The following is a 72089-nucleotide window of genomic DNA, read 5'->3' as shown; positions in this document are numbered from 1 at the left end:
AGGTGTTGTGAACGATGTGTTCACCGGTGTACTCCATCCCCCACATGGTTGCCTATTAGGACATTTATTGCTGAGGAATCCCCTTAGCAGTAGTGTCCGTCCCGATGATGATCCTTAGGCTAGGTCCCTTATGATAGGTGTTTAGGGACGTAAAGTGAGGATAACGGGAACGGGTAATCGGGTTATTGTTGATTGATGAAATTAATAAACTTATTGTGGGTTGAAAACCCTATGTGCTCACCAGGCTCCCAAGCCTGACCCACTCAGTTTTATGCATTACAGGTAGTGGCGCATGAGCATAGGTGTGATGTTTTGGACGAGGGATTACGGATATAGGCCTGTAGATATGAAATAATGTAGTAAGGCTTATATTGTACTGTTTATACTTTTGATCTGTACGAACATGACATCCCGAGTCTTTTAATGAAATACATTTCTATGGAAATGCTTTTGATAAATCTTTATCATATTATTGTTTTGGGACAAATTCCGCAACCCTTTTATTAAAAGATAACTCTGATTTTGAAATAAAGTATAAACAAAACCGGTCTTTTCTGGCCGTGATTTTGGGGATGTCACAGTTGGTATCAGAGCATTAGTTTAAGCGAACTAGGAATTTGTAGGATTTCTAGACTTAAACTTAGAATGCTAAGCGATGATTGTGAGGTGTGAGCACTAGCTTATTTTAGGAATTGTGCCTAAAATGCTTTTATGTGCTAAATGTTTTATGCATGATATGCTGTTATTTTGTTCGGGATCTATGGTCTGTTGCCGACCGGATCTGGAACCTTATGTGTTTAGGATTCTAAACGTACGACTACGATATTAGAACTAGCATGTAAACGTTTCGGAGTGATAAGGATGATTTAAAACGTCTCTCCTAAATAAAGATCTAAATCCACCTTATTCGGTATATAGATCAAGATGGTAAGGACCCGTAGCGGAAACGTAAACGCAAATGGGAACGGACACCAACCCCCCGTGATCGAGCAAATACCAGTTGTGGAAGCCGCCGCCGGACCAATAACGATGGCCGGAGTGCAAGCGATGATCCAGGCAATGTTGGATCGTCAAATGGAGGAAACCAGGCGTTTGCTCCAGCAAAATCGAGAGGAAGCGACTATTCAGCTCGAACAGCCCGAGTTGAACGAAGGGCAGACTGAAGAAGGAAACTACAGTGGGACTATTGGTCAAGCCAACCCACCGATAGTTAGGCAAAACCACCAGGATGGAGGAAATGATGGACGTGGATGCAAATACAAGGATTTCATGGCATCCAAGCCACCGAGTCTATCCGGAAGCCCGACGCCGGTGGAAGTCATGAACTGGATCTCTGAGATGGAGACAATGTTTGAGAGTTGCGAGTGTAGCAATAGGCAGAAGACTGCTCTTGCAGTTCCTCTATTGAAATCTGGAGTACTAAGCTGGTGGAAACTATTAGCTGATTCAATGCCCAAAGGTGAAGCAAGCAAAATGTCGTGGGAGGATTTTCTGGTACAGTTGAAGATGCAATACTGCTCTGAGCAGGATCTTCTGGAGATCAACAACGAATTCTAGAGTCTGAAGAAGGGGAGGATGAGCGTTACTGAATACGCTGCAAGCTTTACTGAGAAAATGAAGCTTGTTCCTCACCTCATCCCAACTGAACTCTCCAAGGTTAACAAATTTGCCCTCGGATTACCAGCGGACTTCGGTCCAATGGTCAAGCAAACTAGCACTCTGAAAGCTGCCATCTGGGCTGCTAAGAATGTGGAGACCCAGATACGAGAAAAGGGTCTGGAGAGAGCGGAAGTGGGAGAGAAACGGAAATTTGACGGATCCTCGAGGTCCGGTAAGAAAGGAAGATTCTCGAAGTCTGGTTCGAGAGGAGGAGGATCAGAAGCAAAGTGGTGTGACAAGTGCAAGAAGAAGCACTTTGGGAAGTGTGATGGAGGAGTCACTTGTTACAAATGCGGAAAGCCTGGGCACTATGCCAACGAATGCACCCTCAACCAGAAGGCCTGTTATGGGTGTTATGAAGAAGGGCACATTTTGAAGGACTGCCCGAAGAAGAAGGAGGCAGGAACACCCAACATACCACCAAAGCCGAAGGCGAGAGCCTTCCAGATGACGCTCGAGGCTGCAAAGGAGGCAGCAGACGTCGCTTCAGGTACCTTTCTTGTAAATGGTTTACCTGCAAATATACTATTTGATTCCGGAGCCAATTACTCCTTTGTATCGCATAAATTTGGTGGAAGATTAGCATTGCCTGTAGAAAAACTAGATAATGCCCTGATTGTAGAAGTTGCCAGTGGCAAATTCGTACCTGTTAGTAATCGTATTAGGAACATCGTCATTAACCTAAACGGAAACGAATTCCATGAGGAACTATTACCCATAGAGTTAAACGGTTTCGACATCGTTTTGGGTATGGATTGGCTTAGCGCCAACGATGCCGAGATATTATGCCGAAAGAAGATAGTTAGGATAAACCCACCCGGAAAGGAATCATTTATGGTGTACGGGGACAAACGCAGAGTGAGTTCTGGAATCATATCCTTGATGAAAGCTAGGAAATGTTTGTCCAAGGGATGTGCATCGTACTTGGCATTCGTAATCGATGCTAAAAAAGAAAAGAAAGAGGTGCAGAATATACCGGTTGTGTGCGATTATCCGGAAGTCTTTCCCGAAGATCTTCCTGGATTACCACCTGATAGGCAAGTAGAATTTCGTATAGACTTATTACCAGGAACAACACCGATAGCAAAGGCACCTTACCGATTAGCACCGACGGAGATGAAGGAGCTCATGATGCAACTTCAGGAGCTGTTGGATAGCGGTTTCATTCGACCTAGTTCATCACCCTGGGGAGCTCCGGTGTTATTCGTGAAGAAGAAGGACGGAAGCATGAGGATGTGCATAGACTACCGAGAGTTGAATAAGGCAACGGTGAAGAACAAGTATCCATTACCGAGGATTGATGATCTATTCGATCAGCTGCAAGGTTCGAGCTACTTCTCAAAGATCGATCTTAGGTCAGGATATCATCAGCTGAAGGTGAGAGAGCAGGATATTGAGAAGACTGCATTCAGAACAAGATATGGACACTACGAGTTCTTGGTTATGTCGTTCGGACTAACCAATGCTCCCGCAGCATTCATGGATTTGATGAATAGGGTTTGTAAACCATTCCTCGATAAATCTGTGATAGTGTTCATCGACGACATTCTCATTTACTCGAAAAGCCAGGAGGAGCATGGCAAGCATCTACGAGAAGTGTTGGAGGTGTTAAAGAAGGAGAAGCTTTTTGCAAAGTTCTCCAAATGCGACTTTTGGATACGGGAAGTCCAATTCTTGGGTCATGTTGTTAACCAAGAAGGAATAATGGTTGACCCTGCCAAGATCGAAGCTGTAATGAAGTGGGAACGTCCGAAGAATCCCACGGAGATTCGAAGCTTTCTAGGATTAGCCGGATATTACCGACGATTTATCCAAGGCTTTTCTTTGATAGCTGCTCCATTAACAGCTTTGACCCATAAAGGAGCTACGTATACATGGAGTGAGAAACATGATGAGGCGTTCGAGAAGCTAAAGAAGAAGTTATGTGAAGCGCCGATACTTTCTCTACCCGATGGAGTCGAAGATTTCGCAGTTTATAGTGATGCATCTGGAGTCGGGTTAGGTTGTGTTCTGACCCAAAGAGAAAAGGTGATAGCATACGCATCTCGACAATTGAAAGAGCACGAAAAGAACTACCCCACTCATGATCTGGAGTTGGCAGCGGTAGTATTCGCCTTAAAGATATGGAGGCATTACCTCTACGGCACGAAGTGCAAGCTCTTCACTGATCATAAGAGTCTCCAGTATCTCTTTAATCAGAAGGAGTTGAACATGAGGCAACGACGCTGGCTAGAACTTCTCAAGGACTACGACTGTGAGATACTTTACCACCCAGGTAAAGCAAATATTGTTGCTGATGCTCTCAGTCGGAAAGTCAATCTTGAAAGAAGAAGGCCAAGAGCGTTAAGAATTGAAGTCGTCTCGACGATTGTGGAAAGTATCAGGAAAGCTCAAGAAGAAGCCTTAGAAAAGAATGACCGAAAGGAAGAACGTTTGGGAAAAACGTTAGTGTTCGGTACGAACAGTCGAGGACTGAAGGTATTCCAAGATCGAATTTGGGTACCTAAGACGGGAGGAATAAGAGATCTTCTAATGGAAGAAGCACACAAGGCCATGTACTCGATTCATCCCGGTAGCACTAAAATGTATAGGGACCTAAAACCCTACTACTGGTGGCCGACGATGAAGCTCAATGTTGCGAAGTATGTCGCTGAGTGCGTAACATGTGCGAGGGTTAAGGCACAACATCAAAAACCGTATGGGAGTTTAGAACCCTTACCTGTACCCATGGGTAAATGGGAAGACATCACCATGGATTTTGTGACTAAACTGCCCAGAACGAAGAATGGTCACGACATGATTTGGGTAGTCGTGGATCGTTTCACCAAGAGTGCACACTTCATAGCAGCCAACGAGAAGTGGTCTATGGATAAGCTCGCAAATGCTTACGTGAAGGAAATTGTAAGACTTCACGGTGTCCCTCTTACTATTGTGTCAGATCGTGATAGTCGTTTCACATCGACGTTTTGGAGGAGTCTACAAGAGGAGTTGGGTACAAAGTTGTGTTTGAGTACTGCTTACCATCCGCAAACTGATGGTCAGAGTGAAAGAACGATTCAGACGTTGGAAGATATGCTGAGAGCATGTACCCTCGAATTCCAAGGGAATTGGGACGAGCACTTACCTCTGGTAGAATTTTCCTACAACAATAGTTTTCACTCGAGCATCAAGATGGCTCCTTATCAAGCCTTGTATGGGCAGAAGTGTCGTACGCCGTCTTGTTGGCTTGAAGCCGGAGAGAAGCAGTTTATGGGCCCCGAGATAGTCCATGAGACTGCTGAGAAATTGAAGGTGATTAGGGAAAGAATGTTAGCAGCTCAGGATCGTCAGAAGAGCTATGCCGACAAGAAAAGACGACCGATAACCTTCGAAGTTGGGGATTCCGTTTTACTTAAAGTCTCACCGTGGAAGGGACTTATACGATTTGGGAAACGAGGAAAGTTGAGTCCAAGGTTTATTGGACCATTCAAAGTTCTTCAGAGGATTGGGAACCAAGCTTACAAGTTGGAATTGCCCGAAGAACTCAATGGTATTCATAACACCTTCCATGTGTGTTATTTGAGGAAATTCATGGGAGATGTTCCCGACATAATTCCAATCTCGGAATTAAGGATGGATGAGAATAAAAGGCTGATCGAAGAGCCTGAGGCAATTATTGACCGTAAGACTAAGAAGTTACGACGCAACATGGTCGACTTGGTGCTAGTCCGATGGAAACATTCGAATGGGCCGAATCTCACTTGGGAAACAGAGGATCACATGATGAGTCGCTATCCACATCTGTTTGCTGATGCATGATTCCGGGACGGAATCATCCTAAGGGGGTGAGAATTGTAACGCCCGGGTTTTCAGGGCTAAGCATTTTTGTCAATGTAATAGTCTAGGTCAACTATTGTAACTCTTTTTGAAGTAATAAATATGAAATATTTGAGTATTATGTGAATTATGTGTGTTTATGTGTTTATTATTTAATTATAAATGTATAATTAATAAAGAATAAAAATGAGCGTCAAAATTAAAGTGTGAGATAATCCCGATATCTCTACATAAAGTTGTAGAATATGTCTCAAGGTTTCCGTGCATATAAAGAATGCCGAAATCCGAGCTATAAAGAAGAAGTTATGGCCCGCCGAAGTTTTACGACAAAACCGGCACGACACCGGGAGACGTAAATAGTGAATTTACGATAGAAGACTTTTTAGCCTTAGAAATCTAAACAAAAGTCGTAGAATATGTTAAACTAAGAACATCGATAAAAAGAACGCCCAAATCTGACTTCGTATGAAGAAGTTATGATTTTTCTAAGATTCGGCTTAGCAGTGCACGGCCTGAAACTCGAATTTTAGTTCGAGCGGTTTTTGGCTTACGCAACATAAATGAGAGTTGAAGATCTCATTAATAGGAAATCAACGGTAAAAAGACAGACAAAAACAAAGTCCGTATATAGAAGTTATTAATTTTACGCAGACGTTTAACAGTATAATCTCCTTGTACTGTTAAATTTAAGATCGGTCGAGAATTAGCTGACGGTGTCAAAATGAAAGTTGTAGATATTATTATTACCTACGCGTGGATATAAAGAACGTCAAAAACGGAGGTCGTATGTGAAAGTTACGGATTTTAGAAGTCGGAAGTGTGCTGTGCGAAAATGGGTAATGTGGCACAATCTTGGCCATTGCTTTCTCCCCAAGGCTTGCCACCAGATGGTGACATGTGGCACCAAGTTCAGCCACATTTCACCCTATAAATACCACCTCTCCCACCCTCATTTTCTTCACACCTTTCCCATTCTTTCTTCTCTTTACTCTCTCTCTCTCTCTCTAGAACCTCTCTCTAGCCCCGAAATCCCCCGAAAAGCCTAGGGAACCTCCCTAGCACGAGGCGGAAGCCCCGGAGTGCTCGAAGGCTCTGAGAAGAAGAGCTTTTCGGCTCGGGAACGCTGCTCCAAGCAAAGCCCGGTTTTCTATAAAACCCGCTGTAAGTGAGCTACGCCTACGCTATTTTTAATATAACTTTTATTTAATTATAGTAACGTTATTAGGAACTTATAATAAATACTTGGGCTATTATTATGGGTTATATAAGTATTTTTTTGACGCTTATATAATAATAATAATAGCTAGACTATTAATTAGTCTCGACGAATAATAAACTAAACTCTAGTGGTAATAATACTAGGTTTCGTCGAAGAAAAATTCTTTTTAAGAAGCGAAGCGCTGTCTGAGTTCGGAATCACCACCTTTTCCGGTGAGTGCATAGTTACCTTCAACTTACACATAGATATGAAGTATTTTATATAAATTACGTGCTATGTGTGCATATTATCTGAATACTTGCTATCTATGCTAGATGAACGTTGTTATACATGTTTTCAATGATTTAAACTGTATATGTATTTTATATCTACGAAAATGTTGGGGTAAAACATGGGTAGATGTAATAGGTGATGTGTGATAAAATGATGAGAGGCCTCGATGTTGTTGTTGTTGATCCAGTCATCTAGCGGAGTATAGATGACGACCACGGACTCTTCTAGACAGTCCAGTGGAACACTAGCAGGTTCGCAACCTGTAGGTGTTGTGAACGATGTGTTCACCGGTGTACTCCATCCCCCACATGGTTGCCTATTAGGACATTTATTGCTGAGGAATCCCCTTAGCAGTAGTGTCCGTCCCGATGATGATCCTTAGGCTAGGTCCCTTATGATAGGTGTTTAGGGACGTAAAGTGAGGATAACGGGAACGGGTAATCGGGTTATTGTTGATTGATGAAATTAATAAACTTATTGTGGGTTGAAAACCCTATGTGCTCACCAGGCTCCCAAGCCTGACCCACTCAGTTTTATGCATTACAGGTAGTGGCGCATGAGCATAGGTGTGATGTTTTGGACGAGGGATTACGGATATAGGCCTGTAGATATGAAATAATGTAGTAAGGCTTATATTGTACTGTTTATACTTTTGATCTGTACGAACATGACATCCCGAGTCTTTTAATGAAATACATTTCTATGGAAATGCTTTTGATAAATCTTTATCATATTATTGTTTTGGGACAAATTCCGCAACCCTTTTATTAAAAGATAACTCTGATTTTGAAATAAAGTATAAACAAAACCGGTCTTTTCTGGCCGTGATTTTGGGGATGTCACATCTCACCATTTGAAGAAAGAAAGCACCGGTGATTGTAACACCGGTATAGGCTGCTCACCACCACGACTGCCGCCATAGACCACCACAACCCCACCGAAAACCATCCTCGTCTGTCTTGGTCGAGCCCCACCACTATTCCTTACTGTTTCTGTCAAACAAGCTGCCAGGCACCACCCTACACCACGATGTTCTTCCCCCTTCTTGCTATTGATCGGAGGAAACAACCACCACCATCTTAACCCACTTAATTTTTCGAACACCTCCTCCACCTCCCCATGTCGTGACCCACCACCAGCAAACACCCTTCCCAAATACCTCCGGACCATAACCTTGCTCCTCCCAGCCCCCTCTCTCGTTGAGCTCTTCTGAAAAGAAAGGAAACAAAGGTAGTGAAGCTGCCACCACAACTCCGTCACTAACCACCGTTGGTAAAACCTACTGCAACACCCACCACCGTTGTGACTGTTGGCAAAACCCACCAAACGCCTCCATCTTGTCGTAACCTAGCACCACCAAACGCCATCGTCGTTTCTGCTTTGTCTTGGTCCCTCGTCGAGCATCCACCAACAGAAATTAAGCAGCAAGGCTGCCCACAGCCACTAACTACAGCCACCTATCGTTTCCCTTCCACCGTCGGATCAGGTAGAAGAAGAAGAGAAGGTGGGGTTAAGATCGTTTCTTCTCTTCCTGACGCAGACTAAGTCGGAGGAGGAGCGGTCATCGTCTGAAATCTTCGAGCTTCCTTTTGATGCGTTGTTGAATTAAATCGATGGTGGGAGGATCGAGCGGAGTCATTGAATGCTAACAAGTGGCGACTGCTTGTATACGTCGAGTGTGTGTATGTATATGTGTATAGATTCTTTATGGTGATCTGGGGGAGGACGAAGAGAGAGAGAGAGAGAGAGAGAGAGAGAGAGAAAGAGTGTGTGAGAGAGAGAGGGAGTGGTAGGGAGGTGGGCCTAGTTTTATATTTAATAATAATAATAATTTTAAAAAGTGAAAGAAAAATAAAAATTAAATTCATTAAGGGTATAATAGTCTTTTTAGTTTGGACAGGGACCAAAACTGCATGTAAACTAGCTCAAAAGGACCACTAATCAAAAAATATCGAGGTTTGGACCAAAACCCCCAAAAAATGCATACCACAGGGATCATTTTTGCAATTTTGTCAAATTGAAAACCAAAATTCACATATTGATGTGAATGGCGATCTTACATGGCGGCCTTATCTTTGAAAATATTTATGTATCTGTTTTGCTATATTGTTATTTCCAATGTTTTAAAACCCGGGTCGACCCGGCCGGTTGAACCGGTTGGACCGTGACCCGGTGTAAAATGCGGGTCAATTGAGACCGGTTTTTTGTAAAAATACGAACCGGATCGAACCGGCCGGGTTTCCCCTAAACCGCGGTTCGACCGCTTATGTCGAACCGGTTAAAACCGGATTGACCCGTTTTAATAGGGTTTGGATAGTTGGATACAAGTATCGAACGTCAAAACAACGAGTCGTTTGCGGTTTCTTTAATGTTTTTCAATGTTTAAACTTTGTTGATATCAAATTATTGATTTTATATGTTTATGGATTATGCATGCAAATAAAAATATATAAAAATAGAAAAAGATCATAAACCGGGTTGACCCGGCGGTTCAACCGGTTGACCCGTGAACCGGTCATCACACCGGGTCAACTAAAAACCCGGGTTTTAAAACATTGGTTATTTCACCAACATGTATATAAAAAAATATTTCTCTAACCGAATATGGGGTTTATAAGTTTTTTTTAATGAAAAATCTAATTTACTCCTTAATTTTACTTATGTAAACGCCCTTAATTTTACTTATGTAAACAACGAGACTTGAACCCTAGATCTCAAGGAGGGAGGGAAACACTTGATACCGCTAGACTAAAGACCATTTAACATGAGTTTATGGGTTGTGTAAACCAGAAAACAATGTGTTTTCACAAAATAAAGAAGAAGATAACACTCTCTTTTGTTAATCAACTCATCATACGAGCAAATTAACCTGATTTGATCTAAAGTTAAATCCTGAACTATAAGATATAACACTCACTAAACATAATGTTTGTAATGAACATACTAGAAGAATGTGAATCCATTTGTGGTGGTTTGTGGTGCATCGTCGTTAGTTGGTTGGTAGTTATTGCCTTTATGTGAAGGCATATTGTTACTAGCTCTTTTTTTTTTTAATCTTATTCCACCTTTTTGTATGCCATGTAATTGTGTCGTATGTATATGTAAATTGGTCTGGTTTGTACTTATTTTAAGTAGTCGTATCCTCTAGATATCATGCTTATTAGATGCATACCTTAGTGGACTTAGCTAAACTTACCGACGCTTCGAAAGTTGCATGCTCTGTATGGCATACCTATCTTAATACTCACCTCATTAAGGTTTGGTTGACTTACTCTTACTTGGGTAGTAGTAGCTCATAAATGATATGCCTATCAGGTGCTCACCTTGATAAGACTTTGCTAATTTATTTTGAAATTCTTTTAAATGTTTGAATAAAAGTTACATAAGCGTTTTAATTATAATAAAAATGAAAATTTTACCCTATGATTTTCGGGATGTTACAAGTTGGTATCAGAACCTTGGTTTGAGGGATTCGGGCATACCCTCGGGTGTGCCTGAACTCAAACTAAGTGTTTGGTGAATTTTTTTATAAAATAAACATTTAACTAAAAAGAAATTTTAATCGAAGAAATTTCTAGTAGTATCGCAGTTGTCTTTTTTGCAGCTTTTGTTGTTGTCGGAACTATGTGGTATGGTTCAGCGACTACCCCCATCGAATTATTTGGGCCTACTCGTTATCAATGAGATCAAGGATACTTCCAACAAGAAATATATAGAAGAGTTAGTGTTGGGTTAGCCCGACACAAGAAAAGGATTTTTCACACCCCTTTCTTGTGTCGAAGACTAGGAAGACGAATAACCCCTCCCAGAAATATTTGTTCCCTTCAGTTATCCGTTCTATTTTGCATTTACTTTGATGTGTGCAATCGGTCGGGCTCAAGTAAGTGGTTCCCAAAATACCAATACATGTTTATTATGATATAAGATATGAATATGAGAATTGAATGCTAGATTAGGGCTAAGGATCTGCTCAGTATTATATGATAGGAGAGATGTCTTTATATGCCTAATTGTATGAGCTTTAGAATTGAATGCTAGTATGGATTCCAGATAAGTGGATAAAATGGATTGATTAGTGTATGTTGGTTAGATTTTCCGTTGCATGAATGTTGCTTGCTTTGTGCTTTTTGGGACTTTTAGTGAGGTAAATTGACTGCTAAGTGAATATGCTAAGTCACATGTGACACATGTTAAATAATCTCAGAGTGATGAATTTGACCCTATTACGCAACTCTTGTTTGAGTCCAACCGTTCCAGGGTTGAGTCTTTTACTCGAAGGATTATCTGATCTCTGTTGCATATGACTATATTAATGAGGAGGCTAGTTGACATTGGCGGTAGTCCTTCAGCAGTTGAGGGCTAGGTGAGGCCAGGAACCTAGGAGAGCCTATGATATGCTTCAGTGGGTTTACTGGTGCGGTTTAGTGAGTTTTTAGTGCATTGGTTTGAGAAGGTGACTTAAAGGATTCTGGATAATGCTTGAGGAAGGTATGGATAGGTGTGGAAGTTAGTATTGGTCCCTTACTACTAAAAGCACATAATCCATACTTGAATTAGGGAGAGTCTTGGAGAATCTAAGAAGCTTATGGGAGGAGGATTCTTGGGTACGTTTTGATCTTTGGCACGTTGTATTTCAGTTTGGAGATGAGCACTCAGGGAGGTGGTTCTGGTTCTGCATCTGGTTCGGGTACCGGCTCAGGTGTAGGTATTGAGCCGATTAACGAGCAGATACATGAGTTCATCTCATAAAAGATTACTCGGGGTATTTTGGAGTAGACTCTTGTGATATTTGGTTCGGTCAAGGAGAGGAGATTAGAGATCTTGGATGAGAGCCTGGGTGCATTCTGTGCTGAGGTATCATTAAATCTCACACTCTTTCTTTCCGTGAATTCCATGCGTGCAGAGCTCCTATGTTCCATGGGGAGAGGGACCCCATTGCCAGTAGGAGGTGGTTAGCAGATATGGCTAACGCGTTCAGGACGAGTTTCTGCCTCAAGGAGGCGAAGGTCAGATGTGCTTCCTGCCTATTAAAGGACATGGCACAGGATTGGTGGGAAGAGGTTAGTAGTAAGATGGGTGATGATGTTGTCGATGCTATGTCATGGGATGAATTCTCGACCAGGTTCTGAGTTGAGTTTGCACTGGTGATTAAGGTGCAGCAGTTGGCGCGAGAGTTTCTGGATGTCCACCAGACTACTGAGACTGTAGCAGAGATCGCTGCCAAGTTCCGGGAGAGGGCTTTATTGGTTACACAGTATGCAGCAGATGAGGAAATGAAGAAGGTGAGGCATCATGATATGTTGCTAGATGATATCAGAGAGTTTGTGAGCATTTCAGGGTGCAAGACCATGAATGATATGATTTCTAAAGTCCGAGAGCGGGAGATCGATTTGGAGCACCTTGGGAAGAGGGGGATAGATCAGGTGCATATAGTGGAGGGTCCCAGGAAGAGATCCAAGACTCCTTATCAACGTTTGAGGGATCAGCAGGGCCAGAGTCAGTGTAGCACTTGCGAGAAATTGCACGATTGAGTTTTTCGTTCCAAGGGTATGGGCTGCTACAAATGTGGCAGGGTTGGTCACGTCAGTAGGGATTTTCCATAGGGGGAAAGCCCATTATGTTTTCACTACGACCTGGTGGGACACATGAAGGTCCACTGTTCTATGTTGAGGGAAGGAGCAGTGAGTGCGCTTGCCCCAACTACTTTGAGGATCACTGATGGACGAGAGGGTAGGGCAGGAGCCCCCAACACAGAAGAGCCAGGCATTGTAGTGTCAGACAGGGGAGGTCAGGGTTCCAACATGCGATATTGTGGGTATGTTATATTTTTCTTTCTTCGTGGTTTTTATCAGTATTTATGTTATTTGGAATTTTGCATCAGTTTGGGTAAGTGTATATTTGGTTTAATTCTCTATTTATGTTTGGTTTATATTTTCAAGAATTGTTATATTCCATTTGCATGCCATGAATCATTAATGGTTTAGGGAGGGGGTGTTTCTTATATAAAGGTTCCTAAGTGTCCGATTGTTATTCTGGGTTTTGGTCGAGATCGGTTCAGGGGCATTGTGTGGAAGGTTTATGGTCAGGATTTAGCGGGCTAGTTCTCCAATAAGCATTTGTTGTCTAGACCTCAAGATTTGAGTGTCTAGACCTCAAGATTTGAGTGTAATATCATTTAAAGCATCTAGGGTTATCAGTTTTGATGGGATTCGGGAAGTGTTCATCTGGTCTTCATGGGTTGTGCGGTCTTTTAGGTTTGGCTAGTGATGGATCACTAACATTGGTAAGCGTAGGTTGTCGGCAGTTCGATCATTAGAGGGTAAGAAGGATTAAGAAATCCTTCAAATCTTGTGTGTTGTAAGAGCTGAGTCGAATCAAATTGGGGGAGAACCGTTTAGGTATTCAGGAACAGAAGCAGGTGTGAAACTAGGATGAGTTTCGCATCCCCATCGGGGAGGAAAGCGGTCCGAGTGGCCGTTTGGATTGAGGATTGTGTGAGCTGGGAGTTCGGGAAACTTCCCAACATTTGGTTCGCGCCTTATTGGTGTCAGATAGAAGACCATGGTGGACCCATGTTGGGGTTCCAGTCATGACCCGAGTTCAGCTTGTGTGTTTGGTCGAGTGCATGCTCAACTCTAGATGTTGTCGGATTGATAGATTATTAGTAAGACCATGGGCGGAAGTTGTGGCAAAGTGGAAGCATTGTAAGACTATGGGGTGGCCTGTAGCATTCACTAGTTAGCAAATGTTTAGAAGTGTTGTAAGACTGTGGGGTGGCCAGTAGCATTCACTGGTGGATAGTTAGTGTGGGAGTGTTGTAAGACTGCAGGGTGGCCCATAGCATTCATCGGTCCTTGTGCGGCGGTGATATTGTGGCAAATCTATGATTTTCTCACGGATTCTTCAGATGGTTTAGTCTAGGTTAGCTTTGTTCGCAAGGCTGTGGGAGGGCCACAGCATGTTTGGAATCATGAAATGGTAGGTTACGGGAGACCGGGTATGATTTAAGACTACAGTTGGTCTTATAGCATTCAGTTTAGCATTAGGTTTGGTGACGATATGGTTAAGGTAATTATTGACAGTTGAGGCTTTCTTTCAGAAGTCACGTGGGGAGACTGTGTGGGTGTCTTTTGGCTCGGCAACAAGGCAGGAATCCGGTATCTCAGTTAGTTGGCAGAAAATTTGGGACCAGGGAGGTATCGGTTTCTTTTGGAAAGCAGCTAGGAGGTAGCGTGATGTTTCAGGCAATATTAGTGATTTAGGATTCGTATGTGTAGAGTAGCTTGTTGTTCGGGAAATGCTAAGTCACTTGCAATTTGGATTAAATAATCTCAGAGTAAGTGATTTAACCCTGTTGCGCAACTCTCGTTTGAGACTAACCATTACGGGGATGAATCTTCTACTCGAAGGATTATCTGAGCCTTCTGTCAAGCATAAGTGATATGCAGCTGTTTATGGTCAGTGACTTTGTTTCCATTGGTCACTTCAAGATAATCAAGGTTAGAAGTATTTTGTTTAATCTGTTATTCGATGAGGACTTGGCATGGTAATGATTCAGCATGGGTGGTCTGTTGGGGAGTCAAACCAATGTAGATTCCAGGTTTCGGAAATGTAGAAGTGGTTTTCTTCTGGGGCTAAGGGTTTGTTCTTCTTCGGGTTGGAAGTTTCTGTTTGGGCTAGGTTGTCTTGGGAAGGTCGTTTTATGCGCATAATTTTCGATTGCGCTCCTTGGGTTGTTTGGTATAATCTGAGTGTTAGTAAGGAGAGATTTTGAGGACAAAATCTAATTTATGTGGGGAGAGTTGCAACACTCGGTTTTGGATTTGCTTCATTATTCGGGGCTGCGACTCAATCATCAGTTTTCATGAGGCTTAGGGCCTTGGGGAAGAAAGGATTTAACCCTTTTCGGATGTGGGTGTTATGGTTTAAGTGATCCAAGTGTTCGATGGTGTCTTCAGAGGCCAAGGGTATAATCGTAATTTGATAACTTGGTCTTTCATCAATTTTGGGTTTTTGTTTAGGAAGTTTTAAGGCGATGGTGAGTTATTAGAAGCGTAGGGCTTCTCGTCACCTCTTCGTGGATATAAGGTTCGTTCAAAACGGATATAAGATGAGGAAGTTAGAGCAATTTGAACTATTGGTAGAAATGGCCCTTAATGGAAAAGTTTTGCAAAGCAGTCCCATGCGTGCATGATAAGGGGGCACGTTTATAGGTGAGTACACCCATCGTAAGCTGGGGTATGCCTAACATAATGATCAAAGTGCCAAACCCTAATTTTTAGGTTTTGGGCACTATATAAGCATCCTTATGAGCTCAAGGCTCTTTCATTTCTCAGCCTCCATTGACTTCTAGACTCATTTCGGAAACCCTAACCTCTCATTGAGTGTTTGAGAGATCTATGTATGCATTTTGGTGTGCTTTTGCTTATTTTCAAGGAAGGGTGCTTGGTGCTAGCTTGTGGTTCAAAGAAAGACTTATAGATCCAAACTCTTGGCTTCATTTCCAAATCATTTAAGGTATCAAGTTCATACCTTGGCCTCTTGTTATGTTTTATGGGTTTAGGGCTATATTTGTGCTTATTTATGGGTTTTGAGTCCTCCTTGTGAGTTTAAGCCACTCCCAGAGCTAATATTGCTAGATCTTTCCCTTTCTGAGTTTATAAGTTTGTACAAATGGTATCTTGATCATTGCTTTTGGTCCATGCATGTTCTAGTTGGGTTAGAATGGGTCTTAATGGATTAAGATGGTTGTTGGGTCCCAATAAGTCATGTAAATGCATAAAGGTCCCGACTTTATGCAATAAGAGCTTTGTTTTGAGGTTCACTGAAGTTTGGGTGCAAAGTGCTTAAGTGGTTAAGCCAGAAAATGAGTTTTGGAATAAACTAGGTTACACCCCGTGTAACTGGACATACGCCCGGCGTACCTGGATTTGGTTGCGACTAGGTTTCGTCGAGTACGTCCAACATAGTTGAGCGTCCACCCCGCGTACGCCGTTCAACTGGGCTTTGGGCTTGTTGTGTTTTTGGGCTTCGTATCTTTAGGTCACCTTATTGCTTTGGGCCTTTTGGGTATGGGGGTTGAGCCCAATTTGGAAAATTGGGACATTAGTGGGTTGTAACACTCCAAATCAAGTATTACCATTGAAGCTCTTGAGAATTTTAATTATTGCATAAATAGTCCCTTTAGTACGTTGGGCGTACTCATGAGTATGCTTAGCGTACTTTGCAAAAATGATCAGGGAGGGCCATCACGTACGTTGGGCGTATGTGGCGGATGTCCAAACCCTAATTCCCATACTTGAGGCCTATTTAAACATCCTTATCTCATTTGAGCCTCACCTTAATCAGCCTCTTTCACCTTTAAACGTCTTTGAAAACCCTAATTCCATTAGAGAGTGTATTTTGAGCTTAAGGAGTGCATTTGTGGCCATTTTAGTGTCCATTCAAGAAGAAGGAGTTATCAAGCAAGCTTGGAGTGGCTTTGGGTTTCAAGAATCTATATCTAGTTCACCTTGAGGAGCTTATGGAGGTATAAAACTTTGATCTTGCCTTCTTATTCTTTAGATCTAGTTAGGCTTTTCTTTATGGTCCCTTTTGTTGGTTTTGGACCTTCACTTGAGAGTTGAGCAACTCCAGATGTTAAAATGGTTATATTTGAGCCTTGTGAGCATGCTAGATTCATAAAGGTGCTAGATTGAGGAGTATCTAGACTTCATGCAAGAGTTTGGAGCCTTATATGAAGTCCTAATGTGAAGAATGAAGTTTTTAAGTCCCATAGAGCATGCAAGGGCTTAAAGTTGCCAACTTTATGCCCTAAGACGTCTTAATGAGCTCATATATGGTTTTGGACGTTAGATCATCGAGTATTAAGCACTTAATGGAAGGAAGTTCTTAATCTGTTTGTATGTTGGGCGTAAGTTAGTGTATGTCGCGCGTACGGCTCAAGGACTCAGTACGCTGCACGTACCAGGGAAATACATCGGGCGTACGCTCAATAGTTGGACTTGGACTTGTTTGGGGCCTTTGAGATTTTGGGCCCAATTAGTCATTGGGCTTGGTCACGTTTCGGGGGTTAGTGGGCCAATTTATCTGTTTTGGGCCATGAATATTATGGTTGGGCTTTATTGGGCCATGAGGCCCATTAATGATTTTGGATATGGACTTTGGGCCCATTAACTAAGGAAGACTCTTAGGGCCATTGTGAAATGACTTGGGGATTTGGGTTTTCCACTTAGATGGGGTTTGATTCTAACATAAAGTAATGCTATTATTATTTAGCGTGGGTGGTTACAGACAGTTAGGAGAGCAGCTTTCGGATTCTTCAGACAGAGATGAGTCTCCTCACTATACCAATGGGTCTAAGGCACCAAGGTCAGCCCATTTTATGATATTTGGCATCTTAGCTGTAGCTGTATTATGTGGTATGATAGTTTGTTGAACTAGGAAGTCTCCTAGTAATATATGTGATATGTATGTATGGAAGACCATGGGAGAGCCCATGACACTTGGATGTAAGACCATATGGGGAGCCCATGACTTTCCTATCGAAGACTATAGGAGAGCCTATGGCACTTAGGTGTAAGACCATGTGGGGAGCCCATGGCATCCTAGAGTAAGACCCTGGGGACGAGCCCACGATATCCTTAATTATTGTATGCATGGCTTATGTAGTTATATATGTAGCTTTTATAGCTAATATGTTATGTGTTATGTGGTTGTATGCAGGGTATGCTCTGGGGAACTCACTAAGCATAAGCTTACAATTTGTGGATTTGTTTCAGGTACATCTGAGCCCAAGGGCAAGGGCACAGCTTGATGGCGCGACGTGCACTCTCTCTCAGGCGTTTTATGAGACACTCTAATGTTTTGAAATAAAAGTTGTAATTGATATGATTTTTAAAAACAATTATTCATGGATTTCGTGATTTGTGGAAATATGTTTGGTTAATCAAAAAATGAAAATTTTCTTTTGAAAATTTGGTCGTTACATGGGCCTTTGTGGATCTTTTGGTTTTGGGCCTTTTTGGTTATTGTATTTAGGCCTCAGTTTTGGTTCAAGTTAGGCCAGGGGTAAAATGGTCATTTTACCCCAAGTATGGATTATGAACCCTAGATTGGAACCCAATTGCTAATTGAGTGTTATTTTGTTCTAATAGCTCGGGGAGGCGTCAGGACAACAGCTAGGGATTTCTTTCAGTGAGCTTCAACATTCGAGGTGAGTCTCCTCATTGTTCTAGGGTCGAAGGCACCAATGCCAACCCATTTGGTTTATGTATTATAGGAAGACCCGGGGTGACCCTTTGCATTTTGTATAAAAGACCAGGAGGCGACTCTTGAAAAACTGTATGCAAGACCAGAGTCTGAACTATGGCAGTTAATTAGTTAAGTAGTGTAGATTGTATGCTAGTAGTCTTTGTGATGCTTGCGTGGAAGACCAGGAGGTGGCTCTTGGCACTTGTATGTAAGACCTAGGGTTTTTGGCCCCCGTCCTTGCAAGGAAGACCATGATACGACTCGTGGCATAATGGCAAGACTATGGTTGGCACATAACACTTTTTATTGATTACTGGATATGAATGATATACATGGCTCGTATGATATGTATGGTATGTAGTATTTGGGGAACTCATTAAGTTTTGTGCTTACAGTTTGTGGTTTATGGTTTCAGGTACTTCCGATTCGAAAGGGAAGGGCTCGACTTGATCGTAGCGCATACACCTGTATTTTCCACAATACGTGATTTTGGGAATGAACTCTGAAAATTGTTTTATTTTGAAATGCTTTTATATGTTTGAATAAAAGTTACATGAGTGTTTTGGTTATAATAAAAAAGAAAATTTTACCCTATGATTTTTAGGATGTTACAATGATGCTCTATTCCACTTCCAAGTGCTCCATATACCCTTTTAGAAGGTTCATTTTTTTGTCACTTGATTCCTTCATTTGTGAGATAATTTGTTCCTTTATCACATGCTCCATGAACACCAAGTGTTCCATTAAAGTCAAATGCTTCATGTGAATGTTTCAAATCCTCAAGTCACATTTAACACGATATATAAACTTTTTCTTGATCAAGTTTATTGTATATAAAATCTTTGTTTATTTTTATATAGGGTAAATTACACGAATGATCCCTGTGGTTTGAGGTAGTCTGCATGGTTGGTCCCTATAAAGTATTTTTAACTCAGACAATCCTTATGGTATGTTTTTGTTGCACGTTTGGTCCTTAGTAGATGTAAAATGACAAGATTACCCTTATTAAATATATTTTGCTTTATTTATCTATTATTATAAATTACAAATAAAACATAAATTAAAATAAATAAATAAATAAAACCCTAAGAAAATATACACAGTTCGTCATCATCCCTTCATCCTCGTTTCCTCTTCATCACCGTTCCTTCTTCCTAAGTCCTAACTTCTATAATAAGTTCGTCTTCTCCATAGGACATCACTTTATATACTGCCACCGACCACCTTCGTTGCGTGAAATCGATTCTTCCACCGGAAACAATATTGTTCATATGGTGAAGATTGATTGACATACACCTCACAATTAGACCAGGGGGTTTACAGTGAGGGTCAAATCCCCAAATGGACTCGATTTCTTCTTATTGGAAGCCTAATCGAGTTGACCTGGACTCGATTATGTATGAGAAGAGCATGAACATGGTTGATTATTTAGGATTTTCAGCTAGTTTGAACCCTAATCGATCAAGTGGGTTTTATGGGGTGCAACGGCAGGGAGAAGACGAAGGAGAATGAAGCGGGGGTTAGGTTGGACGTCGGGTTTTGAAAAGCAATGGTTTCAGAAGGGGGTAGACTTTGAGGTGGAGGTTTGCGAAGAGAGCTTGGAGGAACGACGTCGTCGATGTCGGTAAATGTTCCGACTGGAAATCTCCATCTCCATTTTTCTTCAAATTAATTATTGATCAACACCAGTAAATGCCCTTTTTGTTCCCCAATTTGTTGATCCATCTTAGCAATCTCTTCGTCTTAGTATGATTTTGCTTTTTGTTAATTGTGATGGTGAATCCGTTTCTTGGACAGCTATGGGAAGCGAGAATCAGTAGTCAATTAAGATTTAAAAATGTAAATTCCAGATTTTGATATAAAATAGAGATTGGTTTTGAGTTTGATCAAAGTGTTTCTATTTGTTGTTGAAATTTTCAAATTTGTTGTTTCACCAGATAAAGTTGAACAGTGAGAAAGCAGCATCCCAGTTACAGGTTTAGGTTAACTGCCAGAGAAGTATTGATTTTAACTCCGACGATAAGAACGGTGGTGGTGGTACAGAAGACCGGCGATGGCTTTTAGGGAGGTGAGCCAGCCACATTACAGGATACAAGAGCAGAAGAGGAAAAGGTGAAAGGAGGGTTGTATGGGTGACCAGGTGGGGGTTAGTTGAGGATAGGTTTATTTAATTATTTAATATTTAAAATATATATTAACTAAAATAAAATTATAAAAGAAATCAATAAAAATATTATTAAGGGCAAATCAGTCTTTTTAACTTGATCAGGGACCAAATCCGAGACGAAAACAAAATACAGGGATGGTCCAAGTTAAAAATTATTTATAGGGACCAATCATGCAGATTACCCCAAACCACAGGGACCAATCGTGTAATTTACCCTTTTATATAATAATTTGAATTTATTGACAATTTAAAAATATTAAGATAATTAATTTTTAAACAATCTCTTTTTTATTATAAGGGAAGTGATTCGTACACAACAGTTTTTTACCGTACACAACAATTTATGCATTATAGAGTTGTACAATACAACACTTTAAAGCACAAATTGTTGTGTATGGAAAAAAAATGTTGTGTACGAATCATTTCCCTTATTATAATGTTGTCATATTTTATTTAACGCCCCTTATTTTTATTACAAACATATTTAGTCAAGATAGTGGTATAATTTTTTATTTAACGCGAGCTATTTCTGTTACACTATACTTTGAATGAATATTAAGTATTAACATATTTATAGTCAAGATAAAGACGAATAATGAAAACAAAAAAGTTAAAAAGACGTTTGGGCAACAAAGTGGACTATGAGGTAGCTTTGCCAATTGGATTAAAATGACAATTGACATTATTAAAATTCACATAAAAAAGAGATTAATTAGAAGGTATAGGCGTATAGCATAAATGGTGGGATGTGGGGCCTTAATTGGTTTGTAATTTACACCCACCCCACATACTTAAATAATGGTGTGTTGTGTTGAGGTTTCCTACCAATTTGTCCAAATCAATATTCCCACCTTTGCCTTTGCCCTTTGCCTTTGCTTCTTTCTAATTATAAAGTTCCACTCTACCGACCTAAATGTGGGGGAATGGTGTGCCTACAATCACTACCAATTTTATTAGTTCAAAACATACATTTTTCTGTATGTAAGTCAAACATATGTTATGTAATCCCACCTTTTATTTATTTTGTTAGCTTCCATAAAAAATATATATCGTTTCTTAATATGTGTAGCAATATTTTAATTTGTTGTTAGCATATATATATATATATATATATATATATATATATATATATATATATATATATATATATATATATATATATATATATATAAGACATGTTCGTTAGAACTTTTGGTTTTTATTTTAATATAATTTTATACATTTAAAATAACAACTATTTTTGTTGAACAATGAGGACCTCATCCACAGAATATCAAATATAACATATATCAAACATGGTAATGTAACACATAGAAAAGGAGAGTATGCCTAACGAGAATCAAATTATAGCATGACTAAATCAAAACTCATAAAACAAGCGCAAGGATTAAAAGTATCGTTATTATATGAAAAGCTCTCATCAACTATAGAACAAGCCTAGATATAAAATATTAGAACTATAGAACAAGCCCTATACATAAAATATTAGTAACAGTACAAGCACTCATTACCTCAAATATCTTGGCAAGGCTATAAAAGGAGGAGATTAACTCACTAATGCAAGGCAATATATCTATTCTAACTCATCCCATATAGTAATATATTACGACCTCATTATTTTAACTTAGGCATAAAAGAGTATTACCAAGACACCTCCCGATAATACTCTTAATCTTTCTTGTCTTCTCTTTTACAAGAAATCTATCAACTCTTCCCCAACTCATCACCAGACCTATCCCGGCAAGAAGCATGTAGCATCACCAACTTTCTGCACAAATAAATCTATATTTTCTTTGTTTTTAGTTTTCAGTTACCAGTTAGTTTTGTCAAACAAACTAAAGTTAAATATTGTTACTTGTATATACATATATAAATATGTGAAGTTTTAGTAAAATCTTGAAATGTTGTTAGATACTTCGTACTAGAAAAACATTTTATTACATAAATAAATAAATTTGTTAGATACATTTGTATGTAGTCATCTTGGACTCATTAATTGCTAGCACTCTTGGCTCGATCATATACAAAACAATGTAGTTTCAATTACAATTGCTTGTCAACGATGCATTTATAATAAAAGAAAAAACAACAAGGGGTTTATTTGTTAGTAAACGGTGTCTATCAGGCACCTTTCTTGAAATGGTAAATGTGACATTATTTTTGTTATTTCACTCTTTGTTCTTCATTGACTTGAAATATGTTCACATATTTTATTAAAAATATACAATAATATTAGATCTTAATCCAAAATAAAGGTCGAAGAAAAATGTAGTATCTTGATCTCATCACACGAGAGTCGAGCTAGATTAGTCCATGGAGTATCTTGTGTAAAATATTCCACCCACTGAAAAAGCCTTACGGAGGAAATTTTACTCCATAGTTTAATATTAGTTCCCTTTGTAATTATTAAAATTTATAAGTTAGAATAAGAAATCGTTTTGTAACAAAAATTCATATCCCACTCTACAACAGATAAACGACATATTTGGTACATAGCTTTTGAAAGTTTTTAGATTTTTTTTTTTTTTTTTTTTTTTTTTTTTTTTTTTTTTTTTAAGTTTAAAAGAACAAAAAAATCATTTTAATTAATTTTATGCATTTAAAAGCTTACAAATACCTTTGTCAAATCATAATAATAAACTTGTAACGTGTTGTATTCCTCTTAAACATGACAAAACATGATAGTTTAATCTATGTATGTTTGATATATATTGAATAAAGATTGTATAAATAAAAGCTCCAACTTCCGATGTAGTATACTCTTTGAATTAATATTCTATTTTAGTTATAATAGTAATAAACTTATAACATGTGTTCCTTTTAAGCCTAGTGACAAAACATGAAAGTTTAATCTATGTTTGATATATATATATATATATATATATATATATATATATATATATATATATATATATATATATATATATATATATATATATATATATATATATATATATATATATATATATTGAGTAAAGATTGTGAGTGATATTAACAAAACAAAAGTTATAACTTTTTTTACTAATAAAAAGGTAAAACAAACCAAATTTGCATCCTAAAAAATTATAACTTTGTTCGTACTATCATAGGATGTTGTAAAAGGGCTACTTTTAATGACTTTAATGGTTAGGCCCATCTCTAACCTAACAAACGTAATATTTGGAGCTATCAAAAGAACCAAAAATCATGTGAATATGAAGATTCACGTGATAATCACGACGTTGATTGCATTAAAACACACTTTATCAAAGCCAAAATTTTAGGGTTTGTATTTTTCATTGAATAATATAGAATTCTTATTGATTTATCATAATTAACAATACGAATACCTTAACGTATAAAAGAGGTACATCATTAGAAAACAATACTAAACTTAGAAGACATAATAAACACGACAGAGAAATTAGATAGCGAATTGTTTGATTAGGCTTAAGTTGATCAACCTCCATCAATTACTTACTTCACTTTGCATCGGGATAATTTATTAAAAAATCCATCTGTAATAGTTTTCCAACCATCCATATTAGACATATTGCATCCAATCGGAAAAAGTAGATGCGTAGAAGGAAAATTAGCCGATTCGCACCCAATAATATTCGGCATCTCGTTAATTCCTCCAAAGAAACATTAACACTCATGATATTACTTTTTGCTAAATTGATTTTGAGCCTTGAAGCAAGAAAGAGACATGAAACTGAATGAAGTTTCTTGTGTTTTCTTGGACCAATCGCCTAGAATTATAGCATCGCCGGCAAAGAAAAAATGGAAAATAATCTAGTCTGAGTCTCGTATTAGATCCCCTTTATTAATATTTTACATGATTACTTCCTCGTAATCTATGTGTAGCCATTTAGTAGCAAGAATGGAAAAAAAAATACAACAAATGGTCACCTTGTGTGAGCTCTTGTTTAATATAGATGTAACATTCGTATTCTATGTCTCCTTTTAAACCCTAAAATGCAAATTCTTTACATATTGGTCCTTGGTTGGTACGTTGGGCATACTCTTTGAGTACGCTTAGCGTACTAGCGTAAGTTGGTCGCTGACATCACCCACATACGTTGGGCGTACATGGGAGTATGCTAGACGTACGCGCAGAGTGAGCAATCCCTAATTTCAAGGGTTTACACCCTATTTAAACCTCATTATAACCTCTTTTGGACATGTTTAACCAACCTCCACCTTCCCTTGTCCATAAATCGAAACCCTAATGTGTTTTTGAGAGTTTTGAGCCATAAAGAGTGTTTGATGGTGCTTTGTGAATTAAGGAGAAGAAGAAGTGAACCACTTGAAGTTATGTTTGGAGCTTGAGGATCCGAGATTAGCTCATCATTTGCTAGCCTTTTAGGTAAAAGCTCACATCTTGCTAATCTTTGAAGCTAGATCTAGTTATGTTGCTATTTTATGCTTTTTGAGTCCTTAGAATGATTGATGATCTTCTTGATTCACTCCAGAAGTGATTGATGGTAGATATAGGTTTCTTTTAGTCTCTTTATCCATAGAAATGCAAGCTTTGTGGTGTTTATGGACTCATGAATGTGCTAAGACCATTTGTCAAGCTCTTTTGAGCTCTAAGGCCCCCATTAAGCCATGCACGCATGTAAAGTTGCCAACTTTACGTGATAAGTCACCCTAAGGAAGTTAGATCTGAGAGTCGGGTTGAGGTCTTAACCGAATAAGAGTTTAACGAAGAAAATAGGCATCGAAGGCATACACTGGGCGTACGAGCTGAATACACCCCACGTACTCAGCAATGGGCTTCAAAATTTTAGGATTTTCGGTATTGGGCCCATGTTGGACCTTAGGAGTCTAAGGCTTTGTTGGGTCATCATAATTCTATTTTTAGGCTGGTGTTATTTTATTGGACTCTTTTGGTTTAAGGCCCACGAAGGGATTTCGGGCCCAATTTGGAAGATTGGGCCATGTTTGGGCTTTGAGTGATCATTTTGGAATTTAAGCCTTTTGGATAGTTGGTTTGAGCCTTGGCCTTGGGTCAAGTTAGGAAAAGGGTAAAAATGTCTTTTACTCTAGTTTGGACTCTTAATGTGAGTCGAGATCCAATTATTAATTGGATGTTATTTTATGTTGATGGCACGATGATTTTTAGCGGACCAGCAGCCAGAGATTTATCTATGAGATTCAGCAGTCTGAGGTGAGTTTCCTCACTGTGTTTAGCGGGATGAAGACACCAATGTCGGTCCATGGTTTATTATATAGGATGCTAGGTGTCTGCGTGAGTCTTGCATGTTTATGCATTTATATGTATACTGAGGAGGGGTCGATGTTGCACAAGGTCCGATGACTGTATTGTATGTTGTTATCATTGTGATTTTCACATGTGTTAGTACAATTATATGCTTATATGCTTAGATGTGTATCGGGTGGGGCCTGGTGATTGATAGATCTGTAAACCGAGCGGGGTCGATGTCGGGCGAGGTCCGAGGCTAGGTGGGACTCGATGTCGGGTGGGGTCCGAAGAAGGGCGGGGGCCCAATTTGTGTTTATTATGTATGGTATGTGGTATTTTGGGGAACTCACTACGATTTGTGCTTACGGTTTTCAGTTTATGTTTCAGGTATTCTGGTTCGAAAGGGAAGAGCCCGGGATGATTGCAGAGCGTACACCACTTTATTTCGCATTTTGAGAATTATTCTGATATTTTGTGATGTAGTGATACACTTTGGTCTTTCTTGATTGTATGACAATGTTTTGGATTACCGTTTTATTAATTTTTAAAATGAAATTTTTGGGTCATATTTTTGGGACGTTACAAGTTGGTATCAGAGCCTTAGTTTGAGAGGTTCGGACATACTCTCGGGTGTATCTGAACTCAAACTTATGATTTGGTAAAATTTTCAAAAAGAAATGTTTTGAAGGAAAATGGTTTTCTAACACACGAAAGGGTGTGGTGCATGCAATCGACCGAGCTCAAGTAAGTTTTCCCAAAACACCCATACATGTTATTTGATATGATTTGAATTGTGAATCTGTGAATCACATGCTAGTTAGGGCTAAGGATCTGCTCAGTATTTTCATGATAGAATTCTAGAAGAGATTCCTTTTTATGCCTATTGTATGAGCTTGTAAACTTGCATGCTAGTACTATTAGTCAGTGATGGGATGACCTTATTAGGTTTTGCTTGGTTATGATTATTTGATGCTCGAATGATGCTTGCTTTGTGCTTTTTAGGAGTTCTCACTAGTTTCAGCTAACTAGTAAGTGAATATGTTAAGTTACATATTACTGAGACTAGATAATTTTAGAAGGTTATGTTTTAACTGTATTGTGCAGCTCTTGTTTGAGTCCAATCATTGTAGTGTGTGACTTCTCATTCAAAGAATTATCTGGTTTTGGTGATATGTAATTGTATTCGTGAGCTAGTTAAAGGAAGTTAGTGGGGTTGCGGGAGTTCCTTCTACAACTGATGGCGGAGAGTGGTGTGGAGTTTGCCCTAGGAAAACCTAGGAAGAGATTTAGTGTTAGGAGCCTTATCTTGATGAGGGTTAATTGTATGGATATAAAGTGATTTGGCGGATTCAAGGCAATCCTTGAGGAAAGTACTGATAGATATGGAAGGTAGTATGGGCCCGTACTACCGGAAAGAGGATATCTACTCGAGTCAAGGAGAGTTGCGATGAAACCATGAAGCTAGTAGAATTTGTGATCCATCGATATATTTGGATGCATATTCTGATGGTTTATTGGTCTATTTTCAGTATGGCGACACTTCGAGATAGACTGGTTGGTAGTTCTGGTGTTGTTGAGGCCTCAGAATCATGTTCTGGAGCCAGGTAGTTGGATGATCAGAAGAGGGAGTTCATGTCGTCAGAGGTTATGCGTTGCATTCTCAAGCAGACTCTTGTGATCTTTGGTACGATCAAGGAGGGTATTATGGAGTTGTTGGAGGAGCATTTGGGCTCTTTCCACTCTAAGATGGTGGCCTTTATAGAGGCGCGCTCATTAACCTTCAGTGAGTTTCAGGCATGTGGTGCTCCGGACTACTACAGAGAGAATGACCCGATAGCGAGAAAGTAGTAGTTAGCAGATGTCGCTAACACATTACGCACCAACAGTTGCCCCGAGGGAAAAAAGGTCAGACTTGCTTCCTGTCTTCTGAAAGACAGAGCTCAAGACTGATGGGAGGAGGTTGGGGGATCTATTGGTGATGAGGCTGTTGATACAATGTCATGGGATGATTTTACGACTAGATTAGGGATGAGTTTGCACCAGTGATTGAGGTGTAGCAGTTGGCGCAAGAGTTCCATGATCTCTGCCAGACTACTGAAACGGTGGCTGAGATCACCACGATGTTCCGGTAGAGGGCGCTTTTGGTTCCACAGTATGTAGCGGACGAGGAGATGAAGAAGGCGAGGTATCACTAGATGTTGAGGAGCAATATTCGACAATTTATGAGCCGATCCAGTTGCAAGACACTAGAGGATATGATAGCAAGAGCCCGAGAAAGGGAGATTGATATCGATATGGAGAGGAAGAGGAAGTCGGATCAGGCTCAGGTTTCATGAGGATGTTCAGGATTCGATATCGAGGGGACAGTAGGGTCGAAGTCATTGCGGGAAGTGTGACAGGACGCACGAGGGACCGTTCAGGGTGGGTGGTTCGGGCTGCTTTAAGTGTGGACGAATGGGTCATGTTAGTAGGGATTGTACTACTACCACCACCACCCCAGGTCATGGTGGATGCACTTGTAGCTTTACAGTAGACAATCGAGGAGGCTCGCGCCGTACCTGATGTGGTGACGAGTATGTATCTTCTCCTTATCTCTTTATTTATATTGAATTGTTTTCTTATATTCATATGTTTTATTTTAGGATCGTTCCTCGTGAACTATATTAATGCTTTGGTATTGTTTGATTCAGGGCTACCCGATCCTTTGTATCGCTTGCACTTAGCAAGAGGTTTGTCGGAGATTCGACGGAGCTGGATTGTCTTTTAGATGTCAAGATTGTAGATGATCAATATGTCCATGTAGCGAGGGTTCATCGGGGATGTACCATTCATATGTTCAGCGAGTAGTATCTGATTGATTTGGTTCCCATTCCTTTACGTGGGAACAAGGTTAGTGTAGGTATGGATTGGTTAAGCCCGAATGGGGTGGCGATCAATTATTAGCAGCAGTTAGTTTGGATTCGAACCCCAAGTGGGGTAAAGTTAGTGGTTCAGAGAGAGAGAGAGAGAGAGAGCTCAACATGGGCCGATTTTGTGTTCAACAGCGAGGGCCAGACGTTATGTTCAACATGATTATTCTGGATTTTTCGCCTATGTTATGGATACCTGGGATAAGGGTAAGACAATTATGGATGATGTGTCGATTGTGCGTTAGTATCCGGACATCTTCCCAGTGGATTTTCTTGGAGTGCCTCCGAAAAGGCAAGTTTAGTTCAGGATTGATCTGGTACATGGTGCAGCTCCGACAGCCAAAGCACCGTATTGGTTGGCTCCTCCCGAGATGCAGGAGTTGTCTACATAGCTGCAGGAGCTATTAGACAAGGGATCATTCAACCAAGTAGTTCGCCATGGGGAGCAACGATCTTATTTGTGAAGAAGAAGGATGGGTCTCACCGTATATGAATTGACTACCGGGAGTAAAATAAGGTAACAGTGAAGAACCGTTATCCACTCCCGATGATTGATGATCATTTTGACTAGCTTTAGGGTGCATATTGGTTTTCCAAGATTGATTTGCGTCCGTGTTATCATCAGATGAGGGTTAGAGATGAGGATCTGCAGAAGACAGCTTTCCAGATTCGTTATAGTCATTGTAAGTTCATGGTGACGCCTTTTGGGCTCACCAATGCTCCAACCGCATTCATGGATCTCATGAATCGTGTGTGTAGGCCGATGTTTGATCGGTCTGTGATTGTATTCATTGATGATATCTTGGTCTATTCCAACACCTAGGAGCAGCACGAGGAGCACTTGATAGAGGTGTTGGAGACTCTGAGGAGGGAGAGACTTTTCGCAAAGTTCACCAAGTGTGAGTTCTGGTTGTGTGCATTGTAGTTTATGGGGAACCTTGTCAACCAGAATGGTATTCTGGTCGATCCGGCCAAGGTCGAGGTTATGATGCGGTGCGAGGTTTCGAGGTCTCCATTTGAGATTTAGAGTTTCCATAGTTTAGCAGGTTACTATAGGAGATTCATCCAGGATTTCTCCAATATAGTTGTTCCTTTGAATCGGTTGGCAAAGAAGACAGTCGCTTTTCGTTGGGGACCTGAGCAATAGGCAACTTTTGAGACCTTGAGATAGTGGTTGTGTGAGGCACCGATTTTGACCCTGCCGGAGGGTGTTGAGGATTTTGTGGTTTATTATGATGCATCGATCACGGGTTTGGGGATAGTGTTGTAAAGGGTTTTGAGCATTCTAACACTCCTATGGTGTACATGCAACCCTAGATGTCGTGGATCTATGTTTTCTCTGTTATACATGCAAACTTTCAATTTTTCCAAGGCATCATCCTAACTAGTATACTATGGAGTATATACACTATAAAAATCTAGTTAGATGACTTACCTTTGTTGTAGCTTTGAAACCTTAAGCCTTTAAGATCCTAGCACCCCAAGTGTGATGCCTCAAATGCTTCACACAACACCACCCACGATGGAGGACTTGAGAAGAGATTGTCTTGCACATACAAAATCGGCTAGCCCTCTTGTATCTCACTTAAGTGCCAATTTTGATTGCCATGAGGTTTCTTATATAGTGTGACACAACTAGGGTTACACCATGCAAACCCTAATGTGCATGATTTTCCACATCCCTTAGGCTCCATGGGTTTTAACATCCATGGAGTATCCATGGGTCACCACATGGATTTAGTCCAACATAAAGAACTATGGATCATAAGTCCACTTTATAAGAATGAATGATTTACACAATCAATCCCTATATATTTAATTAGTCTCTTTTGATCACAAAATTAATTCCAAATTACTTCTTGATCAATACTAATTAAATAATATGATTTCATATTAATATATTAGAACTTATAATATATTAATAAATCATAAATATCCTCTTCTCAAAAGTCCATCCTTACAAATTGTTCTGGTGCCATGCAACCGAAATGGACCATGCTACTCTCAAGTCAAGTACATACCAATTACAGTTATGGGCTTAGACAATAATTCCAACATGTTGATGCAGAGGGGTTGCGTGATCGCTCATGCTTCGAGGCGGCTGAAGCCTCATGAGGTGAATTATCGAACGCATGATTGGAGATGGGGGCCGTGGTTTTCACCCTCAATATTTGGAAACATTACCTCTATGGGGTCCGTGGTACCATTTACACGGATCACAAGAGCCTGAGGTATCTGATTGATCAGCTAAATCCGAACATGAGGCAGTGTCGATGGTTAGATGTGGTGAAGGATTATGATTCTAAGATCATTTATCACCTGGGGAAGACCAATGTGGTGACCGATGCTCTCGGCCGCAAGGCGGTCACGGCTCCGATCAGGGATATATGTTTGAGGATAACCGTGATTACTCCGCTATTGGAGCAGACCCGAGAAGCTCGGATCGAGGCTATGAAAGAAGAGCACCGGAAGAGTGATCGTATTGTGGGTCAGGTGGCTTCCTTCGATTATGATATTCACAAATTTTTAACTCTTCATCGGAGAGTATGGGTTCCATACTGGGGCGGTGTGCGTCGGGATTTGATGGAGGAGACACACAATTCTACATTCTGCATTCAGCACAAGGCGAAGAAGATGTATAGAGATCGTAGTCCTGATTATTGGTGGTCGTGCATGAAGTGGGATGTGGCTTGTTATGTGGAGTGGTGCTTGACTTGCAGGAAATTCAAGGTCGAGAATCTGCGACCTCACAGCAAGATGTAGCCGTTGGAGACTCCCGTATGGAAATAGGAGGATATTACCATGGATGCCATCACGAAGTTACCTCGTACTACGTGCGGGGTGGATTCGATTTGGTTCATCGTGAATTGGTTGACCAAGAGCGTGCATTTCATCCCAGTTGGGGAGGTTTTTGATGGGTTTTAAGCATAGCAACAATCCTATGTGTGCATGCAACCCTAATATGTTGGATCTGTGTTTTCTCTATTAGACATACAAACATTTAACACAAAACAAGCAATCCTAGGAGGAAACTATAATTTTGGAAATTAATAATAAACTAGGGTTTAGATACATACCTTGATTGTTATATTGTAATAACAATGAAACCCTTGAAGATCTTGGACTTGAGAGCAAGTGTCACAAGTGCAACACCTCTAATGGCTCACAAACACACTAAGCAAGATGATGAGAGGAGAGAGGTGGAAGATATTTCAAAATTTTGGCTATCCTTAGGGTTTGATGGCATGAACGAAATCTATAGGGTTGAGGCTTCTTAAATAGTTGAGGTTGCTTAGAGCCAAAGCTAATGTTTGCTGGAGGAAACCCTAATTTCCAGCTTAAGGACTACGCAGTCCATGGACTCCCCATCCCTAAGGCCTTGGACGAAAATTCTAGGGCCTCCCTAGAAGTTTTCATCCAACCCTTCTAGGTTGGTCCAAAAGCCCAAAACCACAACTATTAATTAATTACTAAATAGCCTCTGTACTTTTAGTTAATGCATTTAACCCCCAAATTAATTTCTGATTAAATATTAATTAAATAACATAATTTCTAGTTAATATATTATTTTCACGATACATTAATAAACCATTTTTAATATTAATTTATTATTCCAAACAATAATTTTTTCCTATTTCTCAATAGGTCATGTTGTCTAGTTGCTAGTATGAAGGCAACCCAAAAGGATTGTGCTACTATCAATTCAAGTACATATCAATTATAGCTATGGGATTAGACACATAATCTAATAGTCTCCCATTTGGATAAGTCCAAGAATTATAATTGCAAGTATAACTTCAAAATTTTACTAGCAAATTGTAGCTCTAAATCCGCTATCGAACTCTTACCTAGTCAGTAACGTGTCCTAAGATAAGTGATCATATAACCCTCTGTTTTGCAAGATATCATGTGGAAAAATGACATGGAACAAAATCATTCTCATTGTCCAATAATTTTTTTCCTAATTTCTGATTTGTAATGACAAAGAACTAAAATTGAACATATCAATTAAGTCCTAACCGGGCCCGACACATAAGTCAACACCAAATCATCGAGACGCCCAAGATATCACTTTTTCTGTTTAGGAAAAAGGAATAGATAAAATTTGACTTATATGCTTGCACTATTTACTCATCAAATCATGCACAACAATACGTTTTATAACACCAAGTTACTGATGCGTTTAATTATCATTGCACAACCAACTCGTAAACAACAACTCATATATCTACGTTTAAAGATTATATGATATTATCATCTAAGAATTACTCGTGATAAATTCCATGAAGTCACTCTCTGAGCGTGGGTTCATCAAATACTTAAATCCCCATTTCAAAAGTAATCATGAATGTTGCAGAAAACCATTGCAATGTCTAAACCCTTAGACAATCTACAACCCAATTCATGACAACCTTAATTCACAACTTACTTCCAAAGTATGATCAACAGTGGATATTTGAATAATCTAATTATTCAGGAAGTAAAACATGCAAAAAGTGAAACATAATGATAAACAATTGACAAAAGATAGTAAACAATACTCATAAATAAATCTCCATTATTTAATCATTAAATGTCAATTACATTTATTTTTTACAAGTTTCTAAAGATCTATCTAATCACTAAAACTAATATCATCCTTCAGACCAATGCTCCTCACATGTTGAACGTGCTTAACCCTACTCAGACCCTTTGTGAGGGGATCGACATGATTCTCTTCAGATTATACCCTCTTTACGACGACGTGTCCTTATTCTACTCAATGCTTGATAAAGTGGTATTTTATGTTGATGTGTCTAGATCTGCCTTGATATCTTGGTACCTTGGTTAAGGCAACCGCTCCTTCATTATCACATAAAATCTCCATTGGCTCCTTTATGGCTGGTGTAATGTGTGGTTCCTGGTACGTATTAATTTATAATTTATTCACTTTTGTAGAGCTACTCGATGAGTTGTGAGCCCTAGACTCGTTGAGTAGAAACGAGATTGGTCGCGGGATTTTAAGTCGCCTACCTGACGAGTTGAGAGCCTCGACTCGACGAGTAGTGCTGCCAGTTTGAAACTCTAATTTAGGGTTTTTGCACCTTCTTTAAGCATCGTAATCCCCACTTGTTGACCTTATTTCTAGCCTCCAAGTCCCAAACCCTAGTTTCAGAAACCCGAATGCATTTGTGAGCTTGTGAACCATTTTTGAGTGATCTTTGTGTGTCTTTGAAGCTTGAAGAAGAATAAGAAGAAGCTAGAGGATTCAAGGAGAAGATAGTAGATCTAGAGACCTTCTTCCATCCTTATCGTTTTCTGGTAATCAAGTCTCTAACTTGCCTAATAGTTTCTTAGATCCCCCTTACTTGCTCTTTATTAGGTTTTTGGTTCAAGAATCTTGATCCTTGGGATTTGGACGTCCCAAGTGAGGATACCTTTAGATCTGGAATCATTAAGGGTTGTTATCAAATAAAGGTGCAAACTTTATGCCATTAGAGCCCCCATGCAAGCCCTAAGATATCATCTTGGCCTCTTGAGCCCCAATGAGCCATGCATGGAGGAAAAAGTAGAAGCTTTACATGTTCAAATCTTGTCTAAGGCCTAGATCTATGCTTAAATGCTTTAGTTTGGAGTATGGATGACTTGTGACCAAGATCTAGGTTCTAGAATGCTAGGGTATTAACGGGTAAAGATGAAAACTTTACCCTCAAAAGGATGTTTTGAGTATGTATGAGAAACAATAAGCTTAAATCTGAACTGTAGGGGCTTAACCCGTTAAGATGGCCCAAACAGACAAAGGAACTCATCGAGTCAACAGAGGAACTCGACGAGTTGAGGCCCATTGTCCCAATGCTGAATATGATAGAACTTGATGATTCTAAGGATGGCTCGACGAATTGACTCACTTAATCGCAACTATGAGTAGCCAGGGAACTCGGCAAGTCAGGGGGATGACCTGACGAGTTGGATCGCGATTTCAGGGTTTTGATTTATAGAACTCGGTGCGTTGAGTCAACCCAGAATGTTGACTTTGACCATGTGTAAAACGGTAATTTTACCCTAAGAAGGATTATCAGTTTTTGACTAAGTGTTATTGTGATAATGATAGTCGGGGAGTCGTTGGAGCAGCCGTCAAAGATTCGTCCACGAGATTTCACAGTTAGCTTATGAGGTGAGTTTTCCTTCACTAGGGACAGGTCGAAGGCACCAATGTTAGCCCGTTTATGCATGCCAGCATATATCGGACTTAAGTCTGATGCCAGGGTTATCCCGGTGTAGGTTATATGTTTCCGGACTTTGGTCCGATGTCGAGGAAATCCCGAGGAATGATTGTATGCTTGATGTCTTAATGATTCTTGCATATGTTTGTTTATATATTTCGGGCTTCGGTCCGATGTCAAGGCAAGACCGAGGAATGTTTAGCTTAAATGTTATGTTTATATGTTCCGGGATTCAGTCCGATGTTGGGGCAAGCCCAAGGAATGTTTATGATATTTCCATATTTATACATATTTAAGGCAATATTTATTTATATTTTTATTGATATTTTGGTAATTTGCATGGAATTATGGTACTTATAAGGATAAATTGTTAAAGTAGAGCATATTCGAAGAAAGGGGCCAGAATTGACAATACTTGGAACATTGGAGACTTGGAGTAAAAAAGTTGAAGAAATTCACGGATATGACCGATGTCACGACGTGAACCATAAGCCCACGATGTGGCATGAATATTCCAGAAGATAAGTACGCGCGAAGCAAGAATCCTTGCCCGATACGGATAACTCTCAAACCACGACGTGAAGCATCTTGTCACGACATGAATAACGATTTTCGGGATAACTATATAAACTCTTGGCCATTACGAACTGAGGACTTTTTGGCTGGCTTAGAGAGGTTCCAAAAGTCGAAAAACCAAAAGGAAAGAAGGTCCAGAAGTCGGTTTTAACACCAAGGAAGAAGAAGTTCATATTTTGATTCATAGTTTGGTACTTTAAACATGTCTTTGAATATAACTGGTGCTTGTTTATTTGCTAGTATGTCTAGCTAAATCTAGCTGCTTCTGTTAGCTAGATGAAGCTGGAACTCATGGTTTTATTTAATTAAACTAGACTTTGCTTGTTGGTTATGTCTTGTGTTTGATTTGTTTACCTAGCATGCTTAACTTATTAATTTGATTACTTAAAATTCTTATTCTGTGTAGTTAATGGCCATTATTTTGTTAGCTAGAGAGAGGACAATTGATGCAACAAAATGCACCAATCGGAGAAGCTCATTTTGGAGGAGACATATATGGATGTTTTGATCAATTATCCTTGAGCACTAATTGGATCGGGGGTACAATGGAGGATTTGGTCCGACATTTCCAGATTGAGCAACCACCACAATTAAGGAGTCACTACCCCATTTTCCCGACATGGAGTGCTTATCAACAAACAAGGGGAGATGGAGAAGGACCAAGTGGAGCTCAAGGACGTGAAGATGATGATCGATCTCTTTATTTTAGTTTTTATTTGGTTTTTAGTTTTTATTAGTTTTTGTTTGGTTTTTAAACTTGTTATGGTTTGTAAGACTTGTTAAACTATTATGTTATTTTTATTTGTCCTTTGGTTGGTTTTTTCAGATTTGCAATGGAGTCTCGGTAAGGAAGGTCAAGTCCGAGTTCTTTTTCATATTATGTTACTTTTACTTGTTGTTTCATTTTCATATTTCGCGAATAAATACCAATCTTGGTAATAGGTGACGATATCCTATTGTCCCTAATCAGGTTCATCTTTCCATGCTCCACATCCTTACCGTTTTTTGGTTCCTGCAAGTCAGAATGTGAAAACCACTTCTGGTATCAAGGACCCAAGAATTTGAATTTGTGAGTTTTTAGATAGGATAGTGTAAATACATGTCGAGGTTGGCTTACCCTTGCCATCCTTTATGTCTTGCAAGTACTTAGGGTAGCTTCGTTTCCAATGTCCCTAGTCATGGCAGTAAAAATATGTCGCCTCCTTAGGATCAGAGGCAGGATGAGCATCAGAACTAGCCTTTCCTTTTGGTCCATTGCCTGAGGATCCTGCTTGGGACTTTCCCTTCCAATTCTATTTTGGAGGAGCTTTCTTCTTCCCCTTCCCTTGCCCAATGGCTAAGACAGGATCAACAACAGTAAGAATGGAGGCAATAATCTTTCCCTTCATTCCATTTTCAGCAGTTCTCAGCAAGCTTTGAAGTTAAATCAATGTGGTTTCCTCCTAGTTCAAATGATAAGTCATGATGAACTGATCATAACAGCTAGGTTCCTATTATGTATTTTAAATGAGATTTATTCATATTTTTTCAAGAACTTGACGAGTTGGAGGCCCCAAACTCGTCGAGTAGGAATGGATTTTGGACACGGAACTTAAAGTCTACTCGACGAGTTGAGGGACTCAACTCGACGTGTTGGACTACCAGAATGAAACCCTAATTTTCAAGGTTAGCACCCTATTTAAACACCTTAACCTCTAAAGGTTGGCCTCATTTGCAGCCTCCATCTTCCCAACCAATAAACCCTAATCCACTTTTGGAGAGTTTTGAGACATTTTGTGCATTCTTTGTGACTTTGAAGCTTGTGAAGGAAGGAGAAGCTTGGGGATTCAATAGGAAGCTAGTAGATCCAAAGTTTGAGCTGCATTTCTGACCCATTTGAGGTATAAAGTTGATACCTTAGCATTCTATTACTTAGATCTTCATTTAGGGTAGTATGTCGTCACTTTTGGGCCATATTGAAGTCATTTTCGGGATTTGAGTATATCAAGAAGTTATGACTTCAGATCTAGGCACTCATGAGCTTATGAGGCATAAAGTTGTCATTTTATCAAGCATTGGCCCTTCCACACGCCCTAGATCTCTTATATAGCTTATTTTTGGTGTTTCTAACTTCATGACACCATGCATGGACGTAAAGTTAGCAACTTTACGTGGTAACTTAGTCCTAGGGGACTAGATCTAGGGTTTTGGAAGCATTGAACTCGATTGGAAATGACTGAATGGGTGTAGACTAAGGGGACTTGATGAGTTGTTCATGAAACTTAGCGAGTTGGATCATGATCTCCAACTTTTTTTGATTCCTAAGCAAACTCACTGAATCTAGGAGACGACTCAGCGAGTTGGTTAAGGTTTTCCGAGTTATGAAGATTAAAGAACTCGACGAGTTCAAGGAAGGACTCAAAGAGTTATAGCAAAAGGTCTCGATTCTATTATAGAAAGGAACTCGATAAGTTCTTGAAAAAACTCGACGAGTTGGTTTGCGAGTTCAATGTTTATGATTTATGGAACTCGGCGAGTTGATGGACCAACTCGTCAAGTTGAATCAGCCCATAACCTTGACTTTGACCAGAAGGTTGACTTGGACTTGAACCTTAACCATAGTTAACCCTTAAAGGGGTTATGAGTATGAAAGGGTAATTAAAGAATATGTTTATGTGTAGGACTTTGAGAGGAGTTGATTCCAGAGCCGAGGACGGTTCAGTTACTTCACGATATTTGAGGTGAGTTACCTTCAGTAGGAGTGGGTCGAAGGTGCCGGCCCACTAGTATTGTTTATAGTTGAGATGATTGTCTTTGTAATAATTGTCTCGTATGTCACTATCTGTTTTGATTTATGTGCTAGTATGTTATGTTATTATGTGATAGTGGTAGGGGTGAAATAGTCCCCGATTACCGGTTGAAAGAGACCGAAGGGGAGGCCAACACCCAGATATGCTCAACAGTATACGACTTATATGTATATGCTAGGGTATTATGTGGTAGTAGTATGGATTAAATAGTCCCTCGTTACCGGTTGAAATAGACCAAAGGGGTAGGACAACACCCAGATATGCTAGGCAGTTACCATTTGAAAGAGACCGAAGGGGAGGCCAGCACCCAGATATGGTAGGCAGTTACCGGTTGAAAAAGACCGAAGGGGAGGCCAACACCCAGATATGCTAGGCGTTATGTGATTATATGGTATGTGGTATGATGGGGGAATTCACTAAGATTTGTGCTTACGATTTTTAGTTTTGGTTTTAGGCACTTCTTCTTCGAAGGGAAAGGAGTCAGCATGACTGCAACGCATCACACCACTATTTTCCGTACTATGATGTTCTTGGGATTTGTACTCTGACATTATTATAACTTGTTTTGAGACATATAACTTATGGGTTTTTATGATATGGGATAATTTAATGATGTTTTCAATAATCTGTTTTATGAATTATTAAATTTAAAATGAAATTTTTGGTCTTGGATTTTGGGATGTTACAAGTTGGTATCAGAGCTTTGGTTTAAGGGATTCGGACACACCTTCGGGGGTGTCTGGACTCAAATCGAGGGTTTGAAAGATTTTTACAAGAAAATAATTTTTTCTAAAAAACATTAAAATAAAGCGTTTTGAGAAAGAACAAGGTGTGTGATGCGTGCAATCGGCCGAGCTCAAGTAAGTTTTCCCCAAGATACCCATACATGTTTGTTATGATATATGATATGATTATGAGAACTACATGCTAGATTGGGGCTAAGGATCTAGGAAGGATGCCTTGCATGCCTATTATATGTGTATGAGAACTGCATGCTAGATTAGGGATAAGGATCTAGGAAGGATGCCTTGCATGCCTACTGTATGTGTATGAGAATTGCATGCTAGATTAGGGCTAAGGATCTAGGAAGATGCCTGATATGCCTGTTGTATGTGCTTATTGAGCTGCATGATAGTACTTATTAGTCAGTGATATGATAGCCTGATTAGAATATGCTTGATTTGGGTTACTCAATGCCTGGATGATGCATGCTTAGTACTTTTAGTAGTCCTAGTTATCTTTAATTAACTAGTAAATGAATACGTTAAGTTACATATTTCAAGGACTAAATAATTTTAGAAGCTTATTTCTAGCCTTATTTCGCATCTCTTGTTTGAGTCCAGCTATTGTAGGGTAGGACCCCTCATTCGAAGAATTATCTAGTCTTAGTAATATGTAATGGTATTCACAAGCTAGTTAGGGAGAGATAACAGGGACTTCTTATGCAGCTGATGGCGGAGAATGGGTTGGAGGATACCCTAGGGTAAGCCTAGGATGATATTAGGGCAGCTAGTAGTAGTAGTAGTGAAAGGGACTTCATGAAGTCAAGGAAATCCTTGAGGAAAGTAGATGTGGAAGGTAGTATGGGCCCGTACTACTGAAAGCAGAGGATCCGTACTCGAGCCAAGGAGGGTTGAGATAGAAGCAGGGAACTTGTAGAGTGTGTGAGACCTCTTGGGGTTATGTATAACCCTGACGATTATGTATTTTGTTTCAGAATGGTGGTGACACGTCACGGAACAGGAGGTTCAGGGTCTGGATCAGGTTCAGGTTCAGGTTCGAGTTCGGGTTCGGGTTCCGAGTCGGTTGATGATGGATTATGCGAGTTCATCGCATTTGAGATTACGAGAGGCATCATTGAGGCAGCCCTGGTGATTTTCTGGTCAATCAAGGAAGGGATCATTGAGCTGATTGAAGATCGCCTTAGGGTATTCCAGAGTGACATGGCATCTAGCCAGTAAGGTACACGCATACCCTCCTTCAAGGACTTTAGGGGATGTCGTGCACCGGACTTTCATGGGGCGAAGGACCCCATTGTGAGTAGGAGATGGATTACAGACATCGAGTCTACACTATTGACGACCTTCTGTCCTGAGGGGTTGAAGGTCCGGTATGCTACCGGATGTTTGAGAGACAGCGCTAGAGAGTGGTAGGAGGCAGTCAGTGATTCGTTGGGAGCCCCAACCATTGAGGCTATGACCTTGTCAGAATTTGTGACCAGATTTACGGATAAGTTTGCGCCATCTGTGGAGATTCAGCAGTTAGCCAGGGAGTTTCTTGATATAAGACAAACAACTAAGTCAGTGGCGGAGATTATCGCCAAGTTTATGGAGAGGGCCTTACTAGTTCCTCAGTATGCAGGTGACGATGAGATGAGGAAGACCTGGTACCATGACATGTTGTGAGTTGACATTCGGAAACATGTTAGCTATTTAGCATGTCCGACCTTGGAGGATATGATAGCATGCACGATACAGAGAGAGAGAGAGAGAGAGAGAGTGTGTGTGTGTGTGTGTGTGTGTATGTGTGTGTATGTGTGTATGTGTGTGTAAGAGGGGAAGATTGATATATAAAGCACATCAAGAAGAGGAAGGCGGAGAATGGGCTGGCTACTGGGGTTTGGGAAGAAACCCAAGGGATTCGACTCTAGTTCAAAGGGCCACTAGGGTCGGAGTCGTTGTAGTAAATGGGGCAAGGCGCATGAGGAGTATGCAGATTAGGGGGATTGGGCTGCTATAAGTGCGACAAGCTTTTGACATCAGGAGTGCCAGTGGTGATGCCTGCTCCAATGACCATGCAGATCACGGATGGCTGACAAGGTAAGACAGAGGCTCCGATGGTGAGGAGTCGATCCTTCCAGTTGACCGCCGAGGAGGCGTGTGCTGAACCGGATGTGGTGACGAGTATGTTTTCTTCTCCCTAACTCTTATTACATGTTGGTTATGATATTTATGTTCTATGTTTTATGTGTTTTGTTTAGGATTATTCCATATGAACGGCATCCCAATACAGGTGTTATTTGTCTCTCTTGCACTTAGCAAGAGGTTTTCTGAGTCTTCAGGGATGTTGAAATGTCCTTTATGTTGGATTAGATGTCTAAGCCCATAACTATTATCGGTATGTACTTGACCCGAGAGTAGCATGGTCCATTTGGGTTGCATATCATCAGGAAAATTTGTTAGGATGGACTCTTGAGAGAAGGTTATATATGATTTATTAATATATTATAAGTTATAATATATTAATATGAAATCATATGTTTTAATTAGTATTGATCAAGAATTAATTTGGAATTAATTTAGTGATCAAAGGAGACTAATTTAAATCTATGGGGACTAATTACAGTAATTAGTTATATTTATATGTGTTGGGCTTATAATCCATGTTGGACCAAGTTTATGTATGGATACATAAAGAGTAGGGCCACATGAACCATGGATCATAACACCCATGGGTATGGATTTGGTTTATAGCCATGACCCTTGGAATCCTACATATAAATATGCCCATTCATAGCCAAAAACAAAAAGACTTGTACTTGGAGTTCATGGAGGTGTTTTTGGTGTGAAAGGAATTCTCTCTCAAGTTCCACCTTTGTTCATGATGTGTTGTGACTTCATTTGAGGCTTCCACATTATTGGGGATAAGGTCTTAAGGCCAAATATATCAAGACTTCAAGCTACACAAAAGGTATGTTACCCTAACTAGTATCTTGTATGGTATATGAAAATTGCATGCTAGTTATAGGCTTAATACCTTGGAAACATCATTGCATGTATAATTAGTGAAAACATGGATCCAAGGTATTTAGGGTTGTATGTGCACCATAGGATGTTGTAGTATACAAAACCCATCACTTTAGAGGTCGAGATTGCTGACGACCGCTCCGTCCAGGCATCAGAGGTTTACATAGATTGCGTCTTGAGGTTGTATGGTCAGCGGTATCTTATGGATTTGGTTCCCATTCCTTTGGGGGGGAACAAGGTTACCATAGGCATGAATTGGTTGAGCCCTAATGGGGGATGATCGACTGTGCGCAGAAGTTGGTACGTGTCAGGACCCCAAGTGGGGGAGAGCTGGTGATTCTGGTCGAAAGGTTGCAGCGTGGACCAACTTTGTGTTCGGCAGCGAGGGCTAGGCGTTACCTCCAACAGGGTTGCGCAGGGTATGTCGCCTACGCTATGGATACCCGGGAGGAGGGTAAGGCGATCGTGAGTGATGTGCCAGTTATCCGAGAGTACCCGGATGTATTTCCAGAGGAGTTGCATAGGATACCCCCGGAAAGACAGGTAGAGTTCAGGATCAACCTTGTCTCTGGCGTACCTACGATAGCTAAGGCACCATATCGGTTGGCTCCTATCGAGATGTAGGAGTTGTCTACACAACTGCAGGAGCTATTAGACAAGGGATTCATTAGGTCGAGCAGTTCGCCTTGGGGAGCGTCGATCTTGTTTGTGAAGAAGAAGGACGGGTAGCATCGGATGTGTATAGATGACCGGGAGTTGAACAAGGTAACGGTGAAGAATCGTTACCCACTCCCTAAGATTGATAATCTCTTCGAACAGCTACAGGGGGCATCTTGGTTTTCCAAGATAGATTTGCATTCAGGCTACCACCAGATGCGAGTTAGAGGAGGGGATGTACATTAGACTACTTTTCGGACTCGCTATGGCCACTATGAGTTCGTGGTGATGCCCTTTGGGCTCACTAATGCCCATGCCGCGTTCATGGACCTCATGAACCGTGTATGCAGACCGATGTTGGATCGGTTTGTGATAGTCTTTATTGATGACATCTTGGTTTACTCCAAGACGCAGGAGCAGCACGAAGAGCACTTGCAGGAGGTGTTGGATACCCTGAGGAGGGAGAGCTTGTATGCCAAGTTCTCTAAGTGCGGGTTTTTGTTTAGCAAGGTGTAGTTTCTGGGCCACCTTGTCAACCAGAATGGTATTTCGGTCGACCCGGTCAAAGTGGAGGCCACGATGAAATGGGAGGTTCCGAAGTCTCCATCCGAGATTCGGAGTTTCATTGGGTTATCAGTCTATTACCGTAGATTCATACAGGAATTATCCAAGATAACAATACCCTTGACCCGGCTAACGAAGAAGGTCGTTGTATTTTGTTAGGGGTCTGAGCAGCAGGCGACGTTCGAGACATTGAGGCAGAGGTTGTGCGAGGCGTAAATCTTAGCCCTGCTAGAGGGTGTTGAGGATTTTGTAGTGTACTGCGATGTGTCCATCCCGGTATGTATTTTAAATGAGATTTATTCATTTTTGTTTAGGAACTGGACGAGTTGGAGGCCCCAAACTCGTCGAGTAGGAATGGATTTTGGACGCGGAACTTAAAGTCTACTCGACGAGTTGAGGGACTCAACTCGACGTGTTGGACTGCCAGAATGAAACCCTAATTTTCAAGGTTTAGCACCCTATTTAAACACCTTAACCTCTAAAGGCTGACCTCATTTGCAACCTCCATCATCCGAAACCCTATTCAAGAAGCCTTAATCCATTTTTGGAGAGTTTTGAGACATTTTGTGCATTCTTTGTGATTTTGAAGCTTGTGGATGAAGGAGAAGCTTGGGAATTCAAGAGGAAGCTAGTAGATCCAAAGTTTGAGCTGCATTTCTGACCCATTTGAGGTATAAAGTTGATACCTTGGCTTTCTATTACTAAGATCTTCATTTAGGGTAGTATGTTCTCACTTTTGGGCCATATTGAAGTCAATTTCGGGATTTGAGTATATCATGAAGTTGTGACTTCAGATCTAGGCACTCATGAGCTTATGAGGTTTAAAGTTGCTAGCTATATCAAGCCTTGGCCCTTCCCCATGCCCTAAATCTCTTATATAGCTTAGTTTTGGTGTTTCTAGCTTCATGACACCATGCATGGACGTAAAGCTAGCAACTTTACGTGGTAACTTAGTCCTAGGGGACCAGATCTATGATTTGGAAGCATTGAACTCGATTGGAAACAACTGAATGGGTGTAGACTAAGGAAACTCGACGAGTTGTTCATGAAACTCGACGAGTTGGATCGTGATCCCCAACCTTTTCTGATTCCTGAGCAAACTCACTGAGTATAGGAAACGACTCAGCGAGTTGGTTAAGGTTTTCCGAGTTATGAAGATTAAAGAACTCGACGAGTTCAACGAAGGACTCGACGAGCTGTAGCAAAAGGTCCCGATTCTAAATATGAGAGTTATGAATTTGAGCAAATCACAAGGACTATTTAGATAAGCTCCTCTAAATTTAGTAAATGTCTAATTTCTTTTGTAACATAACTAATAAATTTTAATTTTTTATACAAAATTAAAAATAATAATATTTAATTATAAACAATAACATTTCTTTGAAAGGTGTTAGAGTAGGTTGCTAATGCGCTCCAAAAAATGATATAGACAAAGAGAAAAATAAGTATGTGAAATTGGATCATCGTGTCATGTTTTTGTTTGACATTACACAACACGACAAATTTTTATGTAACACGGACACGACATGATACTACAAAAATAAGATAATATAACAATTAGTTTATTTAATTAATATTTAATCATACATAAGCACGAAAAACACGACAAATAAAGTCCAGTTGTATCAATTTCACGTCGAATTTTAAACACAAACACAACACGACACGAAATCGTGTTTTGTACATCTAACAAAAAGCGAACTCAAATTTAAATTTCATCTTAACTTTATTTTATATCATGTATTTTTACTGTGTCGACAATTGTCATCATTAAAATGAAATAATCTCCAACAATCCATTTGATATGTTGATACCCCGATGGTACCGGGCTACGGGCCATGGGGTCCCCCAGGTGGCCGGACAGAATAGATTGTAGAGCTAATGAGCTATAGAAGTCGATACTTAGGAGATCAAGACTAATGAGGAGTTGGGGACTTTAAACGCGTTAATAATAAGCCCAAGCTTGGCCCACATTTACGAGGAGCACCCAGGCCCATCTTGAACTCCTCAATTCTCCAATATTGGGCCGCTTGTTTATACATATACTGACTAAATGACTTATAGACATAACCTTTTCCAAATTAAAAAATCCGTTAGTAAATTTATATAAAAAAACTAACTACGATGCAATTTTTAACTTTTTACTAGTTATGATGTTTAGAATGAAGTGTGATCTATTTTTGTAGGGTTAGAACAATAAACTAGTTATAATGTTTAGAATAAAGTGTGATCTATTTTTGTAGGGTTAGGACAATAAACTAGTTATGATGTTTAGAATGAAGTGTGATCTATTTTTGTAGGGTTAGAACAATAAACTAGTTATAATGTTTACAATAAAGTGTGATCTATTTTTGTAGGGTTAGGACAATAAACTAGTTATGATGTTTAGAATGAAGTGTGATCTATTTTTGTAGGGTTAGGACAATAAACATGTAACAATTTTTTTAATATAAAGTACTGTTCTAAAAAAATATCAAACTATTTGTTTATTTTCACAATGCATTTTTTTTAAAACAAGTGCTTATCTATTTTTGTAGGGTTAATACAATAAACATGTAACAATTTTTTAATATAAAATACTGTAAAAAAATATCAAACTACTTGTTTATTATTTTCACAAAACACTTTTTAAAACAAGTGCTTATCTAAACATAAAACATATGTTTATCTTCTCGTAACACTTTTTAAAACAATTGTAATTTGTAAAATAAGGATATATTAACCCCTTTTTTAATTATTCATTTACATGTCCACTACCTAGTAATAAAAAACACAGGACCTGACAAATGTGTCATGTCAAAACAGTAAACAGGTTGATATTGTTCGACTCTAACCCGAACCGTTTAATTAATGTGTTATGTCGTATCAACCCGTTTGTTTTCATATCATTTTTGTATTGGGTTCCGGATTAGGGGTATACTTTGAAATATATCGTAGCATGTAAGGTTAAAACACTAAACATGTTGAAAGAGTATGCACTAAATAGGTAGAAATGAAAAAGTAATAGTTGAGGCAGAGGGCATGATCTATAAGAGAAGGGGTGGTCGAGGGAACTATGTAGTTTGAGAAATAATAGAAATACTGAAATCAAAGCCTTGACTAGCCGAAAATGTTAGTCAAATAACTTAACCCAAAGATTTTCGTTTACTTATGGTATTGGAATTAGGTCTTTCTAAATTATGTAATGAGATCAGTTTAAAAAACTTAATTATAAATAAACGAATCATATTCGAGATGAAACTATAAACCCTAACCTTACCCATTTTATTTTTGTGATGACAGAAACTATAAACCCTAACCTTACCCATTTTATTTTTGTGTTGTGTCATCCCGCATAAGTAAACAAATTGAAATACCCAAACCCGCCTGTTTTTGCAAGCTCTAGCTTAGTAGCAGTTTGTTTTCAAGCCATTGAATCACCGGTTTTCAAATCTAGGTCGCCAAAACAAACATGTAAAAACATTTATTTTATAGATATGCCTGTTTTATGTGCCACAAATATGGCCTAAAACAATCTTCAACCCTTAACACTATCTTTTCACCAGAGTCCTTAACACTACCTTTTAACTAGAAACACCATCTTTTAACTATGATAAATATAACATGAAAAGCGATGCAACATTAAACATTCTACAATTCATTACATTTTTTATTTAACACTAAAGTGCGTACACTTACAGAAACAACGCTTATATTTATTAGGCTTTTAAAAACTTATTTTGTATCTTTCTATTACTCAGTTTCATAAATTTATAATTATAGAAATACAACTAAAAGAAATAAATTATATATAACTAAATATCTATTAAAGAAATTATTATATAAAGCTTATCATGAAGTAAAAAGATAAACCAAAAATAAATCTTAAACCGATTAACCGTTTTGTACAAGCGAAACTTTAACTATTATATAATGTTAGGTTTAATGTTTGGATTGAGCAAATTGACACTAAAGTATATGTTTTTATTTTGAGGTTGGAGATGCTATCTCATCCCAAACATTTTTGTACCAAAATGATTTAATATGTGGTGCAAACAAACTTAGAATTTGGTAATAAACCCACACATGAATATATACACAACCAACTTTTTAAAATAAAAAAAAAAAAAAACTTCCATTTTTATAGAAGAAACATTTTTCAATAGAAAATATTCAAGTGTGTGAACAAATTTATGACAACAGCAATAACAAGTGTATAAAAATATCATCATGAGTCATGAAATTAAAAAACAGCGACTAGTGTTCAACTTCATTTAAAAACCATAATCAAGATCCAGATACAGATAATAGCCAAAATATTCATTGAAATCCTATAGAAGGATCATATAGATAAAAGCAGCAACTAGTGTTCATGTCAGATTATTAAAGTATCAAATTATCCTTTTTGAATAATCTTTACAATAAAGATGATTATAGTTTTGAATAATCTTAATAACTGCAGCAAAGATTATTAATTTTAGAGCACATCCATAACCCAAAATGTAAAGCATTCAAGATGTTGAATTCAAAAACAAACCTCCAAAATCAAGGTTAGAAACAGATCAACTACAGAAATACATAACATGTAAAAGAAAGATCGATACTTATCTAATTGAATAAAACTCAAGCCTTTTGGTAAACATAGGTAAGTCCACACTTACCACAGTAGTGCCTATCGAAATGGTTCGCCATAAATGTTCCAGCTCCGCACTCAGCATTAGGGCACTCTTTCCTCAACCGCTGCACCTTCCCTGAATCATCGACCTTGTAGAACTGCAAAACGCTCAGCTTCACCTTCTTATGCTTGTGCTTGATCTTCTTTGGCTTGGTGTAGGTCTTCTTCTTACGCTTCTTTGCGCCACCACGGAGGCGGAGGACAAGGTGAAGAGTTGACTCCTTCTGGATGTTGTAGTCGGCTAGGGTTCTGCCGTCTTCTAGCTGCTTTCCGGCGAAGATGAGACGTTGTTGGTCTGGTGGGATGCCCTCCTTGTCCTGGATCTTTGCTTTCACATTGTCGATCGTGTCAGAGGACTCTACCTCCAACGTGATCGTCTTACCCGTTAGGGTTTTCACGAAGATCTGCATCGTCGGCGATTTCGTGTGGGATTCAGGAACTAGAGTTTGAAAGGAAAAGGAAAAGCTTTATAGGGCTAGGGTTTCCGAGATAAAATGGGCTTATCTGGGCTCGTATGACACTGTCTTTATTTGATCAAATAAATATATCAAAATGGTGGGCCATTGGGTAATGGGTCTTATTTAATTTGGGTCGAGGTGAAAAAAAAAAAATAAAACAAAACAAACAAACAAACCAAAAACAATTTGGATTTGAAAATATCCGATCCGATTCCAATTTGAATTAGAAACCAGTTATTGGTTTGGTATAATGAATTTGTAGTCCAACAAGTTAGTCATTAGTGACATCTTTATAATTTCTTCAAAATTAAAAGAATTTGAAATGAAAAAGGCAACATTTTTCGAAATGATAAAACCGATAAAAGCTAAATCTATAAATGTTGACTGGGCCAAAACTTTACTTGACCTTATTCAAGACTTTATAAATTGTATCGATCGCTATTTTTTTTATGTGATTGAGTAAGACAACATAGCTTCTAAGGTTTATTGGGTTATAGAATAAACGATCAATCTATACATGAAAATAATAAAACTTCAAGAAAGAAGACATGAATGCCTTATCAATGGAAATGTCTTCAAAACAATGAATCTTTCATCTCTTCTCCTCCCGTGGTAAGGACGCTAATATTATTTCCAGATAAACATAAGGAACAAGATAGCAACAACAACATGATCAACAACAATTTTTTCTAAGCAATATTTCCTTATGGTCGATGGCTTCTCACTACTGATTCAAGCTGTTAAGTCGGATAGCTCTTTAGTTAGAATCGCCAAATGATTTGTTGTCAATATATCTTATGATTTGAGTTTATTTGGATTTTACAAGAAAAAAGATAAATTTAATGAAAAAAAAAAAAAAACCATTGTTTGAAGTTAATGGAGTATGGTTCGATAGATATACATGTCTCGTTGAGAAATCTAGATTCGGTAGCCACCATAGTAACAAAACAAGTGGACTATAAGTGCAAAGGCCAGTAAATATCAATAGTGTATGTCCACGTCACCTTATTTGACAAATATTTTGATACTACTAGGTTATAACCCGTGGAATCCACGGGTGAGAATAAAACAACACACAACACAAAAATCATTTCATTATCAACACATTATGTTAAATGCATAAAATAAAAACTTACTTTTTATTTAGTCATTTAATATATCATCATAACTCATTTTCCAAACTAAACCCACACAAATTAAATTTTAGTGATAGATCAAACGGCAACCAATTAAAAAGGATTAAAATTTTATTTTCAAAATCATTTGTGTTTAAGAGATTGATAACTATGATAATTAGACATCGAGTGAATTGAATTTTTGTTTGCTTAGCTCATTTGGTTGTTACGATAACAATCATTTAATATACCTCATAATTTTGCAGCCTTTTGTGCTTATCAACACGAGCAATAGCTGAAATTAAAACATGTACTATCTACAATCAATTTTTTTTGGTTTTTATAGTATTAAGAGAGTGATCCATAGTACAATATCATGTGGTTGTGCTTTTTTTTTATTAACAACCAATATTGACCGTATGGTATAGGATACATATCTTAAAGACATACAAATGTTATCTTATATCTAAAGTTATACAAATGCAAGAAATAACAACATATTTGTATTTATTGGTTTATTTTAGCATCATACTTCCATTTATTACCATTACAACATTATAGTTTCTATTGTTTTAGTAAATCATATAACTTGCATGTTCTAACCCACCATAGGCCTGCATCTAAGTCAAACTCACCAATTTTCAATTTCAAAAATTAACATCTTTATGTAATATATATTCAAGAAAATATTAAATTAACGTTAAATTGCATCAGATAAAATAAACATTTTCCATTTTAAAATGGGTAAAGATGGCTATAAAAGTTGAGTTCCAAAAAACACAATTTTGACATCAGAGTCAACTTTGTTATTGGTTTACCTCAATGTCATTCTAGAAATTTGTTATATAGTTATCGAACCCCACCATATATTTATCGTATGAAACTCCTACCAGAACATGATCATGTACCATCTCAGACTCCGGTTATTAATTCCTATCTTCAAAATCACTTTTACCCTGTTACGGAAATTTTGTGAGACCACACTGTGATTCAAGTTAATAAAGAAAATCAAAGGAAATTTAAGAAATAGGGGAATATCAAGATGTTGGAATGCGAGTCATTTTGAGATTTTTCAATAAATTAATTAAAGTCAAAATGAGTAAAGATTTTATATCGCTATGAAAATTTATTTCATACTTTACATGAACTTTATTTTGTCTAGTACCAAACTAATTATGCAGCTTGAAATATCACATTTATATACTAATTTATACTATCTGTGATAGTTAGGTAATTTTACATTTAACTTAATAATCAATTTTCTTATAGCAACTCCTTACCATGTCATCAAAAGATGAAAACTTTAAACAGTAAATAATCAAATAATCATAATTATAATCTTTGGTTTACTTGACACAAAGAAAAAAATTCTTATAACAAATAATAATATAATAATTTAAGTAAACATACTTTAAATCAAAATAATCAGTCTACACACACCTCTAAAGTCCAAACACATCTTATATACTAATGCAAACCCATTATAATAATCACAATGAAATAAAAAAAAATCTTCAAAATTAAGGTGAGACAAGAAGTATACCTTTTGAGATGTTGTTGGTGACAGATTATAACTGTGATAAGGTGAAGTTCTTCCAATGAAGCTTGAAATAGTTCATATCTATCATTGGAGATGGTGGAATCAATTATGGTTTCTCAAGCTAAAATTGAAACAAAACAAACAAAAAAAATCATTTTGAGGTATTCTCTGCTACTCTAAAAACATAAAAACAAAATAAAAACTCATCATATTACTGTATATAAACTTGAAACAAAAAATGTTATCAGCAAAGCCCCTTCTATTAGAATTTAAACCATATATACCATCAATAAACAAATACTTACAGATATGATCATTTTTCTTTGAGGTAAACCACTCATGGTTTTAGTTTGAATATCAAACTTCAAACCCACATGATTACTTGAATGCTTTCCCTGTAAAACACTATCAATAACTTCAATTTTTAAAGGATAAACTTGAAAAATACTTGATAATAGGATAAAATTTAACCTTGAGAAGTACTCGTGATGAAATGCTGGTGAAAATCAATGGTTGCAATCAAATCAAGGAGAGAAACTTGAAAAATACTTTACATGATAGGATTACACCAGCAAATGATTCTAAAATAGGTAGTAAAGAATATCAGTTATTACAATCAAATCAAGGAGGATAATTTTTTCTTTCATATAAAACAAAGATATGGGTGTTTCTTATTGGATTAATAAGTTGCTTTGTTACTTACCAGGTCCTTTTTAGTGAGAAGGCACAAAGAAGGAATCATTCTAAAGGATACTCCGATCATCCCCTGGATGAACATGATCAATTGTAATTGAAAATATATGAGAAAACGCTTGAAGCCCAAAAACCTTGAAAATAAAACGAACCAAACTTATCAACGCACATCAAGAAAGCGGTTCTCACACCACCTGAAGAATATATATATATATATATATATATATATATATATATATATATATATATATATATATATACTGACTGAAACAAACATAAAACTAAAAACGTTGAGGAACCCTAAAACTAAAAAACCCAGTTGGTTTTGTTACTACTTGGTTTTGTTACTACTGAAGAGACTGTCGATTAATTCAATGGAAGATTCAAGAAATCAACAAAAAAAGATTTTAGGAGACGTTTTTAATAATATAATGTAGATCGGCTGTCGTAGAATAAGAACAACAACAAATTACCGTTGTGTTAGATGGTGGTGAAAAAAGTCGACGGCGAAAATGGTTGTGGTGAATGGGCTAGAATTGGGAGGGAGAGAGAGAAAGAGAAAGGGGAGTTGATTAGGGTGGCGGACATATTAGGGTTTTAATAAGAGAGGAGTTAAAAGAATACCATCGTTGATTATATGGCTAATTTTTTGGATTCAACATGGAAAGTTTTAAAATTTAAACAATTATTGATTGTACTGAATTATGTCAAAGAAGAAGAGGTTTAGGAATGAGCGGGAAAATGAAAACTTGATGCATATAAGAAGGCCACGTGGCATAATATAACTTTAGAAATTGGACATATGGCATCCTAAGGAGTTTTTTATTAGAAGAGAAGATATGTACCCTTGCTTGCTATGTGGCCACTAAATGAGTGATAAGAAACTAACCGATTTAAAATCAAACCAAAATATGTAATTCACATGTAATAAGTCAAACGAGTTGTTATAACTCTAAAAGATAAGTGAAATGCCTATAAATGAGACTTTGGAATGGAATTGGATGATGTCAATAATCTAATTTCTAAGTCAAACTCTCAAAAATATTTTTATAACCATTTTATTTATACAATGTATATGGCGGTAAAAAGCTAACAAATTCAAAACCAAACCAAAATATGTAATGAATGTGATTCTAAATTTTCCAACCCAAATTCTCTATACTCAAAACAAAATCTTTTTTCATTTTAGAGTTCCAAGGGTCCAATGTCATAAACAAGATAGTAAAAAAAATAAGCACAAAAGAAGTTTCATGCTTTAGAACTTTCCACCGGAAATATATATATATATATATATATATATATATATATATATATATATATATATATATATATATATATATATATATATTTAAGTTCATTTGAGACCATTCTAATTTTGTGAGACCATGAAATCAAATCTAAAAATAATTTTAAAATTCAAAATAAATGAAAAAATCTAAAAAAAAAATTAAATATTATTTTCGGAACTTGAATTAATTAAAAAAAATAAAATAAATCCCATTTTTTTTTTAAAATACATGAAATATTCTAATAAAATATTACACTGACATATTCTAAAAAATAATTTCAAAATGCAAAATAAATGTAAAAATCAAAAAACTCTTTTTTAAGTATTATTTTCGGAACTTAAATTAACTAAAAAAAATAAAAATAATAAAAAAAAATCTCGTTTTTTTTTAAATACGTGAAATAATCTAATAGAATATTACACTGTACATATTCTAAAAAATAATTTTAAAATCCAAAATCTATAGAAAAATCTAAAAAAAAATTAAATATTATTTTCGGAACTTGAATTAACTAAAAATAATAAAAAATAATAAAAAAATATAAAAAAATGCGTCTCACGGTCTCACAAAATTAGGTCGTCTCACATGAACCTAACCATATATATATATATATATATATATATATATATATATATATATATATATATATATATATATATAAATCCTCCCTAATAAATAAATATTTTTTTTTGTCACTTGTTACATTCTTATTGTTTTGATCATATGTCATTTTGTGGTTATTTTCAATTAAATTTTTTCCACATGACATTTTGTGGTTTTTTCTATTTTATCAAATCCAACATAATATTTAAATATAATAATTGTAATATATATATATATATATATATATATATATATATATATATATATATATATATATATATATATATCAATTTCATTAATTGATTTTCCTTCTAATTTCAAATTTTCTAAGTTAAAACCCCATTGGTTTTCCTTTTTTTTATTTATCTAAATTATTTGTTTAAATTTAAAAAAAAAAACACATTAATTTTAATAATTTGATATTTTTTTTTCATAATTTTTCTTAAAATTAAAACTTCTCAAATGTTTAGAATTTCATATTTAATTTTTCTTTTAAATGAACTTGTGTAATATATGAGTTTTACACCTAGTGAGTAAACAAATACCAAGAAAAGCTTTAGAAATAATACGTGTCTAAATTAACTTATATTTGTTACATCAACAACGGTAACCGGTTAATAATGAGAAAACTTGCTAAATGAAATATATGCAAGAAAAAAAAATACAAGTTTCAATTTATCATAAAAAAATGATTTTACGATAAAACCGTAATTTATATATATATTTTTTTAAAAAAAAACATAGAAATCTTTATGTGGTTTTACCTTTCAACATCAACATTAAAATTTAAACATATTTTAAGGGAATAAATAAAGATTAAACAAGGTTAACGTGAAAAAAGTTTTATGTGGTTTTATGTAACATCTCAATGATAAGGTACTTCTAATTTTAACCATGTAATTGAATTATATTGCATTTTTGGTCCATATGTAAAAGAAAAAGTGCAAAGAGGCTCATAGTGACACCTTGGTAAATTTGGACTTTGGGAGTACGCTGAGCTTACGTGTGTACACTAAGCGTACTAGGGCGTGCCTTAGTACGCTGGGGCGTACGTGAAGATTGCCTCCTTCCTTAGAAACTTTATGACTATTTGAGGATGATTTAGCCTTGGATCTGAAAGTTAGACATAAGAACTTAAGGCATTAAGCTCTTAATGAAGTTTTGAGAAGTTTGGGCCTACACCTTACGTAACCTGTGTATGCAGCGCGTACGAGGTGACCTCTCCCATTTGCGGACAAGGTTTGGGTACTCCCCGCGTACCTTTGGAGTACACCCCATATATGTGTTTTGTGTCGACTCAGCTGGATTAACTCGGTTGGTGACTTAGTTGACTTGTTGATTTTGACCAGTTTGACCTTGACTTTGACCAAGTTTAACCAAGGGGGTATTTTGGGTATTTTGAATGGTGTTTGAGAATTGGCCATTTGGATGAATAGGTGACGGTTAGAGCTAAGATTTGGAGTCGTGACCTCATCATCTATTGTTCATACTATGAAGTGAGTTTTCCTCACTGTACTTATGGGTCGAAGGCACCAAGGCTGGCCTATTGGATTGGTATCCTGCTATATATTGATATGTTGAGTATGGGATATATCTGCATGATTATATGCTAGTTGCTGATATGCTTAAAATGGTAGATCTGTAGGATTATCTGTGAATTCTATATGCATGATTATATGTCTGTTGCTTATTTTTGTTATCTATTATATATCGATATATTGTGTTGGATTGAGGTTGTATTGTTTCATGTTATAGCCAACAAACTCGGGAGCATTCTAGATATAAGCTGAGGGCCGGTTGGCATGCCAAACTCGTACTTAGGGTCCGACAGCATTCCAGATACGAGTCGAGAGCTGGTTAACATACCAGATTCGTACTGAGGGCCTGAGGGTATTCCAGTTCGATGACTGAGTTGACCCATTATATATTGGCATTCCAAACTAGGGTATTCCATCCTGATGATGGCTAGACCCAGAGGTTGAATGGGTTTGGGGCATTCCAACCTAATAGTTGATTGGACCCGACATGATGTTGTATATGTTATTTGTTTGTGTGTTGATGATTTGGGGGAACTTATTAAGATTTGACTTCGATTTTTAGTTGTTGTTTCAGGTACTTCTGATGATCGCGGGAAAGCGAAGACGTAACCGTATACATCCTCTGTTTATGACTTTATGATTTTGGGATACTCTTATATGGATAAACAATTTGGAAACGATGATTTTGTAAACATTTTATGACTATGGATTGTTTTTAAAAGTATAAATTTGTTGTGATTTTTGAGTCGTTACATTTTATCTTTTTACATTATAAATAAGATTTTAAAAAAAAAAATAACAATTTCTTTCGAATCCTCATTTTGTTAATATTTAGAAGTTCTTGTTTTTTTTTTTCAATTAAATGAAATGTCCATTTCGAGGTGTCTAAGTAGGCATTTACTCCCGAATGCTCAATTTCGAATTTTATCTTCAAATTTCGAAGATATTTTTTTATTTTTTTATATATATATTTTAAGGAGATATCTCTATTTATGTATGAAATATCCATTTTTAAAGTGTTTAACGTCACCGTTTTTCAGTAAATATCTGATTTTATGCATTGATATCGTATATAGTTCATATTTATTATATTTGTTTAACTTTTTGTTACATATAAATAAAAAATGAATTTTTTCTCAAAATTTCATAATTGTTAATTGGATTTCAAATTTGTTTTTGAAATTTCAAAGTTTTTTTTTCGAAATTCCAGAATCTAGAATGTTAAGTTGTTCCGGAATCCAAAATATTGGTCCGAAATTCCAAAATATTAATTTGAATTTTTTTTTTCTCAAAAAAAAAAAAGTGTTTTTATCCGGAATATAACATTTCGACCTAAACGGTTATTTTTGTTATAAACAATTGTTATTTCTTCAAATACAATTAAATATGGTTATATTATTTAATTTCCCTTCATTTATTTTTTAAGGTCCAAATGAAATTTCGTTGAGCATCGTCTCGGTATTAACAACTAACTGCAAATTATGCAAAAGCTAGTCGCATTTTTCTTCCAATCCCAAATCTCCTTGCTCCTGATCCGTGATCACAACATAACAGTGGAAGATCGATAACCATGAACTAACGCAGGTACATAAGTAATCAGTTCTCGAGTTCCCTCCAGGTATGATTTCTTTAAGTTGACCTGATTTCTCATTGATTTTAGATATAGATATCTAGATTTATACTTATGTATATTTGTAATTGTATAATCTATTTTTCACAATGATGAATTCGTTTTCAATTTCATTTTATTGAACTGCAATTCGCTGTTGACGGAGTTTTGCTTCGATATCTATCGCACACATCGCTGCGGTTTTCTGACATATTCATGCTATGTGGTTTGTTTACTTGCTTTCTTAGTTGGTATTAGTTTAAATGCACTGAATTTGGTGTCTGTTCTACTACCACCTCAAACATGGTGGTTCATTATCATTTAGACGTTTGGTGTGAAACAGAAGTTATTCGGATCCTTAGCCAATTAGGCGATTAAGCTAGAATTTGTAATCATACAGCTTTATGAACAGGAACATCGATTTACAGAGACTACTGATGGATGATACAACATCCCTGAGTTACTGGTTGAATTGGAGGTTCTTCCTTTGTGGATCATGGGTCCTCATTGTTATTATAACAGCTGCGATTTTAATAATCAAATATGAAGTGTTTAACACAAAGAGACGTCACCAACAAGATGATGAAACTGAACCTATTGGGATTTTGTATGAGGACGAAACTTGGAAAACCTCTTTGAGAGTAATTCATCCTGCTTGGCTTCTTGCTTATAGATTAATTGCTTTTGGTGTACTATTGGCTTTGATCATTTCTAATCTGGTAATTGGTGGAGCTAGAGTACTTTTCTTTTACACTCAGTAAGTTTATTACTTCAAACTCTTATCCCTTTCATTGTTTATCCAAATTAAGTTTATTACACATGTTAGATTTCATGGATATCTTGTTTTCTTTTGGTGATTTGTAGGTGGACTTTTGTTTTGGTCACTTTCTATTTTGGGGTATGTAATGTTGCCAATTATATTAATCATTTTATTAAAAACTATATTGCTATAATATCCACATTTCATGTGTAGCTTGCGTCTTCACTTTCCATTTATGGGTGTTGCCAATATTGGAATGAAGTTGTTGATGATAATATGAATGATGTGGGTTTAGAGGATTCTTTAATACAAGTGAGTGTGGAACCTCAACATATGTCCATGAAACTGAGTAACCATGGAGATATTAGTACACACAAGACAGCTGGCATATGGGCTTATTCATGCCAAATTGTCTTCCAGGCATGTTTTCAAAATAAAAATGTTATTTTTATGTTTGTTTATTTGTGAAATTCATTTCTCACTTTCTCTCTTTAATCTTTATAAGCACAGATATGTGGAGGTGCTGTGGGGCTCACTGATGGTGTATTTTGGTTTATAATCTATCCATTTCTTGCTCCTGCAACTTACAAATTGAATTTTGTAAGCTTTTTACTCTTTCACTTTTGGTGTAAAGCTTATAGATTGATTTCTATATATTGTTTTGAATAATTGTTTGTTACAGTTAAATGTTTGCTTGCATTCGATTAACGTTGTTCTCCTCCTCATTGATGTGATTCTAAATCGCTTAGTAAGTTGCAAATTATTCATGGACCACTTTTAATCAGTTTTGTTTATATCTGTATTATAGCATCCTACTTTCATTTCTTTCTATTACAACATTGTACTTTCAACTTTTTTTTTCTTATTAAGTCATTATACTTTTAAAAATTTACCCAATTTTAGCATTGTACTTTGATTTTTTTTTTCTTATGTAGATCCTATTTGTTGAAAACTTTAATTAATTTTATCAATGAAAAAAATTGGTTTGTATTTGGATGAAATTGGTAGATTTTATAAAGTACAATTTGTTCTAATAAGAAAAAAAATGAAAGTAGGATGCTATAATAAAGAAATTAATGAAAAAGTAACAAGGGCGTTGTTTATCAGAGGTTTCCATTCTTCCGTTTAGCATACTTTGGTCTGTGGACATGTTCGTTTGTCATCTTTCAGTGGATTTTCCATGCTTGTGTTTCAATGAGGTAAGCGTGAAATTGATGAATACTGTTTGTTGGAATGTGAGGGTAAAATGGTCATTTGGTTTCATTTAGATGGTTTATTCGGTGCGGAAAAGAAACACACTTTATGTATACAACACTTTACCCACACAGACATCGTTATCCATTCAGCCACTTTACCCATGGACTTAATGGTTTTTAAAAAAAAAAAAAAAACAGTTAGTATAAGGAGATGTATCTTTTTGACTTAATATATAAAGAAAATTGACCTTGTTTATTGTTATTACAGGTGGCCATATCCCTTCCTTGACTTATCATCTTCATATGCTCACATCTGGTATATAATATTCTATTCTGCAAATAAGTTGATTTGAGTTATGTTTAATACTTAAAATAAAATTTTAGTTAAAAGCAGGGAAAAAAATTTGTCAAAAGTGAGCTAGAGTCAATACAGTTTTTGAAACCGTTTTATTCAAAAAGTTAGATTATTATTATAATAAAATACTTTTTTTTGTAATTATATCCTACCTCCAAATGCAAAATCCACTTCAAATAGCTTTAAGCAAGTTTTCAGCATTTATAATTTATATCATTTTATACCATACAAAAGATTACAATTGAACATTTATATACAAATGACAAAACTGCAAAAATGGTCCCTATGGTATGTATTTTTTTGGGACGACTTTTTTGGATTGGTGGTCCTTTTGAGATAGTTTGCTTGTGACTTTGATCCTTCGCTCAACTGAAAAGACGAAATTGCCCTTACAATGATTTAAAAGAAGTGTCAATTGATTCACCGCAGGTATTTTGGATTGGGGTTAATCCACGTCCCTGTATTTGGCATCTTTGCACTCATAGTTAAGTGGAAGCAGTTACTTTTGTCAAGGTTTTCATAAAATCTTGGAGCATCCATCATGTAAAAGAAGTGTCAATTGTAATATACTTATAGGTAACATCATTGATTTGAGTTATACTTCACTAATATGGTAGTTGTGTAAACATAAAGAGACTTGATTAGAATGGGTCAGAAGGGTTAATGTGTTAAAATGCATGGCAGTTTTTAAATTATTTTTATTAAACGGTTATATTAATATTTGACAAATTAATTATTATCTATAAAGTTCAAATGGAAACGAGATCAATATAATGAACCACGAAAAAACAAAGAACATGATATATACAAGGTTGTTTAGGTTTGAAAAATAAGATAATCAAATATTAGGTGTTTAAAGTTAGAGATGCTTATATAAATTTTCATTTAATTCAATAATCTTTATAAGTAACTATTTACATGATTCTCTAATTTGACTATTTTGATCCTAAAGAATAAAATGGGTTAATTGTGTAAAATCTTATATTTTGGGATTTTTTGTTTTATTTATTTATTTATTTTTTTAATTTTAGAAAAAACTTACATTTGTTTTCGTGATTTGACTATTTTAACAGGTTTATCGGTAATTTTACGTTTTTATAGAATCTTTTTCCCAGAAAAATCGTTTTTTTTTTCTCGAAGAAGCCCTAAAAAAATTTCTTTATGAGAAACTCTTATATTTGACAAAATTTTCCTTTTGTATCAATTTTTTTGTTTTGATTTATGGTACCCCTCTTTTCCATTATTGTTCATTTTTAAGATATTCTTAATGATTTTCAAGATTAAAATCCGAATAAAATAAAGAAAGATTGTTGTGTCCAATTCTTGTTAGAAAAATAAATACAAAAAATTTGAAATTTGAAGGATGTTCATAGGTAGCAGCTAGTAGGTGACAAACAACTTGAGATCTTAGATTATGTTTTATAATATTTGTAGACTCTTATCACTATTGATTTGGGAAATGAATCTTATAGGAATATATTATGATTCTTTGAGATTACAAATATTTTTTGTAGGGAAAACATAAAAGCTGAAATTAGATTCCAAATATAGATTGAAGTTTAGAATTAGACACAACAAACTTTCTATTTGTTTTCTAAAGAAATTAATATTTCTTTCAGAATTTACTATTGAAAATTCACTAAAAACATCATAAACAACAACAATGACAAAAAAAAAAAAAAAGGAAAGTCATGAACCAAAACGAAAAAGATGCTAAGAAAGAAAAAGTTTCTCAAATGTGAGAGTTTTCCAAAAGGGATATATATACTAAGTTCTAATATTTTCATCGATTTGACAATAAAGTTCTAAACTTTAGTTTTTTTTAACAGTAAAATCTTAATTACCAACAATTTTTGATACATTTACTATTTTTTCGAGTTAGCCGGTAATTAGGATTTTATTGTATAAAAAAAAAAGTTTACGATTTTCTTGTCAAATCGTTAATTAGGATATTACTGTTAAAAAGTAAAGTTTATGATTTTCTTGTCAAATTATTGAAAATATTCGGAAATTAAATGGTATGATAGTCTAGAGAAAAGGATATATACAATAAAGTCTTAATATTTTCAACAATTGACAAAAAAAAGTCCTAAACTTTTTTTTTTTTTTTACAATAAAGTTTTAATTCACGATTTGACAAGAAAATCCTAAATTTTTTTTTATTTTTTATTTTTTTGAGAATAAAGTTCTAATTACCGATTAACTAGAAAAAAGTGATAAATGTATCAAAAATTGTCGGTAATTAAAACTTTACTGTTAAAAAAATAAAGTTTAAAACTTTTTTGTCAAATCGATGAAAAATATTTGGATTTTAGTGTACATATCCCTTTCCAATTTTATTTATTTATTTTTTTTTTTGAAAAAAATTATGTAAATTTGAAAGATTGTCAATAAACTTGGTAAAAATAGCCAAATAAGAAACGAAAAATGTAAGGGTTTTTTGAAATAAAAAATAGATTTAAAACATTAAATAGAAAAAAAAAAATGAAAATATAATGTTTTTACACGATTAACCCGACTAAAAAACAATATTAGTAGTTACTTTCAAAAAATAATGATTTCTTCAACACACATTTTACCATAATTATTGGCAGTTTTATTATGGTGCCCCAGTGGAACTTCTGGGTTATTTTGGATGCAATGTAAAAAATTTTGATTTTTGTTTTACTATTGTGACACTACTAATGTTTTCTTTGAGACTTCTACTATAAAATTGTACGTCCATCTTTGACCATATTGAAAATCTGTAACGGGAGTAGTGAGATTTGAAACTTGATACAATTATCTTTTAAGGTACCAAAAATTAGTTTGCATGTGATTTTATACAGAGAAGCTTTGATACTTTCATTAATTCCAAATTTTTAACAGAATATAATTAGTTAGTATGTGATTTTATACAAAGAACCTTTAATACTTTAATTAATTCCAAATTTTTAACAGAATATGATGTGTTTAACAATGGTTTTAGAGGTGTTGTTCGGTTCGCAAAATGTTACCGAATGAATTTGAATTGGAATTAGAAAAGGAATATGTCAGGAATTTAAATCAAATTTCATATGTTGTTTGGTTGGTAGGAAATGAAATTTGAATTAATTCCAGAATCTATTTGGTTTGCAGGAAATAAAATTATAATTCATGTAAAATGCCTTTATTATCATTTTTGCATGTTTTGCTTAATTTTATATTGTTTTCTAACTTATATGTAAAAATACATTATGAAAATTATAAAAACAGTAGAATTTCGGTGGTGGTGGCAGTGGTGGTGGGGGCAGTGGTGGGTGGCTGTAACAGTGGTGGTGATGGTGGCGGTGACATTAATTATGGTGGCGGAAGTGATGGTGATGGTAGCAGTGTCAGCTGTGGCGATAGCAATGACAGTGATGGTGCTGGTAGTAGTAGCGACGGCTGGTGGCTGTGGTGGTGGTAGCGGTGATGGTGGTAGTGTTGGTAGTTGTGGTGGTGGTAGTGTTATTAGTGGTGGTGGTGGCAGCGGCGATGGTGGTGGGTGATAACAATGGAAGTGGTGGTGGGTAATGGTCATGGTGGTGGCGGCGACAATAGTGGCGGCGATGGTGGTCGGTGGTGGTGGCAATGGTGGTAACAACGATGATGGTAGTTAGTGGTGGCGGCGACAGCAGTAGTGGTGGGTGGTGGTTATGACGGTGGTAATGGTGGTCGGTGGCAGTGGTTGCGGTGGTGGCAACAACGATGGTGGCAGTGGTTGTGGCAGCAGTGATGGTGGTGGTGGTAGTCGGTGGGGCGGCAACAATGGTGGTGATGGTGGCAATGGTGGTGGTGATCTGTGATAGTGGTGGTGGGTTTTCTGATAAGTACAAGGGACATTTTTGTAATCTGCCACTTTCCTAAATGAGAATGAATGTTTTCTATCCAACTTGGGAAGAAATTCATTTTCCTCCATATGGTAGAAAATTTATTTCATTTAGGAATCCTTTTCCCTTCTCAAAGTCCAACCAAACGCATGAATTTGAAGGAATTGAAATCATTTTCCCTCGAATTTCATTTCTTTCCTGTCAACCAAATGCACCTAAAGAATATTTGATAGTTTTTAGGAACTTAGTTTTTAGTTTTTCTAAAAAAAAAAAGGTTGAAATCATCGTGTGGGGGGAATGAACTTAAAGTTTTTAGTTTAAAACAAAATATTCCTAGTTCAAATACATTTAAATAAACTCTATTAAAACAATATTATTTATGCTTAAAGAATAAAGATATTGTTTTTTTTTTCTATTAAGATGTCAGTTTAGATAGTTTTACATATTTTAAAATTTAATAAATTTTATATCTATTGTTACCAAACACTTCTAAATAAATAAATAAAAAATAACTTTCAAGTCCAAATAAAATCTAAACTTTCAACTATTCTTACCAAATATACTCATACGTGTCTATTAGGCTATCCTTCTATTGGTGTTGTTTCTCCACACCTCCTACTTTTTGTTTTTCAGTGTAGTCGCGTTCCTCCATCACTTCCCCTTTCATCTAGAAAATGATCCTCTATCACTTTTTATATGTTAAAGGCTCTTGTATTGTATAAATAAGAAAAGCAAACCAAAAAAAAAGAGGTCAGGTATAAGATTCATTGATTTCTCATTGTGGTTGGGAAAAAGTAAAGAAAACAAAAGGCGGTGTTCACCCGAGGCACCGTAGTGTCATATATCACATTGTGCCCTGTGTGCGGTAATGCATGGGTGCACGTTGTTAAATTTTTAGTACGCTCACCCATTATCACATATCTAATATGGATTTGACCAAACCAGCTAACCATGCCTGGATTGGTCTTTCTTTTAAGCATGTTTTAAGAGTTTTTGAAAAGTCCATTTCCTGTTCGATTCCCATTTTTAAAGCCCTTTAAAAGTCGGCTCTTAGTTTGGCACAAATGCCCAAATTGGTCTTTCTTTTAAGCAATCACAATTGAGATTAAACAGACCCCAACTGTTCTTTATTATAAAACAATTGTATTTGATATGGCATCTTTTTAACAATTGTATTTTTTTTGTATTTGAAACTGTAAGTTTATATCAATTCATGGTAAGGGGTTGAACGATTGTAAACCATAGTCGAACCGCTCTAGTCTCTAGATCATAGTAGTTTCTATTTTTGTTATTTTATATATTCGGTTTCGATCCACTCCTTTTTCAAAATCCTTAGATTCAAATAGCCATGGTAGTGAGTGGCATTATGGACGTGTTCATTAGAGTTCTGATGGTCACATGCTTTTAACGTGAATCCATGATTGCGTGTGGACAATATAAAAAACGTGTATTCACTCAAAAAAAATATATGATGTTTTACATGATAAATGGTTAAGTTAGATACATAATTTACAATTAGAGTTCTAAATATCTTTTAATAGAATAAAATTATTAGTGATGTTTGTACCTTTTACAACTATCCCAACTATTTTGAAGTTTTGAAGAAATAATAAAATGTAAAATAGAATAATATCATCAAATCGCAAGACAAGCAGTCCATTGTTGAACAAGAGGCTGCGGAGCCTTGAATTTTAAAATATTTAATAGCAGCAGCCCATCTTGATTTTGTTGGTGGTTTGCATAAAATTTAATAAAAAACTATAAAACTAAAAAACAGCCGGCCCGTATTGACTCTAGAGTGACTTTCCCTTTTTTTTTTTTTTTTTTTTTCTCGTATTATTAAGTTATTGCGTTCTCAAGTAGCAACTAGCAAATGTCCAACATGTTTTTACGTAAAAAGTTCATCATGGATCTCTGTCAATGACATTCATGAAATATTCATCCGATATATAAGAATAAAACTTTTATGTTACTTAAACGAACTAGTACACAACATGTCAACATCACGGTACCAAAAAAGCGAATAAAGAATTTTATTTTTATATTTCTATATAAAAACTTAATATGATTTTTAGTTTCTTATTATACCATCTCTTGTAATTATCTATCTTTTCACTTTGAAAAATTAAATTGATTCTTATTTTTTATCCTTATAAATGTTGATACCTAATAATTTTATGACAAGTGTTATCATTCCATATTTTTTTTAACCAACTCATTAAGACTATATTAGGAATATATCAAATAAAATAAAATTGAATTATGATTTGTCATAATTTTAATGGATAGAAATAATTATAGGCATAAAAAGTAGGAGCCAATTTCACTTTTGATTTTGAAAACCTTCGATTTCACTTGCCGCTTGATGAGTGATATCATGTTTAATAATTGCTACAATGGATAAAAGCAATAATTATCTTTTTATAAAATTGTTCAATATATAAATGTTAAGAGTATTTACCTTTCTTACTCCTTCCTTGAAAATACTATTGCTGCTACATAATTGAAAAAAAAAAAAAAACCTAACTGCTACAATGGATAAAAGCAATAATTATTGTTTATAAATTTGTTCAAGATATAAATGTTAAGAGTATTTACCTTTTTTACTCCTTCCTTGAAAATACTATTGCTGCTGCATCATGCAACGAAAAAAAAATCAATAAACATTACAGTTGGATTGCTGATAGAAGGAATGAAGATGGTATGAACCGAAGTTGGGTAAGACAACCCCGTACCAACCTCGAGATGGATGAACTTCATCGACTAACACAAATATGCTAAGTAATTTTAGTTGGTGATTAAGATGATGGGTAACGTTTCAATTTAGCCAAAGATGGAAGATTTCATGTTGATTTTTTAAGGCACGCAATTTGATAAGAGTCTGGCCACATCCACTATGTGTAAGATGATCTGGTTCAAAATTATTCCATTAAGGATTATTTGCTTTATATGCAGAGCATATCCGAAAAGAATACCCATTGCTAGTGCTCTTAGTTCAAAAGGGTAAATATCCCTTGTATCTTATGTCCACTATGTGATCACTATGTGATCAACAGACGAAGAATGTAGAACACTTATTGATTTCTTGCAACTTTGTTGCTAATGTTTGGAGGACGATTCTAAACTGGTGTGATATAAATGACAATAGTTTTTCTCGAGTTCAACAGGTGATTAACTTTGTTGCGAGTTGGGGTCACTGTCCTAAGAAAAGAAAAATCTTAATATCCATTCTTTATGGAATAATATGGTGCAGAAATTAAGGAATAACAGTTTTTAACAGGAATATGGACTCCTATGCAAAAACAATGGAATGCATTATTTTGATGGTCTTTATTTGGAATAGATACACGGGTAGTAAAGGTAGATGGTGTTATGGTATTTTTACCATCGGTATGCTGACTTGGCTACCTTTATCAGCGGTAAGCACTGTACAATGACCCTTTTTTGACGGCGACACTATATCGGCAGTAACTATCCACCGACAGTAAAGTGTGACTCTCTCTCTCTCTCTCTCTCTCTCTCTCTCTCTTAGATTTGCAATTAAACACCATACCCTAGTTGTGACATCCCCATTATCACGGCCAGAAAAGACCGATTTGTTTATGCTTCGTTCTTTAAAATCAGAGTAATCTTTTAAAGAAAACAGTTGCGGAATTTGTTCCCAAAACAAAATATGATAAGAATTTATCAAAACATTTCTTTAAAGAAATGTATTTTCATTAAATAACAAAATCTAGGGATGTCATGTTCCGATATAGACCAAAAGCATAAACAATATAAAATAGACATTACAACAGTTATTTATAACTACTGATCTATAATCCAAAATCTCTCGTCAAATCCACCAACTTATACTCTTGTGCCATTACCTGTAATGCAAAGAAAACTGAGCGGGTCAGGCTTGGCAGCCTGCTGAGCATATAGGGTTTTCAACAAACAATGTTATATCACAAGGAACTCTTATCCCAACCCATCGATCCTCACAACGACACGATCTAAACTCTCGTATCTAAAATTTTCCTCTTACCTGATCACTATTCACGGATCTAAAACTATCCTCTTCACCTGTAACCCCCGGGTTTCAGGGCTAAGCATATTTGTCAATTTATGTGAATTATGTGTATTTATGTGCTTATAATTTAATTATAAATGTATAATTAATAAAGAATAAAAATAAGTGTCAAAATTAAAGTGTGACATAAGCCTGATATCTCTACATAAAGTTGTAGAATATGTCTCAACGTTTCCGTACATATAAAGAACGCCGAAATCCGAGTTATAACGAAGAAATTATGATCCGTCGAAGTTTCGCGACACAACCGACACGATACCGGAAAGCGTAAATAGTGAATTTACGATAGAGTGAGATTTAGCCTTAACGATCTAAACGAAAGTCGTAGAATATGTTAAACTAAGAACACCGATAAAAAGAACGCGCAAATCTGACTTCGTATGAAGAAGTTATGATTTTTCGAAGTTTCGGAATAGCAGTGTACAACCAGAAATTCGAATATTAGATCGAGTGATTTTTAGCCGACACGACCTAAACAAGAACCGAAGATCTCGTTGAGATTAGCGTAACGAGAAAAAGATGGGTGAAAACGGATGTCGGATGAAGAAGTTATGGGGATTTAACGGACCAATCCTGTCCCGACCCGTTAATAATATAAAATTTAAAATCAACTCAAAATTAGCCGACGGGGTCTAAACGAAAGTTGTAGAGTACGTCCCCACCTTCGCGTGGATATAAAGAACGTCAAAAACGGAGGTCGTACGCGAAAGTTACGAATTTTTGAAGTTGTAACTCGAAATTGCGAAGTCTGTTGCAAATTCGATGACATGGCAGCACCACAACCGTCCGATGATGATCTCAGAAGTCGCTTCAGATTGCGACACGCCACCCCTCGCTTACGCCCCACGTCCGCAGTATGTACGCCCCGCGTACCTTCGCTCTTATCCCTTCCGAGTCCGAGTACAAGCCAGCTGGTGCGAGCTGGCAACCATATCCGAGCTACGCCCAACGTAGCGCTGCTGGACGCCCAGCGTAGACCGAGGCTTTGTGCCTATAAAAGGGGTCCGAAGGCAGCCCTCATTTTCACACCAAAACTCACTCTCTCTCTAAAAACTTTTTCTCTCTAAGTGCTCTTAACCCCCCTAAGCCCTAGATAAAACCCCTAGCACCCTAGGGAAGCCCCGAGGCTCTCGGAGTCCCGAGAAAAATGAGTCTTTCGGTTACGAAACGCTGCTCCAATTAAGTTCTATTTTTTGATAAAATTCACTGTAAGTGTGCTACGCTTACGCAAATTTTAATATAGCTTTCAAATAATTATAGAAATGTTATTAGGTCCTTAAAATAATTATTTGAGCTATTATTATGAGTTATATTGAGTGTTATTAACGCTTATATAATAATAATAATAATAATAATAATAATAATAATAATAGTCAGACAATTAATTTGTCGCGGTTATCATTAGACTAAACCCTAGTGGTATCGATACTAGGTTTTATCGAAGGAAAATCGTTGTGAGAGTATCGAAGCGTTGTCCGAGTGCTGAGTCACCACCTTTTAGGTGAGTGCATAGTTACTTTCAGCTTACACAAATATATGAAGTATTTTATATAAATTACGTACTATGTGTGTGCATATTATCTGAATACTTGCTATCTATGCTGGATGAACGTTTTTATACATGTTTTCAATGATTTAAACTGTATATGTATTTTATATCTACGAAAATGTTGGGGTAAAACATGAGAAGATGTAATAGGTGATGTGTGATAAAATGATGAGAGGCATCGATGTTGTTGTTGTTGATCCAGTCATCTAGCGGAGTATAGATGACGACCACAGACTCTTCTAGACAGTCCAGTGGAACGCTGGCAGGCTCGCAACCTGTAGGTGTTTGTGAACGATGTGTTCACCGGTGTACTCCATCCCCCTCATGGTTGCCTTTAGGACATTTATTGCTGAAAACCCCCCTTAGCAGTAGTGTCCATCCCGATGATGATCCTTAGGATAAGTCCCTTATGATAGGTGTTTAGGGACGTAATGTGAGGATAACGGGAACGGGTAATCGGGTTATTGTTGATTGATGGAATTAATAAACTTATTTATTGTGGGTTGAAAACCCTATGTGCTCACCAGGCTCCCAAGCTTGACCCACTCAGTTTTATGTATTACAGGTAGTGGCGCCTGAGCATAGATATGATGTTTAGACGAGGGATTACGGATATAGGCCTGTAGATATGAAATAATGTAGTAAGGCTTATATTGTACTGTTTATGCTTTTGATCTGTACGAACATGACATCCCAAGTCGTTTAATGAAATACATTTCTATGGAAATGCTTTTGATAAATCTTTATCATATTTTGTTTTGGGACAAATTCCGCAACACTTTTATTTAAAATGTTACTATGAATTTTAAACAAAGCATAAACAAAATCGGTCTTTTTCTGGCCGTGATTTTGGGGATGTCACATCACCCGATCCATACTCACGGATCTAAAACTAAGCTTTTCACCTGATCCATACTCACGGATCTAAAACTAACCTATTCCCCTGATCCATACTCCCAGATCTAAAACTACATGATCCATACTCATAGATCTAAAACAAACCTCCCGATCTGATTCATACGCCCGGATCAATAATTGTACTCAATCCATACTCCCAAAATAAGGACAATTAACTATACCTTAATCCTGATCTGATCCATACTCCCGAATCAATAATTGTGCCCAATCCATACTCCCGGACTAGGGACAATTAACTTAGTCTTAATCTATACTCTCAGACTAATAACAAGTTTTATCTCTTTACCTGATCCATACTCCCGGATCTAAAACTAACCTCTTGGTCGAATCCATACTCACGGATCTAAAACTAGCCTCTTGATCTGATCCCTACTCACGGATCTAAACTAATCTCTCGATCTGATCCATACTCACGGATCTCATCTACCCATGTCCTACCTAACATATTTGTAGTTACAAAATACATATATCGTTTAACTCATTAAAACCTATATAGTTCATCCATTCCACCAACATCTCAAACAAACCACAATATATAAACACATAGCACGTATTTCATAGCAAATACTTCATACTTATATGTTAGAAGAAAGTAACTATACACTCACATAAAACATATACTTAATACATTCAAACAATACTTGTATTAAAATCGTGTTATGAAAGGGACTATACACTCACATAAAACATATACTTAATACATTCAAACAATACTTGTATTAAAATCGTGTTAAGAAAGGGACTATACACTCACTTGTTCAGAAGATGATCGGACAGCACTATGGCTCGTAAAAGTAGTATTCTTCGGTAGATCTGGAAGATCTTCACACATCGGACTTCTCGCAAGCAGAGCTTCGGCTCGGAAACTCTTTTCTTCTCGGGATCTTCGGGCTTCGGGACTCGCTTCGTGTCTCGGGATGATGTCGGGGCTTCAGGGGGTTAAAATAGGGCTTAGAGAGGGTATCGGGAGTGGGAGAGAAGAGATTGAGCAATCAAACTCAGCTGCCCCTTGAATTCTATTTATAAGGCCATTTTTCTGGATTCACGTCGTGAATCTCATATATTCACGTCGTGAGTTCAATAGTCATCAGGTGCGTCATCGCAACTTGTGTCTGTCAGGCTCCAGAAGTCATAAATACTGAGTTCACGTCATGAACACTGTATTCACGTCGTAAACTCTGACAGTTTTGGGGTTTCGCGCCCCGAACTTCACAAATTCATAACTTTCGCATACGAACTTCGTTTTCGATGTTCTTTATATCGACGCGTAGGTAAAAACAAGATCTACAACTTTCATTTCGACTTCGTCGGCTAATTTTAACTTTATTTTTATTATATTATTTTTATATTATTTTTAGTAGGTCAGGACAGGAAAACTCCGTTATAAACTCATAACTTCTTCATTTGTCGTCTGTTTTCGTTTGTCTTTTCACTGTTGGATTACTATCAACGAGATCTTCAATTCTTGTTTAGATTGTTTTGGTTAAATATCGTTCGATCTCATATTCGAACTTCGGGTTGTACACTGCTAAGCCGAAACTTCGAAAAATCATAACTTTCTCATACGAAGTTAGATTTGGGCATTCTTTTCATGCACGCACTCGGTTTAATGTATTCTACCACTTTCAGTTAGATCGCCAAGGCCAAATATCGCTCTAACGTAAATTCACTATTTACATGGCGCCGTGTCGTGTCGGTTTTGTCGCGAAACTTCGACAAGTCATAACTTCTTCGTTATAACTCAGATTTCGGTGTTCTTTATATGTACAGAGTCCTTGTAATATATACTATAACTTAGTTAAGATTAATCATTCTTAATAATCTTCCATCAAAAAATCATTTTTGAAGCTTATCATCTCTAAATTGACTAGCCCTCATTTACGAGCGTTACACTAGTCTTTTTAAAAATAGTAAAAGAAATGCAAAAACATCACTATCAATAAATTGAATTTGTGGTGCCATCAGCTCCACACCGTTCAACTTAATAATAATTATAATCGGGTATGTTGGAACTTTTGTCCATTTAATATGGTCTAATACTTATATTTTTCTTTTTCTACCTTATTCTGCATCATCATGACTTGGGTTATTAATAAAAAAAGGGATAATGACTTGCAAGGGTAACGAACTTTCGATTTTTGTCACATTTAGTCACTAAACTTTTTTTCGTTATCTATTTGCCATTGAACTATTGAAACTGTTCACATTTTACCCTTGCAGCCGGTCATAGGGGTAAAATATGAACAGTTTCAATAGTTCAATGGCAAATAGATAACGAAAAAAAATTTAGTGACTAAATATGAATAAAATCGAAAGTTCGTTTCCTTCTAAAAAGTTCAATGACTAAATGTGAACAAACTTCCTCTTGTATTATGTTTTACCAAATTATTTATTTTTGTTAAATTGTAGCAACATTTTTTGATGAAGAAATCTATGAAAAAAAAACCCTGAAAATATATTTAAAAAAAACAAAAAACCAAAACCGAAATAAAGAACCAATGGTTTGACATTTTCCAAAATAAAAAATCAAAATTTCCAATCTGATTTTGGTTTTACAAAAAAATGAACCATTCTCACTGATGTGAATTATGACCATTGGTTTAACATGCGAAATTTGTGACATCCCATGAATATGTAGTTACAACATCGTCTGAACTCGTAATTCATAGTAAAGGTTAGAGTATTATCGCATGAATACGTAGTTACAACATCGTCTGAAATCGTAATTCATCACCTACAGGTTATGGGCCTGCTGGTGTTTCAACTAGGTTGTTTAGAATAGTCCGTGGTCGCCATCTATACTCTGGTAGATTACTACATCGCCACATTGCTGGTTAAGGTTATGGTATCTCCTTTCATCCTACATCACATATTCACCATCATATATTTAC

General features: G+C 36.8%; 2 protein-coding genes across 4 annotated transcripts; one reads left to right on the top strand and one right to left on the bottom strand.

Annotated features, from left to right (window-relative positions):
* Positions 1-47489: 47489 nt before the first annotated feature.
* On the bottom strand, positions 47490-48134 carry LOC145041118 (ubiquitin-ribosomal protein eS31 fusion protein). The gene has a single exon (XM_078989051.1). It carries the CDS (start codon positions 48081-48083, stop codon positions 47622-47624), a length of 462 nt encoding a protein of 153 aa, XP_078845177.1. The 5' UTR covers positions 48084-48134; the 3' UTR covers positions 47490-47621.
* Positions 48135-56327: 8193 nt separating this feature from the next.
* Positions 56328-59503, top strand: LOC145041117 (uncharacterized). 3 transcript variants are annotated; one of them, XM_078989049.1, is made up of 9 exons: positions 56328-56493; positions 56931-57275; positions 57383-57416; positions 57492-57698; positions 57789-57878; positions 57961-58026; positions 58386-58477; positions 58743-58790; positions 59259-59503. In XM_078989049.1, exons 2-9 carry the CDS (start codon positions 56956-56958, stop codon positions 59350-59352), a joined length of 951 nt encoding a protein of 316 aa, XP_078845175.1. In that variant the 5' UTR covers positions 56328-56493; positions 56931-56955; the 3' UTR covers positions 59353-59503. The 3 variants fall into 3 exon arrangements, with proteins under 3 accessions (XP_078845175.1, XP_078845176.1, XP_078845174.1); XM_078989050.1 differs by having other exon boundaries at positions 56328-56527; XM_078989048.1 differs by lacking the exon at positions 56328-56493 and having other exon boundaries at positions 56535-57275.
* The last annotated feature ends 12586 nt before the right edge of the window (positions 59504-72089 follow it).

This window comes from Lactuca saligna, chromosome 4 (assembly GCF_052625555.1).
Source record: "Lactuca saligna cultivar CGN05327 chromosome 4, ASM5262555v1, whole genome shotgun sequence".
NCBI classification, from domain to species: domain Eukaryota; kingdom Viridiplantae; phylum Streptophyta; class Magnoliopsida; order Asterales; family Asteraceae; genus Lactuca; species Lactuca saligna.
This window is presented reverse-complemented; position numbering and strand designations above follow the sequence as displayed.

What these genes read in the sequence shown, in the direction of transcription:
- LOC145041118 (XM_078989051.1), bottom strand. Translation starts at nt 48,083, where the DNA reads ATGCAGATCTTCGTGAAAACCCTAACGGGTAAGACGATCACGTTGGAG.
- LOC145041117 (XM_078989048.1), top strand. Translation starts at nt 56,923, where the DNA reads ATGAACAGGAACATCGATTTACAGAGACTACTGATGGATGATACAACA. An exon ending in CAACTTACAAATTGAATTTT is followed by an intron (nt 57,879 to 57,960) that starts GTAAGCTTTTTA and finishes TGTTTGTTACAG; the next exon opens with TTAAATGTTTGCTTGCATTC. An exon ending in TCTTCATATGCTCACATCTG is followed by an intron (nt 58,791 to 59,258) that starts GTATATAATATT and finishes GATTCACCGCAG; the next exon opens with GTATTTTGGATTGGGGTTAA.